The 60,948-nt window shown below is 42.5% G+C and overlaps 3 protein-coding genes, 1 long non-coding RNA gene and 1 pseudogene across 8 annotated transcripts; 4 read left to right on the top strand and 1 right to left on the bottom strand.

The window, feature by feature from the left end:
• Positions 1-1,126: 1,126 nt before the first annotated feature.
• LOC308426141 (small ribosomal subunit protein uS5-like) lies at positions 1,127-2,001 on the top strand (annotated as a pseudogene). The gene has a single exon. The product of its transcript is annotated as a small ribosomal subunit protein uS5-like (transcript).
• Positions 2,002-24,422: 22,421 nt separating this feature from the next.
• SRSF1 (serine and arginine rich splicing factor 1) lies at positions 24,423-30,035 on the top strand. Of its 3 annotated transcripts, none has more exons than XR_013975149.1 (6): positions 24,423-24,732; positions 25,152-25,336; positions 25,709-25,881; positions 26,078-26,264; positions 26,643-28,005; positions 29,561-30,035. XR_013975149.1 is itself a non-coding variant. In XM_080922499.1 (5 exons), the coding sequence occupies exons 1-5, from the start codon at positions 24,539-24,541 to the stop codon at positions 26,663-26,665; spliced, it is 762 nt and encodes a 253-aa protein (XP_080778625.1). In that variant the 5' UTR covers positions 24,423-24,538; the 3' UTR covers positions 26,666-30,035. The 3 variants fall into 3 exon arrangements, 1 of the variants encoding a protein (XP_080778625.1); XR_013975150.1 differs by having other exon boundaries at positions 26,643-26,761; positions 27,650-30,035; XM_080922499.1 differs by having other exon boundaries at positions 26,643-30,035.
• Positions 30,036-37,104: 7,069 nt separating this feature from the next.
• Positions 37,105-37,433, bottom strand: LOC308425382 (large ribosomal subunit protein eL37-like; the record flags this gene model as incomplete). Its single annotated transcript, XM_080922656.1, has 1 exon — positions 37,105-37,433. The coding sequence occupies one exon, from the start codon at positions 37,431-37,433 to the stop codon at positions 37,140-37,142; it is 294 nt and encodes a 97-aa protein (XP_080778782.1). The 3' UTR covers positions 37,105-37,139.
• Positions 37,434-40,420: 2,987 nt separating this feature from the next.
• On the top strand, positions 40,421-43,404 carry LOC308425301. Its single transcript, XR_013975152.1, has 3 exons — positions 40,421-40,540; positions 42,738-42,879; positions 43,233-43,404. It is a non-coding gene; the product is annotated as an uncharacterized lncRNA (long non-coding RNA).
• Positions 43,405-44,081: 677 nt separating this feature from the next.
• On the top strand, positions 44,082-60,343 carry VEZF1 (vascular endothelial zinc finger 1). Of its 2 annotated transcripts, none has more exons than XM_080922503.1 (6): positions 44,082-44,434; positions 48,704-49,398; positions 50,270-50,333; positions 51,866-52,067; positions 54,008-54,166; positions 57,048-60,343. In XM_080922503.1, exons 1-6 carry the CDS (start codon positions 44,402-44,404, stop codon positions 57,473-57,475), a joined length of 1,581 nt encoding a protein of 526 aa, XP_080778629.1. In that variant the 5' UTR covers positions 44,082-44,401; the 3' UTR covers positions 57,476-60,343. The 2 variants fall into 2 exon arrangements, with proteins under 2 accessions (XP_080778629.1, XP_080778630.1); XM_080922504.1 differs by having other exon boundaries at positions 51,884-52,067.
• Positions 60,344-60,948: the final 605 nt, after the last annotated feature.

Genomic DNA, 60,948 nt, shown 5'->3' on the forward strand with positions numbered 1-60,948 from the left:
TAATGCCTACTGCCTATTCCTGAGGGTGGGGTCTTTCTTCCTTTCCCTGGTCTTGGGACTCCCCTCCTCCAGCTACCAGGACCCTGTGCCTCAAAGTTTCAAATGTGCACCCAGAATAAAAAGTTTCTCCCAAGGCTGGAGAGATGGCTCAGCAGTTAAGAACATTGACTGATCTTCCAGAGGTCCCGAGTTCAATTTCCAGGAACCACGTGGTGGTTCACAACCATCTGTAATGGGATCTGATGCGCTCTTCTGGTGTGTCTGAAGACAGCTACAGTGTACTCACATATATAACAATAAATAAATCTTAAAAAAACAAAGTTTCCCCTAAACTCTTTAACTTTACCTTCTTCTAGTCTATCTGTCCCAGTTGATTCCAGATCAAAGGCCAGTGTTCTTCAAAGTAGCTAGCCACAGTGGTTTGAGTCACCAAACGAAGCCAGAAGACCTGAATTTGACTACTAGTACCTGTAGGGTGGAAGCAGAGGACCACCTCCTGCAGGCTATTCTCTCTCCTACACACACACACACACACAGTGAACCTCTACTGTTACAAAGTTGTTGTGGAAATTTAAGGGTTCTTTGGAAAGTCAGTTGTGTTAGACTGGGGCAAACACAAGAAGGAATATTTTGTTTACAGGTCAGGATAGGCAGCTCTGTCCACCCACAAACACTTCTTGGATACATCAGCAGTCCAGTTCAATGGAGTCGGGAAGGCAGCAGGTGGCCTGACCTAGCAGAGACACCCAGGCCTCAGCCTCTGCACAAGTCAACAGGAAAGATTGGGGCCAACAAGAATGCCAGAGAAAGTTCAATAAAAACAGGAGGCCAACAAGCCAAACAAGCCAGAGCCATTCAGCTGAATCCTTTTTATACTCTCTCCAAACATCATGTGTCCTCAACGGGTCTTGCCCCAGCATGTGAGTCTTAACAAAACTCTGCGTGGGTCTGTCTCAGCTGACATCACTCTGCCTATTGGCCTGCGTCCAAGGAAGGGACAAGAAACCACAACATACCACCAAAAAGTGTTTTGGTGTGTTTCTCTCTATAGAGTCCCAACAAATGGAGCTCAGCTTTACAGTCTAAGAAGAATAAATACGCTTCTTCTTCTTCGGGAAAACACCAAATGGCGGATGATGCCGGTGCAGCGGGAGAGCCCGGAGGACCCGGGGGCCCAGGCTTAGGAGGCCGTGGCGGCTTCCGCGGAGGATTCGGCAGCGGTCTTAGGGGTCGTGGTCGTGGTCAAGGCCAAGGCCGTGGTCGAGGCCGCGTGGAGGTAAAGCTGAAGACAAGGAGTGGATCCCCGTCACCAAGCTGGGCCGCCTGGTTAAGGACATGAAGATCAAGTCTTTGGAGGAGATCTACCTGTTCTCCCTGCCCATTAAGGAGTCTGAGATTATCGACTTTTTCCTGGGTGCATCTCTAAAGGATGAGGTTCTGAAAATCATGCCAGTGCAGAAGCAGACCCGGGCTGGCCAGCGGACCAAGTTCAAGGCTTTCGTCGCTATTGGGGACTACAATGGTCACGTTGGTCTTGGTGTTAAGTGCTCCAAGGAGGTTGCCACTGCCATTCGAGGGGCCATTATCCTGGCCAAGCTTTCCATCGTCCCTGTGAGGAGAGGCTACTGGGGGAACAAGATTGGCAAGCCCCACACTGTCCCATGCAAGGTGACAGGCCGCTGTGGCTCTGTGCTGGTGCGTCTCATTCCTGCCCCCAAAGGCACTGGCATTGTCTCTGCTCCTGTGCCCAAGAAGCTTCTGATGATGGCCGGTATAGATGACTGCTACACTTCAGCCAGAGGCTGCACTGCCACCCTGGGCAACTTTGCCAAGGCCATCTTTGATGCCATCTCAAAAACGTACAGCTACTTGACCCCTGACCTCTGGAAAGAAACTGTGTTCACCAAGTCTCCTTATCAGGAATTCACTGATCATCTTGTGAAAACCCACACCAGAGTCTCTGTTCAGAGGACCCAGGCTCCAGCTGTGGCTACCACATAAGGATTTTTATAAAAGACAAAATAAATGAACCAAATCTGTTAAAAAAAAAAAAAAAAAGAAGAAGAATAAATACATAAATGCCATTAACAAAAAAATCCATCATCACGTGTCCTTTCAAGTGTTAAGTCTTTTTTAATAGAATTTTTTTATTTTTAAAATTTTTTAAATCAAGTGTTAGTTTTACAGACCATCCTGTCACCTGTATCTGCTTCAGTGAAAAGATCCTTTCACAAATCTGCCTTAGTCTTCCACGTGTGTCCACGCCGGTAAAACGCTCCTTCCCGTGTTTGCCCCAGCACAACACCATCCAACACAACTGACTTTTCAAAGAACCTTTAAGTTTTACTTCACAAAGTAACTAAATACACAAATGCAGTTTTTAAAGAGATATTTGTTTCTGTACCACAACGTGCCTGGGAAGTAATAGACGAGACGAGATAAATCTACAGGTTGAGTAACTTGCCAATAGGCACACAGCCAGCAAGGAGCCAAGTAGACAGTCAAAGTCAAACTAGCTTTAAATGAAAGGAAAGACTATTTAAGGAGGAGCCAACCCAAGGCATTTCCTGTTTATTTGACTGTTGTTATTTGAGACACTTTCACTATGCAGTGAAACTGTCCTGGAACTATGTAGACCAGGCTTGCCTCAAACTCACAGAGATCCAGCTGCCTCTGCCTCTACCTCCCGAGTATTCATTTTAATCTTTTTATATGTATTAGTGTTTCCTCTGCATGTATGACTGTGCCAAGTTCATGCCTAGTGCCCACGGAGGCCAGAGAGGGTTTTGGATCCCCTGGGACTGGTTGTGGACTGCCATCTGGGTCCTAGGAATCAGAGCCAAGTCCTCTATAAGAGTAGCCAGTGCTTTGTCTTACTGAACCATCTGTCTGACTCCCCCAAGGCACTTTTATTTACTTGTTGATTTTCTTTTCTGGAAGTCATAATGTGGACTAGACTGTCTCAAGCTCACAGAGATCCACTGGCTGCCTCCTGAGTGTTGGGAATCAAAGGCATATATCACTGAGTGTTGCCTCAAACCCAAGGCATTTTAGATAAAGTTCCCACTCTTCCTCCTCATCCTCTGCCTCATGCTCCTTCAGCCTGAGATGGTTTTTAGTATTTATGGCCAAAAATGCTGACTGAACTTATGCCAAGAGTGCCAAATGGCCTATGAGTTGTGCAAGCTAAGAATGACTGGGGAAAAAATATCCTAAGGGCTCAACAGTAATGGTTTTTCTTTGGAAAAGAAGCATTTGAGTCTAAAATATAGGCTGTGGGGCATAAATGGAGAATTGAGGGCAGAACAAGAAAGAGTTGAATTGCTTTGCTAAAGACTGGAGAAATGTGAAATGTGGGGTTTTGGGGGGGAGGTTGGGTTACATTTGGCTTCCTGAGAGGAAATTTTAGTTTGCCTCCAATTTGACTTGAAGTAGCATCCTTGCACAGTACCCCAAACTTGGATCATAGCTCTGGTCACTTTCTAAAGATCATGGCTGACCTAGAATCCTCTGTGTAAACCAGGCTGGCCTAGAGCTCACAAAGATCTGCCAGACTCTGCCTCCGGTGTACTAGGATTAAAGGCAGTAGTTGTGGGTCGAATGACCTTCTCACAGGGGAGGGGGTTTCATACCTGATATCCTGAATATCAGATATGTACATCATATTTCATAACAGTAGCAAATTACAGTTATGAAGTGGCAACAAAATAGTTTTATGGTTGGGGTCACCACCACGTGAGGAACTGGATTAAAGGGTCTTGGCATTAAAAAGGTTGAGAACCACGGATTAAAGACATTTGGTACCATACCCAGCATCACATAGATGTAGTGAGGCTTGGTTTTTGGTTGTTCACGTCTTTATACTTACGTGTTACTGTATGTATATGAGTGTTTTGTCAGCATAGATGTATGTGCACTACTCTTGTGCTGGGCAGCTAAGGAGGTCTGAAGAAGGCAAGGGATCCCCTGAGGACTGGAATAACAAAGGGTTGTAAGCCTCTTTGCTGGGGATTGAATTTGGGTCCTCAGGATAATCAACAAGTCCTCTAAACTACTGCAGAGCCAATCTCCAGCCTCTTTTTTTTTAAATTTTGAATCAAATTTCTCTGCAGAAAGACAGAAGCAGTTTAAATTTAGGGGGAGTAAATAAAAAGTCCTCCTCCTAAATCTTTGATAAATACACAAAAATTTCTTTAGTCTGTAGTTTGTTCTGTGTATTTAGTGACCATATCTATGTTTTCATGAGGTTTTTGAGGGACTTTGTTGTTATTATTTGTTTCCAGATGGAGTTTCCCTGTGTAATCCTGGATGTCCTAGACCAGACTGGCTTCAAACTCAGAGATTTGCCTGCCCCTGCCTCCAATCCCCAATCCCTCAATACTGGGATTAAAGGCGTGTGCCACCACTGATGGTTTAGGTCTTCATTTTTAAAAATCTGCATGTAGGTCAAGTGTGGTGACACATTTTTAATCCCATTTCTTAGGAGACAGAGTGAGGGCAGGCAGATCTCTGTGAGTTTGAGGCCAGTCTAGTCTTCATGTTGAGTTCTAGGACAGTTAGACATACAGTCTAGACTCTGTCTCAAAAAAAAAAAAAAAAATCCATCTTGGCTTGGGGATGTAGCTCAGTGAGTAGATGAGAAAGTGCTTGCCAAATTTGTATGAAACCACAGGTTCAATCTACAGCAAAAAAATTCAACATAGTGGTGTAAGAGGAAGAGACAAGAGAAGCAATTCAAGGTCACCCTCTGCTATACAGACACTGCAAAGCTAAGTAAGACCTCAAATTGCCTTCTCACTTAGGTAGGTATGATGATGCATTCCTGGTAACACACTGGATGCTAAAGCTGGGAGACCGCAGGCCAGCCTAGGGCACCCAGGAAGACCCTGTCTCAATGAAAGCACAAGAGCAACAACAAAAATCCCTTTTTTAATCTCTGACTTAGATTTTCTTTCCAGTAAACATACACCTACACACACACACCCCTAAACACACAACTATACACACACACACACACACACACCTTACCATTCTTTTCCCTACCTACCTATTCAACCTACACCTACAATATTTTGTCTGGTCCTCCTGGAAAAGCCTCAGTCCAGGGCAGACTGGGACTAGATGTTCTCTAATGATACCCAGTCCCCCCTCATCCTCTCCATAGTATGTCACTGTTGTGCTGTTCTGGGTTGGCATTGTGTCCCCAGAGGCTTCGTAGAATCCTCAATAAATGGGACCCAACCATCCCTGCCAGTACCCCAGAGGAATGATGATGTCTTGATGAATTTCCAACTACAACCTTAATGTGCCTTGGACAACAGCAGGTGCTGTGGACTGCACTGGAAACACCTCCCACAATTTTTGGAATTTGGACACGTGGGCTCCTGGCCACGGCACTGTCTTGGGAAGTTGTAGAGCCAGTGAGTCACTAGGAAGGACCATGAAGGGGATGTCCATCCCGGGTTCGTGCCTGAGCCTTCTGCTTTCCTGATTGGCCTAGAGGTCAGAGGCTCCTATGGATCTCCCTCTAAAGTGCTTCTGTCAAGCACTTTGAGTAACAAAAGAACTGACTAAAACTGTAGCAAAGAAGCTCCAGCATGAGATGCAGAGTGCTTCCCTGCTGATAACCGGGCCTGTGGGTTCAGCCTAGAAGCAGTGATGTACATTTCTCTAAAAGCCAAGAAAGATGATCTGGGATCTCAGGTGGTTTTTCCCTTTATTCTTCCCTTCCAGAGTCCTCAAAATAAACATGTGAGAACTGTTCCAAGGACTGTAATGACTTCATGCATATATTTATTGACTCAGGCTTAAGTCCCCCCAAATTTGGAAAGGGTTCCCCTCCCTGGCATATACTGCAGAGACCACCACTGCCACAGTGAACACTTTTGTGCCTGAATAAATGTTCAAAAATGCCCAAAGAAAAGCCTCAGAGAAAAGCACCCAAGGATGTTGAAAACTCTCCTGACCCCATGGATGGCTCCTTTAGGCCAGGCCTTTTTATTCTAATCAAGAGACTGTTGGGAAAATGATTAGCTCATTCAAGACAAGAACAAAGTCCTGGCTCCCATTCCTGCTGCAGCACTGAACTGGGCACAGTGGGAGCTAAGGAAGTCCTGTATTGACTGCATTGGGTGCAGCAGGCACCCCATGACAGGGAGGAGGAGGGAGAGGGGAGGAGGGAGAATTGACTGCCGCAGCCTCTGGGCTACTGGGAAGTTCTAATGAAAAGCCTGCCAGATCTTTAAGGAGAGCTCCAGCTCCAGCAGGCTCTGATTGCTCATTGTGTTTGGTTATAATTAGCGCATATTCTGCGATGGCAGAGCAGGCAGTGAGCAAGAGCAGGAGCAGGGAAAGGCTGCCACCCTCACAGCCACTAGTCCCCAGCCCCGGGCTGCAAGACCAGGGCCCCTCTACTTCTAGCCTTGCCTACCCTGCATCCTCAGGCAGGATCCTGGGGCTAGCCTTAACCACATTCTAAGCCAACCACAAACCACATTCATATGCCAAAGGGAAGCTGTCTGCTGATTTTAAGGAGAGCTTGGGAAGCTGGGAAGTGGTGCATGCCTTTAATCCCAGCACAATCCCAGGCAAAGGCAGGAAGATCTGAGGTCAAGGTCAGCTTGGTCTAAAGAGTAAGTTCTAGAACAGTCAGGGCTACACACAGAAATCCTGTCGTCGTAACCTGCCATTGGAGCCTGGCCTTATTTTTCCTCCCCCCACTTGTTTTGCTAAGAACTCCTTCCTTGTATCCATTGTGGTTCTTAACCACGCCCTAGAACGATCCATCAGAGCTATCTTTACCTTGAAAACATCCTGTTTTGTACACTTGTGACTACACCTGACCTCCCCAGGCTTTGTTGTTTACCCCATATAAAAGTAGTCCCAAGTAAAGCCTGGGTGGCATTCACCGATTATTGAGTGACCCATGTGTGTGTGTGTGTGTGTGTGTGTGTGTGTGTGTGTGTGTGTGTGTGTGTGTGTGTGTGTGTGTCTTTTTCAATCCCCCAGGCCTCTGTCCAAGGACCGGTGACAGTGACGGCGCAGGTATCGTCACTGTCTTAAAAAAAGGAGGGGATGGGGGCAGAGAGAAGGGGAGTTGGGCTGAAATGGATAACCCAGGGTTCTAGGCCAAGTTTTGTCTGCAACATAGGAGCAAGGTGACTGCAGGCAAGTGATTGTCAGCTTCCTCATCTATAAAATGGGGACAGTAAAACCAGTACTGCTTTTCTAATGAGTGTGGCAAGACTGGAGTAACTAATCTAAGCTGCTGGCAGAGGCTGTCTGTAGACAGCTGTGCAGAGGGACAGCAGGTGGCTTGACTGCACACTCACAGACCCTTCCTTTCTCCTTTCTGTACTGTCTCACTGGCCCAGGCTAGGCTAGCAGCCTTCATGAAGTGTAAACGAAAGGGTTCTTTGGAGAGTCAATTGTGTTGGCTGGTATTGCTGGGGCAAACACATGAAGGAGTGTTTTCCTGAAGTGGACACAGGTGAAAGACTAAGGCAGACTCGGGAAGCAACGTTTCACTGAAGGAGAGAGGATGTTCGGCTAAAACAAGTACAGGAAAGGACGCATGCTGAAGGATTCTTTGATGACAACACGCATGTATTGGTCTGCCTCACGCTGTGTAGTTGAGCTGCATTTGTTGGGACTCCGAGGACTCGGGTTAGTTAACTGGATGCACATGCCGAGGCAAGACTTGTGCTGAGGCAAGGAGTATGGAGAACACGTGAAGTTTGGAGGGTATAAATAGGACTGGAAGGAGTGACGGTGACGGAGCTTGGCTTGCTGGTACAGCTAGCTGTGTAACACTTGTGGGTTCCGGGTCTTTGATGATCTTTGCTTCTCTGAGACAGGTATAGCCAAGAACTTCCGGTGTTCCTGTTGGTCTCTCCTGCTGACTCAGCCGAGGCCTGGCTAGGTCATGTCATCGCTGTTGCTAACCCGACTGAACTGGACTGCTGCTGTTTGTGAGGTGTTTGCTAGTGGATCGAGCTGCCCCCGTTAACCTGTGAATCAAACTGCTGATTTCCAGACAACACAGATGGGAGTTGCTCCAAAGAACTTTTCTTTCTTTCTTTTTTAAATATTTATTTATTTTATGTATGTGAGTGCACTAAAACTGTCTTCACACACACCAGTAGAGGGCATCTGATCCCATTACAGATGGTTGTGAGCCACCATGTGGTTGCTGGGAATGGAACTCAGGACCTCTGGAGGAGCAGCCAGTGCTCTTGACCGATGAGCCATCTCTCCAGTCCCCCCAAAGAACTTTTCTAAGCAGGTCCACTTCCCCCATATCCTTTCTTTCCCACTACCTCTGGAGGATGGTGGGCTACAAAGGAGGTTAAAGTGTTTAAGAGCCATCATTAAAAATAGGATTTGAAAAAAATAAAGTTACTCCTGCCCCTTTCCTTTCCTGTGGCATGGGCTCTTTTGCACCTTATTTATTTATTTATTTATTTATTTATTTTTACATTTATTTATTTATGGGGTACAAACCTGCATATCTGGAGGTCAGAGGACAACTGAAGGGAGTCGGTTCTCGCCTTTTTCACCTTACAGATGCTGGGGATTGAACCCAGGTCCATCAGTCTTAATGGCAAGTACCTTTATTTATTGAGTCATCTAGTGGGCCCCATGCCTTACTTCTATCTCAGCTTCTATGTGACTGTGTGTGACCTGTCCCAGCAGAGTGGTCTCAAATATTTTAAATTGTGTCCTTTGAAATAAAGCTTCTGTTACATAGTGGTAGAGAACTCACATGTGTATAAGCAAATAGGAAACAAGTTTCATGAAATACTTCTCCAAACCATGTCTGGCATGGTGGTGGCACACACTTTGATCCCAGCATGAGGGAGGCAGAGATAAGTGTGTCTCTGTGAATTAGAGGCCAGTCTACACACTGAGTTCCAGGACAGCCAGAGCTCTATAGAAAGACCCCCCCTTGCAAAAACAACCAAAAACAACAAAAACAAAAACAGGAGAGAAAGAAAGAAAAAGGAAAAAAGAAACCCTTATCTAAATGAGGTGTACTGCATTCTGGCTTGTTCTGTTTTCTTCTATTAAATGTATCCATGTATATAGTCTATAATAGTTTATATGGGTTAGTATTATGTTTTACTACATATAAAATAGCCTTGAAGTTCTGCCCAGAGTTCAGTACAGACATCTGAATTTATGATCCAGTATTGGATTGAGACCAGTGTAACCCAAGTACCTCACAAGAAGAGGCCAGTTATCTCTTACATTATCAATTAAAACTGTCCAAGTTCAGCAGTGGTGACCCACACTTTTAATCCCAGCACTTGGGAGGCAGAGGCAGGTAAGATTCTTAACTTTGCCAGCCTGGTCTACAGAACAAGTTCCAGGATAGTCAGGATTACACAGAGAAACCCTGTCTTAAAAAAAACCAAAAAACTCCAGGATGTTCTCTGCAGAAGACACTTTGACTGTTACCGTGAGAAAGAATTCTAAAGAGCTGGAAGCTCTTTCTAAAGCCACCGAGGCTTAATGGTGGAGGAAGCCTGAACCCATCCATGACGGGGGAGCTTTGGTACATTTTTGGGAGCTTCAAAATCAAGCAGTTCCCAGAAATATCACAGAAGGTACCCATCCTTTGTTTCTTCAACATGCAAGCTAAAACTTCTTTGGTGGGGTTCCTGAAAATCTTCCAAGTGCCACAAATCTGAGGTGCCAGGGAAGGTAGAGATTTATGTAGTTGCAGCCAGACAGGAAACGCTGTAAGCTAAGATTGTTTTTTTCCACAGCAAAATCAGGGCATGTGGCCTCATAAGTATTTCAGAGGACAATAGGCTATGATAGTTTAAAACTGAAACTGTCCTGGAACTGCCCCCCCCCCCCCCCCCCCGAGCACTTGGGATCACATGGTTACAGAGAGAAGTGGGGAACTGACACCAAGAAAGTCAGAAGGAAGGGGACCCTCCCTCCATGCACCCAGGTTCTGCCCTCAAATTTGTGTTCTTGCCCTTGAATGTTTTGGGTTTCTCCAACTCCCTGAAATATTAGAATCTTCTAATACCCTGGAAGTGTTTCACTACTAAGTACTTCAGTGGATTTAAGTGCTTTAGAATGAGTGGCCCCTGAGAGGGATAAGACATGGAGAGCGAAGGGAAGTGGGGGCCTTCCAAAGTGTTCCCCAGTGTTCCTCATACTGCTGGCCTGGCAGATCCTTCCTCCATGGCCGGGGCCCACTCCTACCTCATCCCCAGAGACACACACAGTCTGTCTCCCTCTGCATCTTTGTCTCTCTCTGTCTTTCTCTTTCTCCCATACCCCCCTAGTATGCTCAGCCAACGTTGTCATCAGCAACTTGACTGTAGCCAAAGGTGGCTGCTGTTGTACAAGAATGCAGGGAGACTGAGCTAGGCTGAATTTCACAACTGGCTCTTTTCTTCCTGGATCAGTTCCAAGAAGGAGAGTTGATAAAATTTTACCATTGGGACCTCAAACTGTAGGGCTTGACACAGAGATACAATCCTCAAGCTTGAAGAGAAAAATAGCTCTCTGAAAGGGTCCATGAATACCCTCCTCTTCTCTGCCTCACAATTTCTCCTTTCAGGATAGATTGATTTGTTTTCTGTTACTATAACAGAACACCCAAGGCTACATGTTTTATACAGAAAAGGTGTTCTGGAGATTCAAGGTCATGAGTGTTAGCCACAGCTTGGCTCCAGTGAAGGCCTCATGGTGGATGACATATGACATAATAGCAGTGGGGTGGAGGGAGGGGGGGAGATTATAAGGCTCAGAGAGAGAGAGAGAGAGAGAGAGAGAGAGAGAGAGAGAGAGAGAGAGAGAGAGAGGCAGAGGCTGGAGACCTAGAAAAATAACTTCCATTAGGCCTCGCCTCTTTAAAGGTCCCACTTCCTCACAAGCACTGGGATTAAACTCTGAACATCAAAGGGATCTCCAGAGAGAAAAACCACACCCAAACCTTAGCATAGCCCCAGCTACCACGCTTCCCTCATCTCCACTCCCCAGCTGCATACCTGGTCAGTGAGAAGGTCATTCCCAGACCAGAGCCTTCTGTGGTCTCAGAGAGCTTGGGATAGACAGGATGTTGGCTCCAACATAGCCTCCTTTAGGGAAAAAGCTAGATGAAGCATTGTGGGAGCCCAATGCCTTCCTCGTAGATCCCGAGGAGATGAAGCAGGGCAGGTGAGAGAATCTAAAGGGCCTCCTTTACTCCTATTGCTCTCTACCAGGCTTAGCCCAGCTCTCAGGATCAATGTGGCAGCTCCTAACCTCAAGGCCAATAAATACAAAGTTCCTTTAATCATTTTTTAATCATTTGTATGATTACCCTGCTCCAAGCTCCACCCCAACTCATCATTGGCCTTGCACCTTCTGGAAACAGTGCCTTTAACTAAAACCCCCTGACTGTGGTTGCTTTCTGCCATCTGCCTCCTTTGCCCAATTGTTTCCTATGTCTAGGTTTCTGGGAATCTAATTGTCACTAAATTACAGGGTGGTACTAATAGGAGGCTGAGTGCCTAGTTAATGGTGCACTTTTCAACTAAGTAACAATTGTCGGATAACTCAAGGTTGCTGGGGTTTCCTAGCCTAGCTTTCTCCCCACCCCTCAGAGCAACCGAATAACAGTTCACAGCACAAGCTGAAAGCCCAGAGGCAGTCAGATGAAGAGATGATTGAGAAAACATGGGAGAAGGAAGAAATCTCAGGGCTAGGAACCTGAGTCACAGCAAAACCAGAAGCAAAAGGAACTGGGCTCAATGTTTCAAAACAGCGAAATAATCCAGGAGAAAGGACCTAAATAATCACAGAGGGTTAGAAGAGGACTTTCAGCTCCGTTCTGAGTAGTGTGTTGAGGCTGGGGTGGCACTGGCATCTCTGATTTCAGCCCGATGGAGGGGGGCATGTGAGAGATAAATGCGTCCTATGAAGAGCAAATCCACACCCACAGACATTCCAACTGGACAAAGGGACACATGCCAACTGCAACACAATCCTACAGGAGAACCCGTTCTCACACTGAGAGCAGAAAAACAACAGGAGTTCTTGACTTCAGGGTGACCACAGTATGAAAAGACAGATTAAACCAGGTTGCAGCTCAGCTCTTCCTTCGGGAAGTCCCCACAATGTTTCAGTCTGCACTTAGGATAGCCTTTGGTACATGTCACCTTCTCACATCATCCTTTGGGGATGCCAGGAACAGGAACAGCTCCTTCCCCTCCACCAGGGTACCATCCAGGGATGCTCCCAGGCTTTCAGAGCTTGATTGAAATGAAATCTTTCAGTCTTTTGTTTCTTTTCAAGGTAGGGGTTCTCTGTGTAGCCCTGGCTGTTCTGGAATTCACTCAGGTCAGGCTGGCCTCGAACCGTGAGATCCCTGGCCTCTGCTGGCATGGCCCAGCACTGCTCAGCAGCTTTCACTCTTTCTAGTCAGTCTCCTTTCCACAGAAGGCCTGGCCTGGGAATAAATCCAAATGTAGGTGGTAGGGTGCTTCGAGATGTGTCATCAATAGCATGTAATTATATGTTAAAGTAGACATTTTAGCTGAATAACAAATAGATGTTAAACTCCAAAATACAGTGTTATAATAACAGAATTTACAAAATGGTCAGGATATATTTAAGGTACAAAAAATTGGAGGGAGGATTCTAGATGGGAATTTCGAAAAAAATACTGAATAAAAGTCACATGTGTTTAACCTTCATTAGAGTATGACATGGTGCTTTTTATTTTATTTTTTCTTTCTTTTCTTAAAAATTTATTTTATTTTATGAGTACACTGTAGCTGTCTTCAGACACATCAGAAGAGGACATCAGATCTTATTACAGGTGGTTGTGAGCCACCATGTGATTGCTGGAAACTGAACTCAGGACCACTGAGCCCTCTCTCCAGCCCTATTTTATTTTTTTCTTTTACAGAGTCTTACTATATAGCCCAGGATGACCTAGAACTCCTTATGTAGAGCAGGATGGCCTCAAACTTACAAGATTTGCCTACTTCTGCTTCCTAAGTGCTGGGATTAAAGTCATATTCTATCATACCAGGTCTGGCCTGTGTGTTTGATCCTCCTGCTTCTACCTCCTGAGTGCTAGGATTTCAAGCATGTACTATACCTGGATTTTGTAGTGCTAAGGTTGGAGCTCAGGGCCTTGGATATGCTAGGCAAATAGTCTTTATTGACTCAGCCAGATGCCCAGACCCTAGGTGAGACATTCTTTGGAAAGAATTCTGCTGAGTCTTGTCCCACTCTTGGGAAATTAGGTGTCAACCCCGAGGGATGGAAATGGTGAGGGATGAACTAGAGTCTGGGGGCAAAGGTCTATACTCTGGTGGCAGGGCAGTTGACCTGGTGTAGCATCCAGTTTGTCATTGCTCTGACAAAATAACTGAGCAAAAGAACTTAAGGAACAAAAGATCGATTGATTTATTTAAACTGCTTGTAGGCTTAGTTCACAACTGGCTGGTTTCATTGTTATGGGCCTTGGATGAGGCTGCATATCACAGTGGGGAGCATGTGGTAGAGTGCCCAACTCACCTCATGGCAGATGAGGAAAAGATGAGAGAATGGGGGGAAGTGGGGAACACTTTCCCAGTGTGTACCAGTGACCTGCTTCTTCCAACTAGATGTCTCCTAGGAATGACATCACAGTTTCAAACATATAATGCACTAAGTAGGTCACACCCTTGTCATCTAATCACTTTCCAGAAGCCTCCACTGGCGACCAAGCTCCCAGTACTTAAGCCTGTGGGGGACATTTCATATTCATATATGGGTTAGTGATGTGGCTCAGTTGGTAGTATTTGCCTACTATGTGCAAAGCCTTGTCTACGATCCTCAATGCCACATAAAGCAGGTATGATGATTCACAATGTAATCCTAGCAGCTGGGGGGTGGAATCAGAAGGACCAAGAGTTAAAGATCATTCTCTCCTACATCCTGAGCTCAAGGCCGGCCTGGGATACATGAGATTGCTCTACTCCCCAACCCCATGCCCCTCCAAAACCCATCATATTCATGCCCTAACATCTGGCATGACTGCAGGTCTTACCTAAGAGAGCAGCTTGGAGGGACAAGAAGACCTAGGCCAGGTTCTTAGGGCTGAAGGAGTAAGAAATGAATCCAAAGATGATGTCTGCCAAAACTGAGGTCCCAGTAATGAGAGAACATAAAGCACTCACAGAAATGTCAGCAATAAACACCTGCCAAGTGCAGAAAACATCAATGCCAGATCCCTATGCCAGGAACAGGCAAGTGGAAATTTACCTGCTTCTGTCCCCCTGCAACACCGCAAGGATCTAAAAATCACAGCTCGAAAAGGGAGCCGGGCAGTGGTGTACACACCTTTAATCCCAGCACTAGAGAGGAAGGCGGAGACAGGCGGGCCTCAGTGAGTTTGAGGGCAGGGTGGTATACAGAGTGAATTCCAGGGCAGCCAGGGCTACACAGAGAAAACTTGCCTCTAAAAAACAAAAACAATTACAACAAAAAGAAAAGTATTAAGGGACCTTTGAAATAGCCTAGTAAGTAAAATCACCTACTGCCAAACAGAGTTTGATCCCAGATAGCTCGGTGGTTAAAGGCATTTACAGATCTTTCAGACCTGACAAAGTTCAATTCCCAGAACCCATATGGTGATTCACAACTTGCCTTTAACTCCAATTCCAGGGGATCTGGTGCCCTCTTCCGGCTTCTTGCACAGATGTGGTGCATATAAACTCACAAAGGCACACATGAATATAAAAATAGGAAAAAATACACATAAGTGTTTTGCATTCCTGTATGTCTATGAATATAAGCCTGGTGCCATTAGGAGTCAAAAGGTTTCAGATTCCCTGGAACTGGAATTACTGTGGTTGTGGGCAGTCATCTTGGTGCTTGGAACTGAACTCAGGTTCTCTAGAAGAGCAGTCAGTGCTCTAACCACTGAGTCATCACTCCAGCCTCATAAACTTTTAAATGATTTACTTATTCTTATATGAATGGACATTGATGTTTTGCCTGTATGTATGTCTGTGTGAAAATGTCAGATCTACTGGAACTGGAGTTACAGACAGCTGTGAGCTGCCAGTGGTTGCTGGGAATTAAACTCAGGTCTTCTGGAAGAGTAGATAGTGTTCTTAATAGCTGAGTCATCTCATATATATGAGTTCAATCTCCAGGGAGAGAGTGATGGATGGCTCAGTGACTGCAAACTTTGTCTACTCTTCTAAGACAAGGGTTCGATTCCCAGTAGCCATTCATGTCAGATGGCTTACAACTTCTAGTAACTCCAACTTCAGGAGAGTCCAGTTTCTTTTGGGCACCTGCAATCATGTGCACATACATACCTATACACCGACATGATGAAAATAATGAAAATAAAATTTTAGAGTCATTTCTTCTAGATATGCAGTTTGAGCTGCAGATAGGGAAGGAACCTTAATTTTATGTCATCTTTGGAATCTTCATGATCATACTACTGAGTTAAGACTGTATTCAGACCTAAGGGAACTAAGGAAGATCAGAATTTCAGAGGTTCGTTTGGTCATGAGGATAATGACAATGTTTGACAATAATTAGCTGAATATTTCAAAATGACTTGTGCCAGGCAAGGATATGGCTCAGCAGGTAGAGTCTAGCATATACATATAGTCTAGCTAGGTTCGATCCCAGCAATGAATAAATACAAACCTGGCAGCAAATGCCTGTAATCCCAGCACTCAGAAGGTGGACACAGAGGATCAGAAGTTCAAGGTCATCCTCAGTAATGTGTTGATTTATGGGCCAGCCTGTGCTACAAAAGACTCTCTGCCGGCCTCCCAAAACAAAGAAAGAAAAAGAAAAAAAGCTATGGGGCTAGATAGCTGCCTCAGTGGTTAAGAAATTAAGAACATCATGGGCTGCTTTTCTAGAGGACAATGGTTTGATTCCCAGCATCCAAATGGCAGCTAAAAACCATCTGTAACTGAGTTCCAGAGGATCCAAGAGATGCTCTCTTTTGATCTCCAAGGACACCAGGCCACACACTGTACACATATACATACACACAGGCAAAACACTCATACACATTTAATAAACCTGCAAACATTTTTTAGGGAGGCATTTGAGTATTTCCAATACAAAACATGTAAATATCCCCAGTGTGGTAATAACACTGTTATACATGTGTTCAAAAGTTACTCCAAAAAGGTAAAAATTAATAACCCCATAGACGAGAACAATTATAGTGTCAATTATAAATAGAAGTATTTTGAAAAGAAGTAATGGCATCTTCTTGAATTTTTATTCCGGTGCAAATGTGCTAGCCACAGTGATAAAGGCCTGTCCTTGGGTAATTTCTCAGGCCCGTTCCTTTGTCATAGCCTGCAGCTGCTGAAAACACCACCAGGCAGCTCTGAGGGTGAGATTGCCAGCTTCCCTTGCACTGGAGGGATGGAGAATGTGCAGCTGAGCCTCTTTATAAATGTAGCCATGAGCACTGTTCCTGTTCCATGTGTCCAGATGGGAGGAATTCAACCCCAGGCTGGGTAGGGGGGGTGCCGAGCAGTTGGTGCTGCTGGTTTCTCAGTTCATAATGTACTGTCAACAGGCCTCTCTGTACTTAGGATTGGCTGCATGGGTAAGTGGACTCTCTTGAGCTGAAGCATGCAGGTGGGCAAGGGAGGATGGAGATAGAGTGTGGAATTACTCAAGGTAGTTTGGAGGTCAGGCTTTTGGAAGGCTGCCCAGTGTGTTCACCAGACACGTCCCAGAAAATCTGAATCCAAGTTGAGCATCAGGCTGGGACTTAGCGTCCTGCTCCTTTCTTTCTTGCTCCTACACACATGTATAAAAGCAGCACTGGGAAACAAAAAATATTAAAAAGCCAAGACTGTTTGAGTTCAAGGCTGCACTGGTCTAGAGTGAGTTCCAGGACAGTGAGAGCTGTTATATACCCAGAGAAACCCTGTGATGAAAAAAGCCAAAACAACCAAAAGCCAGTAGAACTCAGCACTACTGGGACACTCCTTCCTACTGTCACTGTGTCACCACTGCATACATCCCAGAACATCCCTCTCCTGATGCAGCCTGCATACCACCATCAGACTGATGTCCCTCATCTCTGCCTTAACCCTACCCCTGCTCAAGGGTAAACCTTCCTCCTTAACACAACCTCTAGCCCTGATCCCAGCAAGGCCCAGACCACCTGGCCTTCCTCCTCTGAGGTTTCCCTTGCACACAATCCTTCTACAGTAATGTTGCAATATTTATGAACCCCTAAACACTTCGTCATGAAGCCTCGGCCACACTGGACTATGGCTAGCAAAGGACTCAAACAGACAGGAAACAACTGGCTCAGACCAGACGAAGCAGTTTTTGTCCATCATGAAATTAAAGCATGTTCAACGTTGAAGGATGAGAGTTCAAATCTTGTTAACTTCAGCTCCAACGGATCTGACATCCTAGCCTCCCTGAGCACATGCAGACACATGTGCACTCACATTCACATACATATTTAAAGATAAAATTTAAGGCAAATTTTAAAAAGAATTTTGAGGTACTCTTACCTCATTCTGGGAATTTTTCCATTAACCATACTTCTTAGCCAAACTTTTGGCTTAGGTTTGTTTTTGAGACAGGGTTTTTCTGTGTAGCTCTGGCTGTCTTTGAGCTTATTCTATAGAACAGGCTGGCCTCAAACTCAGTTCTGTCTGTCTCTGAGTGCTGGGACTAAAGGCATGCACCACCATACCAGGCAAACCTTTGACTCAGGATGTTCCCAGGCCTGAGTCATCTAAGCTCTGTAAGCTTTGTAACATATCACTTAACTCTTCTACCGCCCTTTATCAACATTTTTATTCTCTTGGTTCTCCATATAGATGAACATGTAGAGAAAATTTGGTCCTCCACCACCCCCTCCCCCTTTTAAGGCAAGGTTTCTCTGTATTGCCCTGGCTGTCCTGGAACTTGCTCTGTAGATCAAGCTGGCCTTGAACTCAAGAATCCACTTGCTTTTGCCTGAGACTAAAGGTGTGCACTACTATGCCCAGATAATGTGATCCTATTTTAAAACAAAAGGCATCTCTTGAATCTGGGTGTTCGTGTTTCTGTGGTAACAACCTGGCTTGAGTACTTGCTTCAAATGGCTTAAAGATTGTACTGATTCTTTTGTCTGAGTTTGACTGGCCACAGAAGGCTCTGGGTTCACCTGGGGCCACAAGAACAGTATCTTCAATTAGAAGATGGCTAAAGGATTAGGTGCAATATTTTCAAAACCCAAACCAGACTGAAATTTTGTCGGTGGATAAGGTTGGATGGGGACTTTTACATTCCAAGAACATTCCAAGTGATGTTAAGATCTCCTATTTAAGCAGGGCACGGTGGCACACACACAGGTCAGGTGCCTGCCAGCATTTGGAAGGTAGGAGAAGAGGATCAAGAGTTCAGTGTCATCTTCTAAATACAAAGCAAGTTTGAGCTAGCCTGCACTTTTGGCATAGAATTGTCAGGAAGGGTATCGATGCTCAGAAATGGAAACTGAGTTGGACATGGTCGTGCACTATCTAATCCCAACACTCAAATCAAGGGGGCTGGAGAGACTGCTTAGCAGTTAAGAGACTGACTGCTATTCTAGAGGACCTGGGTTTGATTCCCAGCACCCACAGGTGACTCACAACCATCTGCAAATCCAGTTTTAGGGAATCTGATGCCTTCTTCTTGACTTAGAAGACTTCAGACACACACATGGTAAACAGACATACATGAAGGCAAAAATTCATACACAAAATTAAAAAAAAATCTTTATTTAAGTAAAGAGTTAAAGAACATTTTCAGCAACACAACAAATTTGAGGCTAGCACAAGTAGGTTATATAAGACCTGGTTTCAGAGAAAATAAAACAAGGACCAGAGAAACAGCTCGGCGAGTACATTAATAAATAAAAACTATTTGATACTGAGCGTGTACATGATGTTCAGGGGTGGTGGCAATACACATGCACAGCACACACAGAAGAGTCAGAAGGACATCTTCCCTGGGTTGGTTCTCTACCTTCAATCCCACCACCCAAATGGATGCAGCTTAAAGTCAGCTGTAACTCCAGTTCCAGGGGACACAATGCCCTCTTCTGTTATCCAAGGGGCACTATACACATGTGGCATAGATACAGTCAATACTACCGTACATACAAAATAAAAATAAATATGCTGGGTGTGGTGGCTCACCTTTGATCCCAGCACCTGGGAAGCAGAGGCCAGCCGGATCACAGAGTGAGAACCTGTCTCAGAAAACAAACAAACAAAACACAAAATAAAAGTAGAAAAACAAAGCAAAACAACAACAATGTGGTGGTTTAAATATGCTTAGTCCAGGGAGTGGCACTACTAGGAGATATGGATTGTTGGAGGAACTGTGTCACTCACTGTAGGTAGACTTTGAGACCCTCTTCCTAGCTGCCTGAAAACAGTCTTCTGTTTGCCTTCAGAACAAGATGTAGAACTCTCAGTTCAAGTGCCATGCCTGCCTAGACACTGCCATGCTTCCCACCTTGGTCATAATGGACTGAACCTCTGAACCTATAAGCCAGGCCCAGTTAAATGCTGTCCTTTCTAAGTTACCTTGGTCATGATATCTGTTCACAGTAATAGAAACCCTAACTAAGCCAAACAACAGTGGTGAGATGGATGGTTCAGTGGCTAAGAAAGAGAATGTGCTCCTTTTGTAGAAGACCCCAAGTTCAGTTCCCAGACCCTTGGGCAGCTCACAATGTCCTGTAATCCCATATTAAGGGGGCCAAATGCCCTTCTCTTGTCACCACAGACACCTGTACTTGTACATGCACAAAACACAGACATATATATACTTTTAAGATGAAATAAATCTTTAAAAAACAAACAAAACCAGGAGGTGATGGCACATACCTTTAATCCCTGCACTCAGGAGGAAGAGGTGGGTGGATCTCTATGATTTGAGTGAGTTTCAGGGCAGCCAAAACTACACTGAGGAATCCTGTCTAGAAAAATAAAAACAAAACAAAAACCCAAAACAAAACCAACAAATAAGTTTTTAAAAATTAATAAAAGAGGGAGAAAGTCACTGTCAAAACTTTCAATAAATATTTTTATCAAAATTAATTTTGTATTTGGCAGGATTATGAACAAGTAGCAGTGAAAATATCTAACACTTATTTTCACCCCATTATAAGAAGAAATTGCAGCCAAGTATGATGAGGCACCTCAGATTACTGGAGGCAATATTGTCAGACTCCCACTCTCAAAAAAAAAAAAAAAAAAAAAGGCTCAAAAAGATATGCCATTTATCTACATACATATCTCAAAAAAAAAAAAAAAAAAACAACCAAAAAGAGGACCCATTAGCATTTTAAAAAATTCAAATTACACCACCATTGGTGGTGGAATCCTTCGATCCCAGAGTCAGAAGCAGGAGGACTCATGAGTTTGAGGCCAGCCTAGTCTACAAAAGGGAAACCCTGCCTGGAAAAGCCAAAGCCAAACAACAACAACAACAACAACAATAACAACAAATTCACTTTGGAAATTTGACCTTAAAAGACAAATAGAGAAAGAAGACAAGAGCTAGCATAGTAATTAATACAAGAACAAGTCATAGAGAAGATAATCTTTTTGTTACAGATCATTTTAGGAACTTTTTTTGGGTGGTGCAAAATCATATTGTTATTAATAATGGGACACCAAGGATGGGCCAATTCAGCCAAAGAGAAAGCAGAAAGCATCAAAGAATTAAGGAAGTCAGCTTTAGAATAAAATACTATATTGCCATGACAGACAGTATTTTTAAATGTTTTAGTTGGGTTTCAGAAGTAGCTTTTGTTATCCATGAAATGAAAAACAATCCTTATAAGCACTGTCTGTCTACTAACAGTAACATCAAGTTTCCATGGAAACAACATTCTGCTCACTTACTGTTCTACATTTTTCAAGAAACAGTAAATAATAAATATTCATTTTAATGGGGAATTTACTGGTGATAAATAAGTTATGAGAGAAAAGTATAACAATTTTACTGGGCAAAACGAGACACAAATAAATTTAAAAGATATGTACTGCTTAGCAAGGCCAACATGAGAAGCAATAGACATGGGTCTTTGAACTGGATAAATCTTTCTGAAGTGTTTCTCAACCTCAGGTATTTTATTATAATAATACAAAATTGACTGATATTATGTTCATAACTAGTGAGCAATTAAAGGTTTTTCAAGATGAAAAAAGATATGTTATTGTTTCTTTTATTTTCTGAAAATATGTGTTACAATTTTCCCCAGAAGTTAACAGTCAAATATTTAGAACTTTGTCTTTTTATTTAGTAGTAAAAATAACAGTCATCACCAGAGAGGTCAATATTAGCACAAATGTTAAAAAAATACATTAAAAAATAATCAAGATTAGGAAATCTGTATTTCAATTCAATGACTTAGACCTCAATATCACCTTCTATGATAGAACTGTGTTAAGTAACAATTTTGATGATTATAGAAAAATAGAGGGGGCTGGAGAGATGGTTCAGTGGTTAAGAGCACTGACTGCTCTTCCAGAGGTCCTGAGTTCAAATCCCAGCAACTACATGGTGGCTCACAATCATCTGTAATGAGATCTGATGCCCTCTTCTGGTATGTCTGAAGACAGCTACAGTGTACATATATAGAAAAAATAAATAATAAGTCTTTTTAAAAAATAAAGAACAAGAAGATCCTGGCTCTTAGCCTTTTTAGACACTGTCTCTCTACATAGTCTTGGCTTTTCTCGAACTCACAACACACACCAGTCTGGCCTTGAACTTAAAGCCAGCCTCCCAGCACTACTTTATGAATGATGGGATTAGAGGTGTGCCTTACCACGATTTTGAATCAGTGTTTCTCATAGTTTAAGCCCATCCTTGAACTGGGAATAAAGGATAACCTTAAACTCTTTATCTTCCTTCTTCAGTTTCTCCAGTGCGGAGATTACAGAAACCAGCTACTCATACATACCTTAAGGATTTAACAAAAATTTCACTTTTCAAAAAGCTGGTCCTAAGAGGCAGGAGGGTTAGCCTGGGCAGTTGAAGGGGACCCTGACTCAAAAATCAAAAAAAAAAAAAAAAAACTCTCTCATTTCCTCCAATATTTCAACAAATATCTTTGATCATTTCAAACTGAGTTTTATTTTTTATCTTTTGGCCATGTCTTCGTTAGGGTTCTATTGCTGTGAACAGACACCACGACCAAGGCAAGTCTTATAAGGACAACATTTAATTGTGGCTGGCTTACAGGTTCAGAGGTTCAGTCCATTATCATCAAGGTGAGAGCATAGCAGCATCCAGGCAGGCCTGGTGCAGGAGTAGCTGAGAGTTCTACATCTCCATCCAAATGAAGCCAGGAACAGACTAAGCATCCTCAGGCAGCTAGGAGGAGGGTCTCCAAGCCCACCCCCAGAGTGACACACTTATTCCAACAAGGCCACACCTTCTAATAGTGCCACTCCCTGGGCCAAGCACATGCAAATCATCACAGGCCACTTAGATGTTAGAAAATGTAGTTTTCTGTTGTTTTTTGAAGCAGGGTCTCATATGTAACCTAGACTCAGTGTGCTCATTATTTTCCTTATTATCGTAACCTCCTGAGTGCTGGGATTACTGATGTGGGCTCCGATGTTTGCTGTAAAATTAATTTCAACTAGCTTTTATGACTAACAACAAAAAATTGTTCCCCCCCCCAACTATTTATATTTCACAATCACATAAAATTTGAATATACTATGTTCTCTTCTTTACTGTGACTTCTGGGGAGACTAGTCAAACTTGCAGTTGATCTCCCAAAATTCAACAAGTTCTTCAGGAGTTTTGCCTAGAAACCTTATACATCACTTCTGCCCTTCCCCCATTCTTATTGTCTTTGACTTCTCCAGCCAGTCTTAATATTTAATGGTTTGATTATAAGCAGCCCTATATCCCTGGACTCATGTAAATAAATGATAATGTATAGGGGCACCAGATGGCTCATCCAGTAAAGGTGCTCCTCAAAAGCTTGACAGTTTATGGTGCAAGTGGTGAACTGAACCTTATTTTCTGACTTTTGGGGCATGACCTACCACTCCAAGACACAATATGCATAAGATAAAAATTAAAAATTACAGTGTAGAGAATCACCCTTAAAATCTGTGGGGATCCGATTTAGCATATTTATTAGAGATAGGATCTACACAGCTCTGGCGGGCCTTGAACTCTGAGATTCTGCTTCCCACATACTTTGAAAGACAGGCACCACCATGCCTGGCTGTCTTGGGAATGATTCTGGTTTTAGCCGGGAGGTGGTGACTCGTCTTTGATACTAGTACTCAGAAGGAAGGAGGATCTTTGAGTTCCAGGACAGCCAGGGGTACATAGAGAAATTGTCTCAGACAAAACAAAAACCCCAAAACCATGCCAAGAAAAAGGTTTGTTTTTCATAATTTTTAATAAAAAGGGTTTCCCTGCGTGTCCTGGGCTGACCACTAGAACTGTGAATCACTCCTTGCCCCAGCTCCTGAGAGATAGGATTGCAGGCACACTAGCTTAAGCCCAGCTTGGTTTTGCTTTTATTACAATTCAAATTCATTAACACTAAAAGCCCGTATGATTTCACACATTAATTTCCGTTTTTCGTTATTACAAAACAAAGAAGCAAAATTGTGGTATCCAATACAAAAATCCTATTTAAGATAATCTCGTCAAGAAAAAAAAAGTTATCTCCCTAGACTAGCACAGAACCCGGATCTCAGCCCAACAAGCAACCCTTTTCTCCAGCAGTTACTATTTTGTCACTCCTCCTTCTTCTTTTGAAAGGAGGAAGAAAAAAACCGAAGGCACAGTTCACTCAATTAGATATGGAGAATCCGTCTAGACACTTTAACTGTCTAAACTGCAGCCCAACGCAGGTTCCAAGAAACAGAAGCCACACAGCTCCGCTTAGGCTTTTTAAACGAAATCACCTGCAACTCGGCTGGCGGCATCGAAGAGCTGAAGATGCCCAGGTTTCCGGAGCAACAGCCTAGCGTCATCTAGCTCCGCCCCCGGTGCCTTTCCCGCCAAAGGCCGTTACCACCGCGGAGCATGGTGGGACAGGGTTGCAGGCTAGGTTTCACTCAAATCTTTTTAAAGCGCCGAGCTGCTTCCAGAGAGGGTTTACCCCTGAGGAGACCGACTATCCTGGACTCAACAGGGATTGGTAGTAACCCCTCTAACCAGAGTATGTGATTTCTACCAAACGTCTGGCCGCTCCACCAGCCAATCATCCCATAAGCCCAGGACGCGAGGGACTTTTTCCCCTCCGTGCGGAGGGTGACGTCGCGCGTGCGCGAGCGTACTTCTCAGCACCCGTTACGCTCGTGCGCGTGCGCACTGAGATGGAATAGCCGCTTCCTCCGGCTTCTCTTCCTCCCCCTCCCCCCCATATCAGTGCGCCGAGCTGATAAAGGCGCCATTTTGGACCGGCCGCGGGAGACGTGGTGCCGCTGAGGGCTCGCTCTGCCGTACGCTAGGCTTGGTGGGAAGGCCTCTTTTCGAGTCCGCGCTTTTCGTCGCCGCCATGTCAGGAGGTGGTGTGATTCGTGGGCCGGCAGGGAACAACGACTGCCGCATCTACGTGGGTAACCTACCTCCAGATATCCGAACCAAGGACATTGAGGACGTGTTTTACAAATACGGCGCTATCCGCGACATCGACCTGAAGAACCGCCGCGGGGGACCGCCCTTCGCCTTCGTTGAGTTCGAGGACCCGCGGTGAGGCAGCGTGGGGCTTGCGGCCTTGAGGCGATAGGCTGGAGTAGTTGGGGAAGGCTCCGAGGCCTTAACATAATGGGGGAAGGAGGGGTTCCGAGGCTGGGAGCGAGGCGCTATCGCCCCTGCAGGAGTCGAGTAAGGAGCCGAGTCGGCGCGTTGTCTCCCGTGGCTGGCCGCCTCGGACGTCCCCAGAGCCCATGCGCAGCCCCGGAGCGGGAAACTGAGGCGCTGAGGGCTGGCGTGGTGGTCGGGAGTCTGCCCGGCGTGTTTCTGGGTGGGGGAGGGGCCGGTCCTATTATGCAGCGCATGTGGGCTCTGGCACCGTGGGTGCGCATGTGCGCTGTCCGCGGGTTCCCGAGTGAGTTAGCTTTGCCAGCGGCTCCCTCCTCATCCCCTTTGCTTTCTGTGATCACACGCAGAGACGCAGAAGATGCGGTGTACGGTCGCGACGGCTACGATTACGACGGCTATCGACTGCGGGTAGAGTTTCCTCGAAGCGGCCGTGGGACCGGCCGAGGCGGCGGCGGGGGTGGAGGCGGCGGAGCCCCGAGAGGCCGCTATGGCCCGCCATCCAGGCGGTCTGAGAACAGAGTGGTTGTCTCTGGTGAGTTGACTTCGTGCGGGTTAAAATTTTCCCCGCGTGACTGGTTTGAGAACTGCAAGTTTCTTTTTTCTTTTTTTTTCTTTTTTGTTTTGTTTTAAACACGGGGCCTTAAACTACTTCGGTCTTTGGGGTGTATTTAGTAAATAAAGATTACTGTGGTGGTGATTTACCCAAATTAGGTTGCAGTACTAGCCTATGAAGATCCTTTACAAATAAATTTGGACGCTGGATCTGACTCTTACCAGCTCTTTACCTGGAAACACTTAAGTACAATCATTAAGTATTTTAAAATAATCTTTGTTCTAATGTACTTTACACATTTAATGTGGGATAGGATAAGTAGTATTAAATTGGAGGGAATCACTTTTTCAGGACTGCCTCCGAGTGGAAGCTGGCAGGATTTAAAGGATCACATGCGTGAAGCAGGTGATGTATGTTATGCTGATGTTTACCGAGATGGCACTGGTGTCGTGGAGTTTGTACGGAAAGAAGATATGACGTATGCAGTTCGAAAACTGGATAACACTAAGTTTAGATCTCATGAGGTAGGTTATACACTTATTCTTTTTTTTGGCCAGAATTGGATACAGTTTTCTTAACAGTGGAATTTGAAGGTAAGGATACAGGCAAGGGTGTCCGAGTAAATTACCAGAGACCTGGTCTGTCTTTGTATTCATTCAGCTTGTCTGAAGACAGGTGGAAGCTTAGATCTTTCAATGGAAAGTTCTGTCTATCCAATAGGGAGAAACTGCCTACATCCGGGTTAAAGTTGATGGGCCCAGAAGTCCAAGTTATGGAAGATCTCGATCTCGAAGCCGTAGTCGTAGCAGAAGCCGTAGCAGAAGCAACAGCAGGAGTCGCAGTTACTCCCCAAGGAGAAGCAGAGGATCACCACGCTATTCTCCCCGTCATAGCAGATCTCGCTCTCGTACATAAGATGATTGGTGACACTTTTTGTAGAACCCATGTTGTATACAGTTTTCCTTTACTCAGTACAATCTTTTCATTTTTTTTAATTCAAACTGTTTTGTTCAGAATGGGCTAAAGTGTTGAATTGCATTCTTGTGTAATATCCCCTTGCTCCTAACATCTACATTCCCCTCATGTCTTTGGTAACTTGTATTTTAAGTGATGTCATAGACAGGATTGTTTAAATTTAGTTAATTTCCATGCTCTTCAGACTGTGATATTATGTAAATGTCTATTCTGCTCTGGTTTGTGTGAAATGGGATGTTGGGGGTGTTTGTGGTTATCTTACTTGGGGAAGTTCTTATGTTTATCTTGCTTTTCATGTGTCTTTCTGTAGACATATCTGAAGAGATGGATTAAGAATGCTTTGGATTAAGGATTGTGGAGCACATTTCAATCATTTTAGGATTGTCAAAAGGAGGATTGAGGAGGATCAGATCAATAATGGAGGCAATGGTATGACTCCAAGTGCTATTGTCACAGATGAAATTGGCAGTATTGACCTTATACTAAAAGGCGAGGGTTAAAAATTTATCTACTTTAAAAGACTTGCAAACATCTTATGCAGTTAACTTCAGCTACAATTGCTTTGCTTTTTAAAACCTTGGCAATTGTGGCAAAATTGCCCATTTTGTCACAGTTATTTGCTCCCTTCCCCCCTTTTTGTTTTAATAGGGACTAATGTGGGAAGAATGGCTAATTTGTCACAGTGCTTAGTTACAACTGTTAATGTGTGGCCTGCTGTTGGTGTACATGTGGGTACAGGGTGTCTATTTCCAAACAGAGTATAATATCAATACTGCTAAATCTGCATGTCCTCTGTGTGACTGATAGAGCGTTGTTATTTCATTTTTTAAAGACAAAATGACAGCAAAATAATAGAATTCCAACGTATTAGTGTAGATAATCTAGTTGGGAGTATTATAAGTCTCCCTTTCCCTTTTAATATTCATAATTGACTCATGTTTAAGACACTTTTAATTTACAAGCTAAATTGCAGATGGGAGCAATAGATATAGTTTAGATTTAGGTGGGTAGTAATACCAGTAAACTTCAATTACATAACTTTGCAACCACAAAACCTGTGATACCTGTACAGTAACAAATGTTGGCATTATCAGTTGAACTGTAAATATAAAGTGCTTCTTCCAGTTAGTCTCTATAGTGATTAAGTTTCTAAAATTTATCTGAACACCAAACAGAAACTTGTTTTGGGGAATTTGATAGTTATTGATGTACATCTGTAAACTGATGACAGACATAACTCATCATTCCCCAGAAACCTTTTTTGGTTACAGTATCTAACATTTTGCCTCCTCTTTTTTGGTTTTGCTGGTTATAAAGGTTTGGATTGGAGAGGGCTCACTGGATCCCAATCCTTGGAGCTGGATCATTGGATTCAAATCATAATGTGGATAGGATAGGGAGGATGAATTACCAGGATTCATGGAGCGGGATCAGATTACCAGGAACATAGGAGTGGATTCCTTCCTGCCCCAACCAAACCGCATTCGTGTGGATTTTTTTTTCATTCAACTTAATTGGCTATTCCAAAGAATTTTTTTCCTATTTTTGACGATTGGAGCCCTTAAGATGCACGATGGAATTGTGTTTTGCATTTTTTGGTAAAAGGAGCAAAGCGAGGACCTGGAGATATACGCTGGAGCAATCTCCTTGGAAGGATTCAGCACGAGTAGATGGTAAACATTTAAAGGGGAAAGGGGGGGTTTGTTTGAAATAGTAAATCAGTAAGTCACTTCTAAATTTAAAGAAAACAAAATTGGAGTTGAAGAATAAGTAGGTTTCCAATTGGCTATTGCCGTTTTTCTTTGAAAAAATAAACATTTTTTAAAAAACGATGCATGGTTGTCCTTTTTCCTCTTCATGTAAAATTTTGACTGGGTAACTAGTGTATCAATTATTTAATTTGATAAAGTTCTGATTCTGTTTATGTGTTAGTAAATTAAAGATTCTAATCTAATAAATGATAACTGTCTCTGTTGTGGAAGTCTTAAAGAGGGTAATAAACTGAGTGTAAGGCAAGTCACATATGATACGTAACAATTGTGTAGGGGGTAATGGTCTGGGAAGTAATCTTTCATATTTTGCTAAAGGATGATTAAGAACAGTTGCTATTTATTTTGGTAATGCTATAGACAAAAATGGGCTTTTGTACAAAGTTGGTAGTTAATTTTAGCTTTGAGATAGTCATTTGAGATTCCATGTGGAACTCAATTCAGTATTAACATTAGTCAAAGTATTAGAATACAATACAGATTTCTTTTCTGGACAGTATGCTGTCAAATTCACTGCTTATTGGGTAAATCAATACATTGTAATTGTAAATCTTTTCAGCTATAGAGTATTATGTCCCCAAACTGTGTTAAGTCAGCAATTATATCTTAGTCTACTATTGTATCTCTGATAACCCCTTGAAGCTGCATTTTCATCTTGCTTGGATTGGAGAATGGGAATTTCATTTAAAATGCCAAGCTTGTGAATTTTCTTCCTGGTTAGAATAAATAAACCACTTTTTCAAAACCACAATAGAAATATCTAGATCTTTAACTTTCCTGGAGTTATTGACTGAATATGAGATTACTCAAATGTAATGTAAAATGAAGGGGAGACCAGGAATTTTGATAGTGAATGAAATGGGTTTCAAGAATTGAGATCTCAACCTGTTCATTTTAATGACCCTATAGGCTGTCCTGAGAGAAACTAGGTTTTCACTTTTAGTAAAGTTGCTGTGTTTCAGAATTAAAGTACAACTAAAGAATGTGAAATTAGCATAATTAAACATGGTATAATTGGAAATGTGAAGTGTTCTTAAATACATTGTATGATCAGGAAAATTCCTTTCAAATGTTTCCCCCCTCCAGAGAGTCTCACTCTGCTCTGGTTTAGACTTTCATAGATCTCATGCTGGGCTCAAAACTCCAAAGTATATCCACTCCCAGATTCTGGGATAAGATACTGAGCCACCATGTCTAGTTTATTACTAAAATAATATTTTAAAGTTAAAGCAAATATGGGTTTTATTTTAAATGCTTTGAAAATGGGACTGAGAATGGCCTCTGTTTTAAGTAGTTCAGCCAGAGATTGAAATGCTTTACTGTAGGCTTGTGTTTGAACACCAGAGAGCACAGTATTTGTAAAAGGTACAGTAGGTTTTAAGACAGGAAATAGGGCTGTCCGTTTTGGAACTACAAATACTACTTTGATTTCCATCCCTCCCCTTCTCTGTTCCCTTAGGATATTGTAGGGAACCTATGATTAGTTTTTCTAACCAAGAAAGCACTTAAATCTCTTTAAGCAAGTACTTAAACATCTGATTGAATAACCCAACTTGCTGTTCAGCTCATCCTACTGGAGACAAAGGTAAGAAACATTTTCTGATACCTAGTTTGGGATATGGACTGTAAGAAAGTTTGTAATAATTTGCTCCTGACTTGCAATGTAATTTTCCTCCTCTCAGCTTTATATTTTTAACAATTTTGAGTGTATAAATCTATCCATCTCAATTCTGGAGTTGAATATGGTAAAATCTGTTTTTAGTTTTGTGAGCCATGCTTTTGTAGGGCTGGTGCTATTTTCAGCTTTCTGTGGTCAAGGTCAACTTTTGGTGTTTGCCTTTTTACTTTGTATATGAAATTTGTAGTGAAATTACAAATGAAATAAATTATATGTATTTAAATAGTATTAAAAGGAGAGAAAGTACTAGACTGAGTTCTGTTGTAACAACCACTTGTGGCTTATTTCCATCATGATTTGAAGACAGATTGACAACCCACAATACCTGGATACCACAGATTGTTTTTATTGAGCCAACTGAATGTAAAATCTGGCCAGAATAAATGCCTTTATTGTGTAATTCGTGTAAAAGTCAAATAGGCATTGTTGAAGGTGTTTTATATATATAAAGTATATGTGATAAGATCTTCATGTAAAGTCTAAACAACCATGAATCCCAAATATATCTCTAGTTTGGGTGGGCAAGGAGTTGTAGATTTGTACTAGTACTGCAAAGGATTAATGTTGCTATCTGTAATTTTGGGAGTGAATAAAAAGCTGTTACTTTGGAACCTTTATTGAAATTTAAGTTCTCCATCCTTTTAGACTGAATCAGGTGATAAAAGGTGTCACCCACACAGTTTATTCCATAAGTATATAGTAAACACTGTAGCAGACTTACTCTGCAGAAAGTTTGATTATTGAATAAATAGTGAAATAATGAATAGTGAAATATTTTTACCTTAGAGCAAAGACAAACATCATACTTGGCTGGGTTTTAGTTTTGAAAGCTCTATTTGACAGTCCAGAATTTGGTTGTGCTTGTAGTGATCAAAGGAAGTCTTGTTGCTTCATAGTAGACAGGAGTAAGAGAATAGATAAGATGGATATCTAGTGCAGTTAATTCAGAGGCAGAGGAAGAATACTTACTGTGTGATGAGTTAAACCTAGGTCATCAGTGTTTTATCACTGAGCTGCAACTTGAGACTTAATGTACAACATTTGCATAGTGTCAGTGAGTTACACAGGAAGAAGTAATGCATGACTTTTGTGAGGTTACCATTTAGGTGTATAATAGCTATGCTATCAACATAAAAGGGGATCTACAAATGGAGAGGCTTAAAGGATACTATGAGAAACATGACTGTAGTGTCTGTCACCTGATTGTCTTAATTTTCAAGTATTTTTGTTAAGTGATAGGGAAAACTCAGTTGGCCACAAGAGGGAGCTCTTCCACAAAACCCACCCATGAAATAAGTTTTACTATAGTGCCATTTACAATATTTGATCACCTACGTTGTTGGTTGGTTTGGGTAAGTTTTCTGCCTGTAATCATGAACAGGCCCCTTTAAACTTCTGTGTCCATGTAGGTTTTGAATAGTGGTGGTACTGAACCTTTATAAATTAAAAGTAACAAGAGGAAGTAGTATACTTTTAGAGCTTTTTCAATGGCAGATTTAGGAGTGATGTTTCAGTATTGCTAATGAACTTTTAAAGATAATCTGCACCCAAAAACCAGTCAGGTTAGCTAAGTTGAATGTAGCCAGTGTGCTGTGATCAAAAGTCAATACCATTTCCTTGACCTTTACCTACTGAAATTTTAAGAGCTGGAGATTACTGAGAATGAAAGTTGGTTACCATTAGCTTCTTTGTCTCAGTTTTATATTTTTGCCACACCTCATCCCCTGCCAAGACCAAACACAAAGCCCACAGACTTAATGACACAAAGTTGTCACCTTTTAAGAATAAAATTTGGCTGTGAGAGCACCCAAAACTTAAAACTTGTAAGTGGACAAATTATTTTTGCGGTTGAGAAGACATTGATCGGTTTATATATAACAAGTATTTCCTGCCTAAGTTGTGTGGGAGGCTACACAGGGCTACAAGTTTGAACAATGTATGGTTATATATACCAATAAACAACATTTGGATGGGCTTTTGTAAGATTGCCACTAGGAGGCCAGCTGGGTCTATAGTGAGACCACATGAAAGGCATTCTGAATTTGTACTTTTTTTTTTTTTTTTTTTTTTAAGATTTATTATATGTAAGTACACTAGCTGTCTTCAGACACACCAGAAGAGGGCATCAGATCTCATTACAGATAGTTGTGAGCCACCATGTGGTTGCCAAGGTTTGAACTCGGAACCTCTGGAAGAACAGTCAGTGCTCTTAACCACTGAGCCATCTCTCCAGCCCAGAATCCATACTTTTTAATCATTCTTTTAGTAAGCCTATATCTTTGTCTTAGGTATATACTGCCCTTTTCCTATTTACCACTCTGATATCCCTTGATAAACTCCAGCTTTGCATTAAACACAGATGATTCTCTTAATAAAAAAGGGACTAGGTTTATGCAAAGCATTGAAATATTAGAGGACCTTATGAGTTAAGTTAGGGGTTACTTTCAGGCCAGAGCAATTAGGGATGAGTTGCCTCATCAGTCAAAGAAACCTAAAAGGGCCCTTGAAGTCCTTTGCTTACGTATACTTACTTTTATCAATAACATTAGTATGTCATAGACATTTTAGCCACAGAATACTTAAGAGTGATTTCACCTTTTAAGGTTAGAAATGTAAAATGTACAGTAGACATTGTTACAACTAAAATAGCCTTTTCCTCCTCTCTGAAGTTGGCAAAGTAATAACTTTCAGAAAGATAATAGCCAAGTTCATCTTTGCCTCAATGCCACCATGCCTATTGACTTGACCTAGACTAGTTCTTGGGGGTTCATTTTGTTTGGGATAAGGTCTCTGTGGCTGGCATCAATTTGAAATCCTCTTAGGTGTGAGGATTATACAAGTTGCCTCATCTGGTTGCTGAAGTTAATAGAAATTGTTAGGTAAATTTGCCGTACATTTTCATTTTTAAATTTATTTTATAAGTACACTGTAGCTATCTTCAGACATCAGGAGAAGGCAACAGATCCCTTTACAGATGGTTGTGAGCCACCATGTAGTTGGTGGGAACTGAACTCAGGATCTATGGAAGAGCAGTCAGTGCTCTTAACCACTGAGCCATCTCTCCAGCCCTTACCTCACATTTTCACTTGATATTCCAGCATCCTTTTCTGTATCAAGGTCTGTTACTGATGTATTCTACCTGATTTCAGTGATAAGCCTTTATCCCCACTGTCAAACATGGCCTTAAAACGTCACTCTGATAGTCTTTGATATCTTGCCTTTCCTTTAAGATTTATGTACATGGGTACACACCCCCGCTGTCTTCAGACACACCAGAAGAAGGCATTGGACCCCATTACAGATGGTTGTGAGCCACCATGTAGCTGCTGGAAATTCAACTTAAGACCTATGGAAGAGCAGTTCTCTTATCCACTAAGCCATCTCTCCAGCCCACCTTTCCTTTTTTTTTTTTTTTTTTTTTTTTGTCACCGTTAAATCATCCCCCTTTGACATATGAATGCTAACCTTAACCTTAGGTTTTGCTTTTGTGGGTCACTTATTTCATACTCTTCCCCGTTAGTCTTAACCGATTCTAAACATTTTTTTCCTTGGGTGTTTTTTTTTTTTTTTGAGGCAGGATTTGTCTGTGTAGTCTTGGCTGTCCTGGAACTCAGCTCTAGATTAGGCTGGACTCCAAATCAAGATCCACCTGCCCTCTGCTTTCCAAGTGCTGAGATTAAACGCTTGTACCTCCCCTACTTCAAAACTTATGGTCCTCGAAAGTTCAGCTCAGGTTATTGTTGATCTTTAAAAATCAGCATGCTAAACAAGCCTTTTGAATTAAAAAAAAAAATTTATGTGCATGGGTACATTCCTTGTATGCGTGTCTCTGTACCATGTGTACATTGACTCTGGAGGCCAGAAGCAGGTATAGGATCTACTGAGAGTTACATGTGAGCCTCCATGTGGGTGCAGGTAATCCCAGATAACTCTGGAAGAGCACAGTACTTTAAAATGCTGATCCATCTCTAGCACTTGCTAAACACTTAGTTGTACGTTTTTTCTCCAAGATTTATTTTAAAAGACTTACGAGTGTTCTGTTAGGAATATCAGAAGAGGGAGTCAGATTCCATCACTATGGTTGTGAGCCACCATGTGGTTCTGAGAAATGAACTTGGGATCTCTGGAAGAGCAGCCAGTGTTCTTAGCTACTGAGCCATCTCTTCAATCCCTGTTTTATTTAATGTTTTTTATGTTAGTGTTCATGCTTTGGGGTTTTAGTAATTGTGTATTCCAAGAACCAAATGCAATTCTGATGAAGGTTTAAGTTTGACAGGAAATGATAAAAAGTGGTATAGACATCTTATTTCCTAAGCTGTTGATTGACTGAGTAGATTAAAGTATTTTACTAACAATTGGGTCACATCTCAACTGTCCTGATGGCAACAAGCCAGGATTGGTATTCCAGAGCCTCAGATAAGAATGTCTTGAATTCAAGATCATCATGAGCTAGCTATACAGTGGGACCCACTAGTAGGTGGTCCTAATTTGATATCTGTAATTGCAGCTCTAGGAAGTTAGGGCAAGACAGACAACAGACAAATAACAGTTATCTTTTGGGTGTTTGTTTTTTATTTGTTGAGACAGTTTATATAGTGCTTGCTATACTGGAACTCTGTAGACCAGGCTGGCCTTGAACTCCAGATCTGCCTGCCCAGTTCTGGGATCAAAAGCATGTTCCACCATGTCTAGTGACAGCTTATTTTTAAGAAGTCAAAAAGCTAAGTAGTTCTATTAAGTCTCATTTTCTCATTTTTCCCCAACTTTGATTCTTACAGAGGAAGTCTTGTGAATTTCGTGGCCCTTCCTCAGAATTCTTGCAGATTCCTTGGTATTTTTCTTTTTGTTGGATTTGAATAGGTATCTTTACAGCAATTCATACATTAGACATATAAGGTTGTATGGAGGTTGGAAAACTTCAGGATCCTGGCACTAGTTTTCAGGCTAATAGAACAAGAACAAACTTAGGTATTCAACTTAAAGCCACACAACCCGGAATACAAATATTTAACTCATACTCAAATCACAGCAGCCCATTCTTTTAACTTACATTCTTCCATCTGATTGGAAAGATGGTTCAGTGGTCAAGAGCACTTAATGCCCATCCAGAGGGCCTGCGTCTGCCTGTAACTCCACTTCCAGGAGATTTGAGACCCTGTTAGGGCATACATAATGAAACCATGTACTGGGCATGGTGATAGTAGTAGATGAGATGGGTCTCTAAGCTCCTGGACAGGCTTGTCCACATAGTGAAGTTCAGGATAGCTGGAACAGTGAGCCTCTAAAATAAATCACTATTCCTGGGTTAGTTAATAGCTGAAGAATTTTTTTGAACTAATGGCACCCCTGCTTTTTGCCTGTTTATATCACGTGTATTCATTAAATGCATTTTCTTTAGTTTTCATGTGTATTTGCTCTTTGCCAACTATGTGGCTCTTGGAGGTCTGTTTTAGGCATCTCCTTAAAATATTTTTTTTAATGTATGTCAGTGTTTTACCTCTGCATGTTTGTGTGTCACATGCATGCTTGGAATCCTTGGAACTGGTAGTCCTGTTGTAGAGTCATGGATGGTTTTGAGTAAGACCTGTTTTTAAATTTTCTGCATTTCTTCCAAGATGCCCAGTTACACCAGTATGCACAACAGAGTAAATATGGATATATTTACAAAATCTGAGGCAAATGGTGTGCTTAGTTTAGATCTGAGATGCATGTTTCCTCTGGTCAGAATGGACTTGTTTCCAGAGTAGTAGCCTCAGGTTCATGTTCTTGTAGGAAAATGGATAGGATGTATAAATGATATTCATTGTGGTTGGTTTTTGTTTTGATTTGAGACAAGGTATCACATCACAGTTTAACTCTGGCCTTAAACTCTGATCTACCTACATTCATTTCCCAAATGCTAGGAATATAAGGCATGCATGGTCAAATTTGGATTTGGTGGCTCTTAAAAGTAATGGCTAACTTTTTTTTTCATTTAAATGCTGTCTAACTTCATTTTTGAGTTTGAAGAAACAACATTCAGAGATGTTAAAGATGGTAGGGCCAAAACATTAATCCAGGTCTTTTGCTTACTGTAAACCCTCTCTCTTACTCTTTTCCTCCCAGTCTTCCTCTTCTCAGAAGTAACTAAAGTGAATACCACCTGTAATATCTACTTAATGCCACCAGGGTGTCCCATGGTGCTGTCTGATCTGTGTTCTCAACCCTGGTCTTGGCCCAGAGCCCAGCTCCAAGACAGTGAAATGCTTGACTTCCTGGCTTTACAGTGTGCGCAGACAACTCAGGAAAACCTTTGCCCTTTTTTGGCCCCATGGATGGATAACAGGTCATTCAGAGGTTGGACTTAGCCAGCCAGCCACTCAGTAATGAGGCAGCAGCCCTATTAAAGCAGTAGGATGCCAGAGAACCTGTGATTGGTAAATGTCAAAAGATCCCTACTTGGTGTTTTTGTTTTTGTGACAGGGCTTTCTGCTGTCTAGCCTGATCTCAAATTTGCTATGTAGTTAAAAATGATTTAATCTTTCTGCTTTCCCCTCAAGTGCTAGGATTACAGTGACTAGAGAATACTACGCCTGATTTGTGTGGTGTTGGGAGTGGAACCAGGTCTCTTAAGATGTTAGGCAAGCAAGCATTCTACCAACTGAGCTACATCCCAGCTTGGCTGAGTATACACTAAAGTTTATATTAGTAAATAAATCTACAAAAGCAAACCCAGGATTTTTTTTTTAAGTTTTTAAAAAATTGTTTTGCTTTTGGTTTGGTTTTTTGTTTTTGTGTTGTTGTTTGGTTTTGTTTGAAACAGGGTTTCTCTGTGTAGCCCTGGCTGTCATGGACCTAGCTCTGTAGGTCTGACCTCAAGTTACAAAGATCTGCCTGCCTCTGCAGGTGCTGGGATTGGAGGCCTGTGCAACCATTGCCCATCCCCAAATTGAATTGTTATCATTTGAGATAGGTAGGTTTTTAAGTTGATATTATTGAACTTGCCAATTTTCAGTATGCAATCAAAATGTTTGCATTCTACAGCCGATTAAAATTCATGTCAACTGGGAAGGTTGCCCTTGAGATGCCCTGACTAGCCTTTCAAAATGTTCAGTGCATTTTTCTATTTTGAATTCTGATCATGGCCTGATTGGGGACCATGTCTAAACAATTTCTTTTTAAATGATACCTTGAGGGCTGGGAGAGACTGTATGAATATACTGCTGTTGTAAAATGCTGGATTTATGATGTCACTTTTTATGAGTTCCTTTAAATGTGTTTCCATCATTGTTAGGTTTTGGTTTTGTTTTAGTTTTTTTTTTTTTTTTTTTTTTTTTTTTTTTTGAAACCAGAACATTTATTTTATGACTGATTGAAATCCTCAAGATGAACTGGATGCTGCAACAGCTGCCCTCTTGGGTTTAGGTGTTGTTCCTTCACGGAATCCATGTCTGAATCTGCGGTAGACAATCTTTAGGTGCCTCATGCGACCAGTCCCGGTAGTGTTTCGTCTCTTAGCCTTGGCACTCCAGTTATACTTTCTCTTGCGCTTGGCAGGGTAGCCACATTTGCCACAGGTCGACTTCTGAAGGTAGTAGGCCTTAGAGCCACAGCGGCGGCACAGCGTGTGCGTCTTATTGCGACGCTTTCCAAAGGATGACGTTCCTTTCGTCATCTTGCTTCTACCGGCGAGGCCAAAGAGAGCTTGTTTTAGATTTTTATTTGATTTTATGTGTATGGATGTTTTGCCTACTTGTATGTCTGTACTGTGTGAGTGCCTGGTGCCTGAAGAGACCAGAAAGGTGTCTGTCATATTCCCTGAAACTGGCTTTGTAGACAGATGTGAGCAAGATACGGGTGCTGGGAATTGAACCTTGCTCCTGAAGAGCAGCCAGTGCTCTTAGCTGCTGAGCCATCCCTCCAGCCCACTTTAAATTTTTTATTACATTATATTGTATATGTGCCATAGTATAAATGTGGAAAGTCAGAAGACAACTTCTTGGGAGTTTTCTCCTCTATTCTTAATGGGAGCCTTGGGGATCAGACTCAGATTGGGGACAACAGAGCCTTTACCTACTGAGCCATCTCTCACACACATACCTGCTTTTTTTTCCCCCTGGGGATCAAGCAAGAAAAATTCTTCATCTATGCTAAACAAGTGTTGGATCTCTTCCAGCCATGAACCTCCTATCTTACCATTGGTCAGGTTAGCTTGAATTTTCACAGTTGTTCTCTGATGAGAAGATTAACCATATCAGACCATAAGGGTTATAGTAGTAACATTTTTTGGTTTTGTTTTTAAAGACTAGGACTTTTATATAGTCCTGCCTGTCCTGGAACTCACTGTGTAGACCAGGTTAGCTTCAGACTCACTAAGATCTGCCTGCCTTTGCTTCCTAAGTACTGTGATTAAATGCATGTACTACCATGATTAAATGTCTTGCTTGCACAGAGTTTTTAAGAGAGCAGAGTAATTGTTTCACTGAAATAGAGTTGTGTATTGAACTTATATGGGACTTTCCCAGGGGTTAGCATTAGTTTTATTAGGTATACCTATGTAGGTGGTCATAGACAAGTTTCTCCAATTTACCAGTTCTAATATAAGAAGTATCACTAAGGGGTGTTTTCCACTCCAGACTCTATGTAGTTTAATAAATTGGTCTGAAATAATTTTCATATAAGAAATATATCTACATTGTAACATTCTTATCTAAAGTGAGTATCAGAAAAGCAGAAATAATGTGTATTACAAACCTAGCAGTGGGCTTTTATATGAAATGCACAGGAGCATTTGCACTGCCTTGGGTTGAATACCATATCTGTTCCCTGTGCTTTCAGTACCGAATGAAATTGGGGAGAAAGTGAAAGGAGAGGTGGGAAGGGAAAAAGTTGGAGAAAGAGGAAACAGCTGAAAGGTAAGGAAGGCCTTAGGAAGATTAGAAAACAAAAGCAGAGGGCTGGATCAGGTCCTGAGAGTAGATAGCTAATTAACTTCTGTCAGCTGAGGAGAGCCTTGTATACTCTTAGACAAAAGGTACTTCTTCTCTGTAACTAGTTCATTGAGTCAAAAGCTATTCTGCCCTCCTAGAATTTCTTCAGACTGAGCAGAGAGCCTGCTGCCAATGTGCACGAAAACTAAGGATCAAATATTTTGGCAACAGCAGGTGCTTATTTACAATTTAAAGAGTAAATGGGGGAGGGGCTAAGTACAGCTTCTGTCACTGTAGCAATAACTACTGCACCTGCCTTTTCATATCATTTATGACTGAACTGGATAGCAGTGAAGTAGCTTATAGGTCAGAGACTCATGGTCAAGATTTATTCTTATGAGTGCTCTATTTGTATGTATGCCTCATGTCAGAAGAGGGCATCAGGTCCCAGTATAGATGGTTGTGAACTACCACGTGTTACTGGAAACTGAACTCAGGACCTCTGGAAGAACAATGCTCTTAACCACTGAGTTTCCTCTTCAGCTCCAGAAGAGGAATTTTTTTTTTTTTTTTTTTTTTTTTTTTTTAAGATTTATGTATGTGAGTACACTGTCACTGTTTTCAGACACACCAGAAGAGGGCATCAGATCCCATTACAGTTGGTTGTGAGCCACTATGTGGTTGCTGGAGAAATGGAACTCAGAACCTCTGGAAGAACAGTGGTCTTAACTGCTGAGCCATCTCTCCAACCCCCAGAAGCATTTTTAACAGAGTTAATTCCCACTTCTGGAAGCTGAGCCAGATCTTAGGTTAACCTGGTCTTCTGTTGCCCTCAGTTGGCTTGTTTTCTAGAACAGAATAGATTTTTCAGATCCTAATCTGACTAGTCTTCTGATGTCACTTCAGGTGTCACCGTTCACTTCTTTAACCCAGAGAGAGAATTTGCATAGGTTCCTCAACACTTGTTGATTTCTTGTTCTTTTCATTATCAAAAAATTGAGGGACTACCCACCTCAGCAGACTGAAAATCTAATCGGCCCAGTAGAAGAGAAACTGAAGAGAACTGTTTCTGTTAAAGGTTATTCACTAAAAAGCTTGGTTTTGTTCCACTTTTATAGAAACATCCAGAGAGTCATTACAATTATTAAAAATCTTTGTGAAAAGCATTTTAAGATTGGTGGCACAATACTGATTAATTTCACTTTATTTTCAGAATATTTGGTATAGAGGCAGGTAGCCACTGAGAGGGGTTTCATCTCTAAGCAACTTTGAAGGTTTTGATGACAACTCAGGCTAAGCTTTGTGGTTTAATCAGGCCCACCAGTTTGTAGGACTGTTAAGTCATCCATTGCTCTAGGGCCCTGGGGCATCTAAGGGCAGTGAGAAACAGGTGTCCAAAGGAGAAATGTTGGTGCCTGAATGTGTTTTCCAGATGTATTGAATTTCACTTAGTGTATTTTTGACCTGTCTTAGTTTCTTTCCTGCTGTGGCCTATGCTATTTTGCTTGTGTTGAGTATTCCTTTTTGCTTACTGTTGCTTACTGAGGATTAAATGTAGGGATTATCACATGCTAAGCAAGTGCTTTTTTTTTTTTTTTCTTTTTCCTGAGATAGGATTTCTCTATGTAGTTCCAGCTGCCCTGGAACTCTGTAGGCTATCCTGTCCCCAAACAGACTCACCTGCCTCTGCCTCCCAAGTGCTTGTATCAAAGGTATGTGCCACCATTGCCTAGCTTAGAGAAGAGCTCTACAACTGAGTTATATCCCCAGCTCTTATTTTGTTGGACACCACATCATCCAAGGATAAAATGGAAGCTAGCATTTTGGCATACTTTATTGGTGAAACTGATAGGTATGTTGTTGACTTTTGACAGTCAAAAAATTTAAGGTGATGTGTTTCTGTGACCTTAGACTCCGTTTTTGAAGTCTTAGGTCATGTGACCTTTGTAAAAAAATGTGCTTTAATCAAGTCCTCTCAAATACCAGCTGGACTTTACTAGACATGTGAGTAGATATGTTTCTTGAGACTACTCCAGCTGTCGAGGAACTTAAATAAGTATTCGGGAATAAAGAAATCTTTATTGTTTTCTTTGCCAGTTAAAACAGTTAGCAATGACACTTTGGAGTGGTTATCCAGTAGGAGGGGAGGAGAGAGTACTTCTGCTGTCCTTTCAGGCAAGCCTTCCCTTTTTTTTTTTTTTTCCTGGCAGGGGTATACTTTCTCCCGTGGTTATATAGAGGCTGATGTTGAGGGGTGATAATTCTTTATGGCCAGTACTTTTTGATACTCCCTCCCTCCACTCCTCCAGCAGCCCTAGCTAAGCTGTATTCACTCTGGAACCCAGGTTAATCTCAAACACTCAACAGTACTCTTTCTTTGGCCTCTCAAGTAGAGTAATTGTAGGCCTATGCTATTACTCTAGACTGGTTGATTGATGTTATTTGGGGGTTTGTTTTTTGTTTTGCTTGGTATGCATATGTGCTTCACCACACACAGGATACTTCCTAAATTTGAGGGCTTTTTCCTTTTTTTTTTTTTTTTTTTTGGAGCAGGGTCTCTCTGTCAAGATGATGAGAGAGAACCTGCCCCTTTTAGATTAAGTTGGAGGACTGATGAATTAGCTCAGAGTCTGCATGCTGAGTTTTCAGGCCCAAATTTAACCACTGAGTCAGTAAAAAATATTTACCTAGCACCTATTACATTTAGTATTCTAGGAATTTTTTACATACATTTTTCATTTAGTCTAGAGGTTGCCCTCGTGGGTTAGCTATTTTATTCTCATTTAGAACTGGGTGGGTGACAGGTTATACAACTTGAGGTGAAAGGGGAATCTGTACAGGGTGAATTTGGAAGCTGATTTGTTTGGGATGGATGTAGATACAATTGTTAATTTGTATAGACGCTGAAGAGTTCAGATATTTAATTTGAAAGGAATACCATTGACCAATTCACTGAAATCTGATTTTAATAATGTACTGTATGCAGATATTTGTTATCTTGAGTGAACAATATAAGGTCTGTGGAAACAGGACTTTGAAGGAGGACTCATTTGTGTTTAAAAACATTCTCCTAAAGGTAGAAATTTCCATTCTAAGGATGGATTCCTTGATCCTGGTTGGTGTAATTATTTCTGTAACAGTTGAATCTGGTTGTTTTTCAGTACACGTTTCAAACTTTAAGATACTTTTCCTTAATTAAAAATATCTAAATTCGTGAAAAGTTGTTAGAACTGAAGAGTTGGTTCAGTGACTAAGAGTACATAGTGCTCTTTCAGAGCACCTGGGTTCAGTTCCCAGCACTCACATGGCAGCTCACAGCTGCATGTATCTATAGTCCCAGGAGATTTGATACCATCTTCTGACCCCCTTCAGAATCTGCTTCACACACACACACACACACACACACACACACACACACACACACACCATAATTAAAAATACAACTTTAAAAAGATGTAAAAAAGTAAACTTAAAAAAAAATGGTTATTTCCTTTTAAGGCAAGATTTTGGGGAACAATCAGGAATTCTGATTTTACCTTATGGATAGAGATGTAATTAGCCATTTCCCCTAAAATTCTTGCTCTTCTGTATGACAGCTTAACTGTTTTCACTTGACCTCTACTTTCTCTTTATGGGGAAACCACTATTGAGAGGTGCTATGAGAAAAACTGCTGGGGAAGGGGTTTATTAAGTGCTAGTTTTTATAATCCTGAAGCTTTATTTTGATTACAGTTTGAAAGAGCTGCTAAATCAAAGTGGCTATACCTGGGAGGAGAGAGCAAACATAGAGACCTTGAAGGTGAATCTTCTAAGGCAGGGGAGAAGTAGATTTCATTGAATCAAAATACAAGAACATACTATGTCCAAGGTTAGAAAAGAACATATTTTGTCTTGTTTCTTGGGTTTGCAACTTACTGTCCGTAGTTTACATGTATATGTAAACATATGCTTCCTGAAACATCAGATGAGACTGACAGACACGGGGGGATGTGTAGCAATTTAGCTGAGAGATATATCAGAAACTCATTTTCTGTCCCCTCCTGTCTTAGGCTGACCAGTTCTCTGGTTACTGCTACTGATCCATCCAAACTGCTGGACCTCTCCTTCATACCCAAGGTCTTCAGGCAGTGTCTATAATGGGAAGTCAACTCCAGAAGGAACCAGAGCATCATTTCTTGGCCCTTTATTCTGGTGATTGATGGAAGAGTGGGAGGGAATATATTTATTTAATTTGGAAAAACATCAAATTACCATACCTCTTCAGTTTCTATTCCCATAGAATTTTGCAACTATGTTATTTGGATCGATCATTCACAGACACATACACACACACAAGGAAATTGAAGATATGTCTTTTATTAGGACTGTCTGGAGGGGGTAAGAGTCGGTTTAAAATAAGTTGAAGTCCTAAAATAATGTGCCCACCCGAGAATTTTAAAAAAATTATAAAAATGCCATAGATGGAACTTGCTCCCTCATTTTCCCACCGCAGATTTCTTGGACTAGATACATGTTTAATAATAGCTTGTCTCTGATATTCACAGTAGCTACCTCTATGTGAGGAAAGGATAGAAAACATTCAAGACATCACTCGGGCTTACAATCTACAGATTCCAACCAGTAGCAGTGGCTAACTCCTACACAGAAGACTAGGAACTGCAAACAGGCTGGGGTCACCTCAGTGACATCTGACGCTGTCCAACCAGAAGTCTGACTTGTGTGTGCGTGTACTGCGGGAATTGAAGAATGTACTAAAAGACTAAAATATTTCATCTGTATCTTTTCGTTTGTTTTTATTGTCTGTTTTTAATTCTGGCGGGAGAGGGGTTTTCAACTAGAATTTCCTACATCGGGAATGAAAGGGAAGGATGGGGAAGCACGGTCCCGTCACCCAAGAATAACCCAGTAATGACATCTGAACGCGTGGGAAGTGTTTCCCTCCACACTAGGAGGATCTAAGGCTGTACCCTAGTGGAATTCCCTGCTCAAATTGGAAGACCACGCAAAGGGCGATGGTGATATCATAGCAGGAACGCTGAGGGCTTAGCTGGTCAGGAATGAAAATACCCGAGGGTAGGGAACATTAGAAGCCAGCATCCCCTAGTTCGTAGGTGGAAGCTGCGATGTGCTTGACCGACTGAAGAGCCAGGTGACCAACCCGAGCTCTGACTGCAGCTGGAGATATGAGAGGGACGCGACGTCGCTGGGCACCAAGACAGAGTCACGAGAGGTAGCCCAGCTGTGCCTAGAGGGCCAGCGCCAGACCCTGGCGTCCTCCATCTTCTCTCCTGAGCTCCCCCTGCTCCAGCTGCCTGAGCCACGGACCGCAGCATCACACACCCCCGCGGGGGGGGACGCCGCGCCCCATCCCCGCCCCCGGCCCCACCCCAGCCCCCGCGCGGGCGCCCTGACCCCACCGCCCGCGGGCACTGGCTGAGCTCCGAGGCGGCGCGCCGGCGGCGGGGACGCCCGGAGGGGGTCGGAGCGGCTGGGGGCGGCGGCGGCCGGGCCGGGGCTCCCCCCCCGCCCGCGCTCGCCGCCGCGGTGGTGCGTCCCGGAGGTTACCGGAAGTGGCCGCGCTCGGCGCTGCCATGTTGAGGAGCCGCCGCTGCCGCTGCCGCCGCCGCCGCCGCCGCTTTGTTGTCGCCTCCTCCGGCTGAGGAGGCTCCCCAAGCGGGGGGAGTGGGGAGGAGGGGGGTCGGCCGCCGCAGCCATGGAGGCCAACTGGACCGCGTTCCTGTTCCAGGTACTGGGGGCCCCGGGGGGGCCGGGGGGCCAGGGGGGCCGGGCCGGGCTCGGGCGGGCGCTCCTCCCCTCCCGGCTCCGCTCTCCGGCCCGGCCTTAATCCCCCTTTGTTTTTCCGCCCGCCCGCTCCGGCGGAGCCGGGCCGCTGAGGTGAAAAGAGGCGGCCTCGCTGGGTGCGGGGGAGAAGCAGGCCTCGGGGTGAACCCGGGCCCCCCCAGCACACACGCACACACACACCCTTCCCTCCCGCCCCGAAGGGGAAGGGAGGAGGCCGGCCGCTGTCACCACCCCGCGGCCCAGAGAAAGGAGGGCGCCGGGCCGCTGGGTAGCGCGGGCCGCTTGGCCACTGCGCGCCGGACCGGGGCCGCGCGGCGAAGTGAGGGGGTCCCGGGGTCCCGTTCCGAGTCCCCATCCATCTTTAGCTCGCGCTTTCGCGTCACCTCTCTTTTTGTGTGTGTGCTTGTATGTTGACTTTCTGACCCTCCTCCCACATCCCGCGAATAGCGGGTATCTCTGGCTTCGCCGCCACTCCCCCTTCTCGCCGCCCCCTCGGGTGTACCCGACGGGGGGTGTTGCGAGCGTGGTTCCCCTCTGCAAACTTTTCTCCGTTCCTCGCCCAAGTCCTAGGCGAGCCCTGGCAGCTGGTCCCCTCGCCTCTGTCCAGCTCTTGCGGTCCCGTTGAGCTTGGGGAATCCCCGGGCCGGCGGGCCGGGCGGGGGCGGGGAGCGGCGGGGGCCGGGACTCCTGCAGGCCCGACCTTCCCTGGAGCGCGTTTCTCTAGTCTCGCTCCGCGGCTCGCTCGAACGTTCGCTCCGGCCCAGTGGGCGACGGGAAGCGGAGAGGGAGCGCAAAGTCCGCTTACAAAGCCCCCAGATGAGTCACTCGTGGAGTATGGGGGTCTTCGGATTTCTTCTTTTTTTCCTTTTTGCAGAAACTTCAAAGCTAGTGTAGCGGATACTTCAGCCATACCTTTCCCCTGCCACTTGAATGCGGGACCCTGTTTGGAACTTTTTTTCCCTGCTTCCTTTCTGTTTGCAAATGCATTGATGTGCAGTAGAGATGAGCACATGCAGAAACTTCAGAACTGAGGGTTAGGAAGCTAGTCGTTTTTAAAATGTGCCCTTCCCGCCTCCCTCTTTTGAGTTATTTTCCTAAATACTAAGTGCGATTCCAAACGCGTAGCTTGGGCGCTTGAGACCTTTGGAAATGCAGAATCTTCAAAAGATTGTACTCTCAGCATCTGGCCCCATCCTGGTGGAGTTAATATAGGGAATTGGAGAATTCAAAATTACCCATTGTGTAATCTGGCTTGTCCTATTAAGACATATTTTAAATATGGGCATTTTATTTTAAGTAATTATTGAAATACATGGGCTTACTAAAATTGGAAATTCTTGAGATTTTGCAACACCTGGGATGTCCCACTTTATCATCCTGATCTAGTATTGGTTTTATTGTGCTTTCATAAGCTTAAAGTGATGGTCAACTTAAGAATGCATTGGCAAAGAAATACAGAACTAGCTGGTACAGGGTTGGTGCCAAGATGGCAAACGCTTTCTTTAGAAGAAGCTTACAAATGATCATTTTACAGTAAAAGACTGATGAGCTTTAGATGTAGCTTAAACAATATTAGATTGAGTAACTGTAAACCTGGAGGCTGAACAGAACAAGTCCCTTATGTAGAGGATAGTTCATCTTAGGGAAGTTAGTTGAAAGATCCTACAAAATACTTTTAAACGCTATTTAAACTAATCCTTTCCCAGATAAAGCTAATGCCAACCTATTAATTTTTTTCCACCTGATGAGGAAATGTGAAAGCTCATATTTTAAATCCTGGATATGCAGTGTGTGCCGTGAAAATCGTTGGGAAAGAAACTAATTTAGAGCTGAGGACAGTGAGTAAAGAAAGGCCTTCCTATGGAAAGGTGGCACAGACAGGCAGTTCTGGTTCTCAGGGCCCCCCACCCCCCACCCGGGAAATGCAGAGTTAAACCTCATGTCTTGGAGCATCATGTTGGATTTATATCTTTAAGCAAGTTTTAATAACCTGTCTGCTTACCAGATAACATAGTGGGAAGTGAAAGTGTAGCTCTTAAAATATTTGATGGATGATTCGTACAGGACATTCGAGAGATGACTCACTGGTGAATGCTAATTTGTTTCAGTACAAAACCTTTTACCCTCTGGCAACAGAGATTTCATGGTTCCACATCCTACCACCCTGGGTGATGAAATATTATTTCTGGTTTTGTTGTTGTTTGGTCGGTTGGTTTTGGTTTGGTTTGCTTGTTTGTTTGTTTTTCCAGTCCCAGAGAAAGGAAAGCTTGGGCAGAGCGAGAGCTGTGCACTTGAGTCAGAAGATGAAATTTAAACTTTGATGTGATGATGTTCATCAAATAAAAGCTTACCGAGAATTTATACTTGAGAAATAAATCACTTCGCTGAAAGGCAGCCCATGGTTGTTATTTAACTCTCCCTCATAGAACAAGTTGAGAAAAATTGGCTTTGTTAGCCAGTGGAGAAGTGTGGGCTCCTAGCAGTCTTCAAAGACTGATTCTTCTAGTGGTTCTATAGCATTTTATTCAAGACATAGGGACCTGCTGTGGCCCTCATGAGTGACCATCAACGATGCTGTAAACCAGTTTATACCACACAAACATCTGAATTGGTGAATGACAGGAATTTCTTTTAGTATTCCATTCTACTAATGGTTGTTTAGAATTGAAAAATAGCTCAAATGTTAAAAGTTTGAACTTTGTCCAGAAGATTTGCATTCCGCAGTGTCTGATCTGTTAGCCTTTGAAATTGTATATCCTGAGCTAGCTTCAGCTCTTAACTGTTTGCAGTCTGTATGGAAACTTGGGTATCCTGCTTAGCTCGAAAAAGAGTAAGCACAGAGACCAAATTCTGATATCACCTGGGTGGGTAGACCCCAACTTGTAAGAGCTACACAAATTAAATGGAAAATGAGCAGTAATTCAGTAGCCTGTTAGTAACTACAATTTCTGAGTATCATTCTAAAGCCTGAAAGATATTTAAGTCGAAATCGTTAAATTCAGACCACTACCTTTAGGCATCTTACCTCCTGACCTTTGGGGAAGACTGGTTCCAGGAAGAGCCTCTCATCTCTCATTAAGTAAACTCGGGTAATAGATGTTCCTGACTGTCAGAGGAGCTCTGCCAGCCTCCTTGGGTATTTGCTGTTTTGTTTCTGTGTCTTTAATCCAGTGACTACAGAGTGTGATGGTAAGAAAAACTGAAGTGTTTAAGAGTCTAGGATAGGCTCTTCCTATGATGTTAAAAGCTTAAAATATGAGAAACTTTTAGCTTTATCCTCTTAGGATTACAAAACTCAAGTATAGGGGCTTGGGTTTATTGTTTTTCAAAAATGATGTTGGTAATGAACAACATATTAGGGAGAACTATTTCAAGAACTTTCCCCAACATTTTCTAAAACATTTTTTCCCCTAAACAGTGGTCTGGCTCCAGTCTTGAAGTAGAGAAGCACATCATGACAGCACATATCTAATACCTTATCCAAACCAGGGGATGTGCTTGCAATTTGGGTTTTCTTTTACTAGCGTTGGCTAAGGATGTAAAGTCTAGTAGAGGATTCCTGATCTGAGAAACAGCTGGCAGGTGTTTAGCCACCTTCCCAGATAATAAATGGCAGCTTTCAGTTCAGCCGAATTCTTTAGTGGAGTTAAGTGACGAGCTTTCTGAGTAAACTTACTAGTTAGTATATCTTCACAGAGCTCCATTCCTGTCATTGCTTAGCTGTCCCTTTCTCAATCACTAGTTTCTTCTTATAGAGGAAGAGACTTGCTGCTTTTTCTGTCCCGAGTAACAAACGGTAGATGATTGTGTTAGTCACATTTGTATGTTGATGCAATCTAAGGGACTCCTAAATACTTAGTCTGACATTTAATTTTTTTTGACAAGTTATTTAAACTTGGTTTCTGTATTGACAGTCAAAATGTAAAGGAGTTTCATCAACTATGGCCCTTATGAGCCAGGGTACTGTATACTTAAGTCAGCTGTTAGGAAGTATGATCGCTGTCAGCAGTGCAGATGCAAAAGCATTTCGATCAGCTGCAGTGTTTATTGTTTTGTACCCAGAATTCTTGAGAGTCTCTGCAGCACTGTTGCAGAGAACAAGAGAACAGATCACAGGCTCCTGGACTGTCCTCTGCTCTCCTGAATGGAGCATGTTGAATGGTTAAGGTCACTGTGAAGGCTCAAATTCTCAAGTGTAAATGTTTGGTTTTAGGCCCATGAAGCGTCCCATCACCAACAGCAGGCAGCACAGAACAGCTTGCTGCCCCTCCTGAGTTCTGCTGTGGAGCCCCCTGATCAGAAACCATTGCTTCCAATACCAATTACTCAGAAACCTCAGGCTGCACCAGAAACATTAAAGGATGCCATTGGGATTAAAAAAGAAAAACCCAAAACTTCGTTTGTGTGCACTTACTGCAGTAAAGCATTCAGGGACAGCTATCACCTGAGGCGCCATCAGTCCTGCCACACAGGAATCAAGTTGGTGTCTCGGGCAAAGAAAACCCCCACCACAGTGGTTCCCCTTATCTCCACCATTGCTGGGGACAGCAGCCGAACTTCGTTGGTTTCAACTATTGCAGGCATCTTGTCAACAGTCACTACATCTTCCTCGGGCACCAACCCCAGCAGCAGCGCCAGTACCACAGCAATGCCTGTGCCCCAGTCTGTCAAGAAACCCAGTAAGCCTGTCAAGAAGAACCACGCCTGTGAGATGTGTGGGAAGGCCTTCCGGGATGTGTATCACCTCAACCGGCACAAGCTTTCTCATTCGGACGAAAAGCCCTTTGAGTGTCCTATATGTAATCAGCGCTTCAAGAGGAAGGACCGGATGACTTACCATGTGAGGTCTCATGAAGGAGGCATCACCAAACCCTATACTTGCAGTGTTTGTGGGAAAGGCTTCTCAAGGTACTGCATTTTGCTTTGCTTTTTCATTATGGTATTAGTGAGCTTCAGTTTGTGTCTGTGATCTAGGCTTATGCATGAGCAGGTCTACATTATTAGGGGAGGTTGCTGATTAGCATTATGTGTTTAGGTCTAACTCTGGTTTGGTATGATTGACAAGTGGAGACACAGCAGTTAACCTGTATATTATTTAAGGAGTTCGGTAGCTCCAGCCCTTCATTTGGCACATGGATTCTTCTAACTCTAAATATCCCACCAGTGTCTAGTTCTGTTGGAGAACTGGATATAAGGATTACTGTGCAAATCAAAGAAACTTTCTTGTTAGTTGGGGTGACCTTGGATATTCTTTTCTTTCTTCTTTTTAAAAATTTATGTATACAGTATTCTGCAGGCCAGCAGAGGGCACCGGATGTTGTTATAGATGGTTGTGAACCACTATGTGGTTGCTGGGAATTGAACTCGGGACCACTGGAAGAGCAGCCAGTGAGGGCTCTTAACCATCTCTCCAGCCTGACCTTGGATATTCTTAATGCAACTTTTAGGAGGATCGTTCCCTACCATACCCCCACTTTCTTCATTTTTTATGTGTGTATTACCTCATTTTTAAGAAAAAGTTACCAGAACTGACGCAGTGGTAGTTATTCCTGGTATTGGAACTAAAATTTTGAGTGTCTGTGATGAGGAAACATAACAGGTGAGGGATTGAGATCTTGTTTGTGATGTGAGAGGTAAGGAGATTTGCACGGAGGGTGGAGGGAGTCTGTAAGTCTTGCTTTCTGCAGAAAACTCACTGTAGTCACCAAGGTGCAGAGTCACATAAGCAGCATTCTCTCTGAGTACTCCATTACAACTTCTGTTTGAAACTCTTTTACAGGCCTGACCACCTAAGCTGTCACGTAAAACATGTGCATTCAACAGAAAGACCCTTCAAATGCCAAGTAAGAGTTAAAGTGACTTATCCTCACATAGCACTTGGTGCACATTATCCAGTCAAATCTCGTGCTCCCTGAATAGTCTTCAAGTCACTGATTGGAGTGAATGTGGTTGGTTCATTGGAATTCTAGTTTTATAATATGTATGACAGTATATTTTTATATTAAAAGATGATTTTTAAATATAGATATATTGTTTTGTGTAGCTACATTTTGTGTAGTTCCTGTTCCTTAAGCAATGGCAATTTTTGGTGTTAGAGGGGAAATTTTTTTTTTGTAAATAAAAAAAATGTATATGTATATATATATATATATATATATGTATATATATATATATATATATATACATATATATATATAAAGTGTATGATTGTGTACCATATGTGTGCAGGAGCCTGAGTAAGTTAGAAGAAGGTATCAAATCTCCTGGAGTTACAGATGGTTGTGAACTGCTACATGGATGCTAGCAACTGAACTTGGCTCATTTATAAGTGCAGGCGATGCTCTTAACCTCTGAGCCATGTTGCCAGCCCCTTTTGTAATTTCCTTACGGTTTGTTTTCTCATGTTATGTATGTGAATATCTGCCTGTATACTTATATATGCACTGTGTGTGTGCCTGGTGCCCAAGCAGGGCAAAAGAGTTGTCTGATCCCCTGGAACTGGAGTTACAGGTGCTTGTGAGCCACCATGTGAGTGCTGGAAACTAAACCTGGGTCCTTTGCAAGAGCAGCCACTGCTCTTAAACAACAGCCATCTCTCTAGCCAAAAGAAGGGGATCATTTTATAGTGCATTTTTTGTTATCACCGGCATAACTGAGTTTTCTGGATTTTTGTATGCTGTTACCAAATTGGAAAAATTTTTTAAATTATATATTTAGATTAGTGATTTTATTTGGCATAAATTGTGATAATGAAAAAGTTAAGAATTTTGCTAAATCAAATGACTGTTTTAGGCATTCCTGTTGCTGGAAGTTCTTTAGCTCACCTTTCAGTTGTTCATTAATGACTGGTTTTATTATGTAAATGACTTGGACTCTAAGAAAACTCTACCTGGAGGAAGGATGTGAATCCCGTATCAATCAGGCTCTTGGTCTGCCAGGGGTGTTGTGATAGCAGTTAACCCTGCTGCAGGCGATCAGATAGCTAACTGTGCTGTTCAGGATTGCAGCGCTGAGTGATTTGCACAACTCAGTTTAAATCTAGGCTTCTTGTTTTGTATTGTTTTTTCCTTGCAGTGCTGAGACTTGAACCCATAAAGCGGGTACTCTATCACTGAGCCCCACCTCCAGCCCTTGCTCCAGTTTTAACTGAATGTGGGCCTCCTATCTTTTCAGTACTATGTGTTGATACATTTTCTTCCTCCAAAATAGAAGCATCTAAAATTCACCAGATGTTTTTGTATGATCTGTGATTCCCAGTAACAAATGCAATGAATATTATACTAGTTCAGCCAGCTTGCTGATTTGGATAGGGGTAATGTGTAAAATATTCGTACTTTAAAATGAGTTGAACAGGATAGTCTATATTTAAAAAAAGTTTTCCTCCCTCATGCAGACGTGCACTGCTGCCTTTGCCACCAAAGACAGACTACGGACACACATGGTGCGCCATGAAGGCAAGGTATCATGTAACATCTGTGGGAAGCTCTTGAGTGCAGCATATATCACCAGCCACTTAAAGACACATGGGCAGAGCCAAAGTATCAACTGTAATACGTGTAAACAAGGCATCAGCAAAAGTAGGTGATGTTTCAGATTGTTCTGCATTTCATATTGATGAAAATCTAGGCTTTTTCAATATATCAAAGATAATTGTGACTATGCTCTCAGGACTGTATTAATGTTTCTCTTGTTTCCTCCTATCACCAAAATAGGCAAGCAGGGATTATTGGGGAGAACATGTTGGTGTTAGAACAGTGCTTTTAATACATATATGCAAACGACAGTGCCACGCTCTCCACTCATTTGCTTCTAGTTCCATACTTGTCTACTACTAATTATATACCACAGAGCAGAATTTCACCCTGGCCGCTCACAGTGTTGTTGCTTAGGAGGCTTGATAAGAACTCTGGTGCTTAGAATTGCAGCAGCTGAGTGTGCTCTTCACACCTGTGTTCCTAGAGCATGCCGGTGGAAACAGGAGAGTCAGAAGTCCAAGATCAGAGCTTACCAGAGAGTGCATTTGAGGCCAGCCTGAGCTATATGAGACTGTGTCTTAAAATAATGTAGTATAATTCAATACAGTAATAATAAACAAGCTGAGGATAGTGGCACATACTTATAATCCTAGCACTTGGGAGATGAAATTGGGAGGATCAGGAGTTCAAAGCTAGCATCACTAACAGAGACAATTTGAGACCAGCCTGGGCTACATGAGACCTTGTGTCAAAACCTACGCATGTGCACATACACACATACACACACAGAGAGGGGGGCATATCATAACATTTGAGGGTCTGAATACTGAATATCTGTCTTGCCTTAAATTCAGAATTGAAGACAAAATATTCCAGAGACTTATGGATAAAATTTAATACTTAATTTACCCAACTTTTTATTTAAAATTTTTTCTTAACTACTAGAACAAAGTGATTTTCATAAATTCTGTATGCTATCACATCGTATTTCATGCAACAGAAATGCCAGATTCTATAAATAAATGTTCACAAATAGCTTAAAGAAATGGGAAAGTTGAGTATGTATTTTGTTTTATTTTGTTTTTGTAGTCCTGGCTGACTTGGAACTCAGAGATCTGCCTTCCTCTGCCTCCCAAGTACTAGTTTTAAAGGTATGTGCCACCATACTTGGCTAATTTTAATGTGTTTTAATCTCATCTACTTGTTTATTTTTGTGAGTATATTGGGTTCATTATCTAGCATACTATACTTCATGAAAATTTACTTTTAATCTGTGTCTTTGTGATAAATGTTTGATAGATTACTAAATATTGAACCCATGCTAACATTATCTAACTTCCTTTTTCAAAGATAATTCCTTTTTAATATAGCTAGGAATTATTTTCTATCTTAGAGTAGTTTTCTATAGTTCTATAGATTATTGATATTTAACAGGTGTACACACACATGCCATAATGCAAGTATGGGGTCAGAGAGAGCTTTAGGAATTTGGTTGTCTCTTTCTACTTTATAGGTCCCAAGGATTAAAGTCATCAGGCTTGGCACCAGGTGCCTTTACCTGCTGAGCCATCTTGTTGGCCTTAGTTTCCTGATTTTTAGAGAACTTACTTGTCTTGCTCGATATAGATACAAGTGGGAGAGAAATGCACTATATTAAGAGCCATTAGTTAAATGACAGTGGTTATAAAGGCACAAGGAGTAGAATCATCTGGGTTTGGGTGTGTTTGTTGGGTTTTGGAACAAAATTTACTATATAGTCTTGGCTAGCCTAGAACTCACAATGTAGACCATCAGATTGGTTGAGAACTCATAGAGATCCATCTGCTTCTGCCTCTGCTTCCTGACTACTGGGATTAAAAGTGTGCAGCCACACCTGGCTTGAGTTTCTTTGCTGTTGTTTTTGACAGGATTCCAGGCCTTCCTGCATGTTAGCTAAGCACTGTTACAGCTGACCTATATCTTTAGCTTCTATGTTTGGATTTAAAAACATGGCCACACTTTTTCAAGGTAAACACAATGTTTGTGCTTTGTCTTTGGAATAGCGTGCATGAGTGAGGAGACCAGCAATCAGAAGCAGCAGCAGCAGCAGCAACAGCAGCAGCAGCAACAACAACAGCAACAACAACATGTGACAAGCTGGCCAGGGAAGCAGGTAGAGACTCTGAGACTGTGGGAAGAAGCTGTCAAAGCGAGAAAGAAAGGTAAGAAGGGGCTTTCAGTGCTCTAGGTGTGGCTCAGAAAGTGTTAACTTTAGTAGTCCAGGTATCAGAAATCTGGGGTGTACAACAGTGTAGGGGTCTACACTGTTCACAGTGCTGCTTTGCTGCTCAGTGTTTAGTACAGTCTAGATATTGGCAACAGAGTCATTTAGGACTTTATTACTGGGAAATGTCCTCATGCTTTGTGCCTTGTTCTTTCTGTGGATTTTTTTTTTTTTGTTTGTTTGTTTTTTTTTTTTTTTTTGAGACAGGGTCTCTCTATGGGCCTGGCTGTCCTAGAACTCTGTATGTAGACTCAGCTGGCCTCAGAATCACAGAGCTTGGCCTGCCTTTGCTTTCCAAGTGCTGGGAATATAAGTGTGCACCATGATGTCCATCATGGGCTTCTTTTTCAACTTTTAAAATAGTCCCACTTTTTGAGGTGAATGAGCTATCCTTGTATAAATTCATTTTCTCATAGCTTATTTTCTACTTCTTAGAGCTGGTTCTGCAGTGATTACTTGGTGCGTAACTTTTGTCTTGGCTCTTGGTCTCTCCTTTAGACCTGCAAAGGGCTGGCCCTACCTTAACATGCCTTCGCCTCTGCTGAGGGCTTGAGTACAAGTTGAGAATAGTGATAATTGTGTAGTACTTGAAAGTAATATTGTGAAGGATGCTTTCACTAGAGAAGGAGGCAAAGTGTTTGAAGTCATAGTAAGAGGATGCTTGAGGGCTGGGCACCGTTCAGTGGTAAACATTTCCCTTCTATGTACAGTACCAAAAGTTTGATCCTCTAGCGTGAAAAGAAGACTGGAGGGGAGGCAGGGAAGTGCACCTGAGACAGAAACGCCTTCCTTTGAGCAGAGATGAGAAGAACCTCAGCAATGGCACCATCACCCAGGAAGCAGAAAGCACGAGTGCCTTCTCCCATTCCCACTCCATGCACGCTTGTGTTCTGTTGCACTTCAGTCTGTTCTGTTTGCTTTACACAACATGACTTGTTCAGCTCATCTTCTGACCTTCATTAAATAGAATGCTATTGTGTTCCTATTTGTAGCTAGAGTTGCACTCTGTTAGTAATACCACATTTTGGGAGAGAGGACACGGCTATATTGAAAATCTAAACATAAATCAGAAATGTCACTTTTTTGTTTGTTTGTTTGGTTTTTTTTTTTTTTTTTTTTTTTTTTGAGACAGGGTCTCACTGTGTAGCCCTAGCTGTCCTGGGGCTCCCTATATAGACTAGGCTGGCCTCAAATCCAGAGATCCACACCTAGCCAGAAGTGTCATTTAAATATTCTACCTGAATAAATTTTAAATTCTCAAACCTGGATAAAAATCAGATAATCACTGAGGAAACTTTAACTTTATACAATTCCTAGGCTCCATTTTAGTTTCTCTATTGAATATCCTAATCGTCAATTTAAAAAGAAAAAACTGAAGCCTTTCTAGCTGATTTCCATCATCAGTCTTGTGTGGCAACTCCTAGTGTGTAGTATGAAGCATCAGATAAGGTCATACCAATAAAAGAAGTCTGACCCTGTGCACACCTCCAGCTGTAGATTTAAATAGGTGTCCAAGGTCTGTCTCCTTACTGCCCTTTAATGTCATATTGGTAGGTGGTACTGAATTTTCTTGAGGGGGAAATCCTGTCACTTCTAGGGTATTTTTTAAATTAAGATTTATTATTTATATGTATGAATGTTTTCACTGAATGTATGTCTGTGTACCATGTGCATACCTGGTGCCAGCAGAAGCCAGAATAGGCTTGAGATCCTCTGGAACTAGAGTTACAGATTGTTCTGAGCTGTCATATAGGTGCTGGTAGAACCCAGGTTGTCTGCAAGAGTAACATGTACTCTTAACTGCTGAGGCAGATCTTGATCCCCAGAAATCTTTTAAAGAACTATTCAGGCATGGCTGGGTAACAAGGGCTGGGGTTCACCAACATTCCAGAGGACTTCCTTGCTTTACTTAGTCCTACTTAGTATGCTTAGTGGTGTGTGTAATGTGTACAGTTAGATATAGAAAATTATATCATCAATAGAAAGAAAAGAAAGTGGGGCTGTGAAGGAAAGAAGACAATACTGAGTAGTAGCTTCCCCTTAATCTAAGAAGCTTCATAAATCAGGCTTGGTGGTGCACGCCTTTACTCCCAACACTGGGGAGGTAGAGGCAGATAGAAGATCTCAGTGTGTTTGAGACCAGCCTGGTCTATATAGCCAGTTCCAGACCAACAAAGGCTACATAGAGAGAAACCCTGCCTTGAAAAGAAAAGAAATACTACAAACTACATTATTTTTAATTTAATTTTTCTCTGACTCAGACATACACTGAAAAAAACCATGTTTTTAAAACCTCAACAGAATGTGGCTTTATATTTAAGAAGCCCTAAACATGCTGTGCACATGAGTTCACCTCTGCTAGGTACAGTGCCTTCTGAGAAATCACTGGCACAGCTCGTATAGGCAAGCTCTTTCCCACTGGCCTGCTGGTGGTTGACTGTTCCCAGGAAAGACTATAGAACTCAGGAGAACTGCATGAAGGAAGTGAGAACATTTAGCCCTACTTAGAATCTCTGCTCCCCAGAATGTCTTGCAAAAGCTAACTGATCCTCTCAGCATCTCTATGAGGTAGGTAAGTAAATCCGAACCAAAGTCAAAAATCAGGGCTAACCAAGTTGCTCAAGTCCTCCCAGGCATCATATAACGGGGTCCCTGGCCCCAGGGTATGCTCAGGAGGTCCTTGATTTGTACTTGATCACTTCATAGAAACTGTAATTTGATTTATTACATGTTCTTTTTAATTAAGAAATTAGTTCAGAAGCTGAATTTTGCTTATAGTTTTGAGAGTCTAAAGTCCCCCTTTTGTCTTCTCCTTTTAGAAGCTGCCAACCTGTGCCAAACCTCCACGGCTGCTACGACACCTGTGACTCTCACTACTCCATTCAGTATAACATCCTCTGTGTCGTCTGGGACTATGTCAAACCCAGTCACAGTGGCAGCTGCAATGAGCATGAGAAGTCCAGTAAATGTTTCAAGTGCAGTTAATATAACCAGCCCAATGAACATAGGGCATCCCGTAACCATTACCAGCCCATTATCCATGACCTCTCCTCTAACACTCACGACCCCAGTCAACCTCCCCACCCCTGTAACTGCCCCAGTGAACATAGCACACCCTGTCACCATCACATCTCCAATGAACCTGCCCACACCTATGACATTAGCTGCCCCTCTCAATATAGCAATGAGGCCTGTAGAAAGTATGCCTTTCTTGCCCCAAGCTTTGCCTACGTCACCGCCTTGGTAAACAGTATTATAAAGTCAAAATTTGGGTAAATTAAATATTTACCAGCAACTTACCTTTAGTTGATTAAAGCAAAAAGACTATGAAATTGGGAGGTTTTATTATGTTAGTTAATAAGAGTGTAGTAGCTCCAATTTTGCTGGGGTTGTTCAAAGTAGGATATATGTGTAACTTATCACTGGACCACTTTAGTTTAATCAGAAACCCTTTTTAGCTGACAGCATTGCTTAAACAGGATAGTACCTGGCAAGGTGAAATGCCAGAATTAAAACCAATCATAAAACCCATTTCAAAATAAAAAAGCATTATTTGTTTTTATTATTGTTTTTAATACAACAGAATCATTTTATTGTAAACACTAGGAGAGTTTTCCCTCTGTCCAAGGTGGATGGCTTAGCCTGGAGTCTAACCCACAGACTGAGAGCTAGTGTAGCATTGTCTGTGGTTTGTTCATATGAGTGAATAGAGGCACCGTCATAATAAAATGCATTTCAGAGAATATGCATTTTACCTTTGGGAATATGTTAATTTCAGGCAGCATTCCCTATGGGAAAGGTGATACCAGCTCTGATATGCAAAGCATATGATAATTTATCATTCTAACTTCAACATATAATAGGGATTGTGACCTGATATTTGGAGATGTAAATATTGCTCAACATATTAATCCTGATGGAATATAGCATTGTAGTTGACTTTTTTAAAAAAAACAAAAGCAAAAACTTTAAAAAAAAACCTCAACAAATTGTGTTTTGATGAGAAAAGGCCGCAGCTGACTAAAGAGAAGTCAGGTGTGCATGCAGCAGGCTCCTAACAGGTCAGTAGATCCTGTTCAGAAGCAATGAGAACTTTGGAACAGTTTAAATCTATTGCTTTAAATTGGAAGACATTGGAGGCACTGGGATGTGATATGCCCCTCTCTCTCCCAATCAACGTCTGTTGGTGTTACAACAGGCACAGATGTGTTAGATGCTCACTAGAGTTTATGTCTTATATTAAATTGTATACAGTTTTTATTCTAACCACTAACTAGGTAGTATGCCCCTTCAGAACAAGCAGAGTGTACCTTTTCCCCCTCCTTCTGTTTAATCAAGTATTGTGCAGATTTGTTCAACTTTGTAAATATGGACATCACTTTTTCTTTTTTTCCTTTGTGGGGGAAAAAAAAAACACTTGTATCCGCTTTCTGGAGTTTTCAGGGAGGCAGCTGTCTGCATGCTCCATGGAAACCCTGCAATGATTGTGCACGTTGAGACATGTGCTTTTTGTTTCTTAGCGGGATGCTTTACCCCTGTACATACAGTAGAAACCGAAAGCTAGGGGAACAGACACTCTTTCGCCATCATGCCACACTTCATGTTTTCAAAGCATTGCGCTAGAGTAGAGTTCATTCAAACCAAGATGCTGTAATTGGATTTTACATTACCATGTTTTGGGTCTTTTTTTCATTTTTAATCTTGCAGTTAAGAGATATGGAAATGAGTTTCAGCCCTGCAGAATGCATGCAGGACTGTCATACCAGATGACTTCCGTTTGTTTATACCCCACTGTGTCAGTACAAACATCAAAATACCATGCATCTGAGGCAGACTTCCTACATCAGGGACAGGTATCTGTGTGTCATTATACAAAACAGTTCTAGGGGGATGAACTACATAGTAAAAAAATTAAAATAAATAGTACCTAGTGTAAAATAATTTTATAAATGATCTTTTGTACTTTAGGACATTAAATTGTACAACTTTTGTATATATAAAGCTTAGGAACTTTCTGTTTAGCAGGAAGGCAACACATTCCTACACTTTTAATGTATATGTTTGTTATAATGTCCATGTAAACATGCCCTATGTTTGTGCCTTTTAATTAGTTTGTCTCAATAAACAAAATGTAGAGAAAAATATGTAGCTATGACTTTGTTACAACAGTTCTTATCCACAGTTGAAAATGGTTTGTTTTTAAGTGTAGATCATTATGTGTGAGCTGCAAGGGCTCATGGGGAAGGCCTAGGAATGGCACTGCCAAGACCTGGGAGGGCAGTGGTCACGTGTGGAGGAAACCCTCATTTCCTGGCATGTGTTCTGCCTGCTGGGCCTTGTCATCTCTGTTGTGCTGTCAGTCACGGTCCTTACAGTCAGACAACCCAGGCTTCCTCCACAGTGGCCAAGGAGCAGCTCTCAAAGTGGGCAGGTGTGGGCCCTTCCCCCAGGCTACAGCGTGGTCCTAAGATCCTGAAAGTATTAGTTCTTACAGAAAAAAAAAGATATATACTAGAAATGATTGTTTTATCAATTCATTGTAAACAGGAGTGAGACTTCATTGTATGACTCAGTTAAAATGCTATTTTGTATGCATACTTTATTCACTTAAGAAGCTTGTCTGCAATAATAAAGCCACGTTGTGTCTTCTTTGGGGAGGGAGAGTTGAGGCAGGATGGGCAAGGGTAGAGCACTGCAGAGGGGGCACAAACAAGCCGTGTGGTGAAATCCTCCCGTGTCTTGGAACTGAAACTGAGTTGTGATGCTGATGAACTGATTCAACCGTGTGTGGAAGGCACCGACGGCCACCATTCTACAAAAGGGCAGAGTATGTTTTCCGTCCTGGTTGTAACCCGGTGGGGGAGATTTCCCTTATCAGATTGGCAGCTAAACAGTTGTATTAGATAATCTTCAACTCTGACATCCAGCCTGTTATGCTTGCTCTAGGGCTCGCTGCTTGGCCTGCATCTACCTTTTACTGTGTATTCATTTCCCTCCTAAGGTGTGCTCCTAAATGAAGGTTTATATGTACGCGGATGATGATTTTACCTGTCAATACCAGCACTGTATTACTAACATGCAAAATACTGCAGATTTATTTTGACAAATTAAAGTTAACCAGTCACAACTGTTATGATGGATTGCTTAATGCCGCAGAAGCTTCCTCAGTTCGCTGTGATAGTAGAAAAATGACTGAAGTGTTACTTCCCCGGGTGTGCACCTCCTTCCAGGTATTCACTTCCCGTTCCTGGGCTGGCAAGGGAGGGGTGGTTGGTACCATGGTGTCACAGAGAAGGGCAGGTGGAAAGGCATCAGACTACAGAAGCATGATCACCCCTGCCACCCAGCTCCACTAAGGACTGACAATAAGCCAGGCAAGGGTAGACATTGTCATGTAAAGCCTCCAGGGGGGTGGTTAGGACAGATGTGACAAGTGCTCAAATGACACTAAGTAGCCAGTCAAGATTCTGACACTTTATTTAGTGGGAAAGTTTGGGTGCCTCCAGGTTTCCTGTTAGACTTGCTTTGGTCTCCTTATTGATCCTGAATACAGCTAGAGGAGTCATGTTCCTTGTAATGTTTTTGCCTTGGGAAGTTTCATTTCACTCAGTTGCTAGTTGGTCCGGCCCCATGTATCTGTTTCTGTTCTTCAAGGGCACCATAATTTGGTCTTCTGGAGAAACCTGAGGTCAGGATACAGAGTGTAGTGGTTTGTACTTC

Source organism: Micromys minutus (assembly GCF_963924665.1).
Source record: "Micromys minutus genome assembly, chromosome: 10".
Classification (NCBI taxonomy): domain Eukaryota; kingdom Metazoa; phylum Chordata; class Mammalia; order Rodentia; family Muridae; genus Micromys; species Micromys minutus.

Excerpts from the sequence above, each read along its gene's own strand:
- VEZF1 (XM_080922503.1), top strand. The coding sequence starts at position 44,402 with ATGGAGGCCAACTGGACCGCGTTCCTGTTCCAG. Across the intron at positions 49,399-50,269 it reads TGTGGGAAAGGCTTCTCAAG|GCCTGACCACCTAAGCTGTC; the intron begins GTACTGCATTTT and ends ACTCTTTTACAG. Across the intron at positions 52,068-54,007 it reads TAAACAAGGCATCAGCAAAA|CGTGCATGAGTGAGGAGACC; the intron begins GTAGGTGATGTT and ends TCTTTGGAATAG.
- SRSF1 (XM_080922499.1), top strand. The coding sequence starts at position 24,539 with ATGTCAGGAGGTGGTGTGATTCGTGGGCCGGCAGGGAACAACGACTGC. Across the intron at positions 25,882-26,077 it reads CTAAGTTTAGATCTCATGAG|GGAGAAACTGCCTACATCCG; the intron begins GTAGGTTATACA and ends TCTATCCAATAG. Across the intron at positions 26,265-26,642 it reads TCATAGCAGATCTCGCTCTC|ACATATCTGAAGAGATGGAT; the intron begins GTACATAAGATG and ends GTCTTTCTGTAG.